The sequence below is a fragment of the Bactrocera dorsalis genome, chromosome 2, assembly GCF_023373825.1.
Source record: "Bactrocera dorsalis isolate Fly_Bdor chromosome 2, ASM2337382v1, whole genome shotgun sequence".
NCBI classification, from domain to species: Eukaryota; Metazoa; Arthropoda; class Insecta; order Diptera; family Tephritidae; genus Bactrocera; species Bactrocera dorsalis.
In genome coordinates, this window is record NC_064304.1 from 89195561 (window position 1) to 89266275 (window position 70715).

Genomic DNA, 70715 nt, shown 5'->3' on the forward strand with positions numbered 1-70715 from the left:
CAATAAAGAAAAGGCTAACTGTAACTATACAACCGATATGCGGCAGGTAAGGGGTGCAGTATGTCGTGTGATAATAAATGTTTCTTGCGGTTAAGGGTTAATAACTACAAAAGATGTGCCACAAAATGTGGCAAACAACAATGAAGCGTGTATGGAAGAAAAAAAGCAGTAAAAGGATAGTAAAAGTGAGAGTAATAAATAAAGTACAGCAAAAGGAGGATGTCACAAACAGTCTGTCCAAAGACACCGGCAATCCGAGTCAAGTAGAACAGTTGGGCAATTGTGAGGGGAGTTTACTATTAGAGAGGGCCTTTAAATGCCCTTAATTATACCCATAGAAATGGCAATTGACATGGCATTAAGATCTTTAAAGGTTTCTCCACTTGTCGGTACACACACTATTAAGCACTTACTACTTTGCTGCCTTGAAACTCATTTGAGCTTTTTCTTGACTATTTTTCTTTTTCTCTTCTCTTTCAGCTGTCATTTATAAGCTTTTGAGCGCATTACGACTAAATATGTGTACAAAAATGGTAATAGCGTAATGCTAATGAAAAACTTTGTCACCTCAGATAGTCTATTCTACTATATATAGTTCTATGCACATACATGCACACGTTCATATATAGTATAGTGTCTGTGGCAAGTGCATGCTTATCTCGGTGAATGTTCTGGGGTTGCTGCGTCCTTGGAGTATGATTCAGCGCACATGTGTAGCCACTTATTAGCTTGTTTGCGTTTATATGCTTGCATTTCGAAAATCTCTACTCAGTGCATACATACATATATTGCAGGTATGTGTATATGTGTGTGGTAAATGCATGTTTATGTCCTCTTGGCTGCTTGTAGCATATTTATGTGGCTTACGAGTCCAACGCAGACAGGCGTGAATTTGTCAACGCAGCAGCAACAGCATCAGCACATGAGCAACAACAACCGTGCAACATATGAACGTGTCCATAGGTGTGTTGTAAGTAAAATTTGACTAATACACTTCCTGTTCCCAGTGCAACAATGCACTTACACAACAGTTTAAGGAAAATTTAATTCAATTAATGTACGCTGAAACACACATAGTACATATACATACATACATATATTCGTATATGCTCGTATACAGTTTACGCCCATATTGACAGACGGAAGTGGAATGGACTTCTAACCTCTAATTAATTAATTTTACGAAAATGAGCAATTTAATTCTTACTAACATATTTAAGACATTTTATAGAGAACGGAAATGCAATGCAAGAAATCTTTAAGTTATAAAAATTAAGGAATGACTAAATTGGTTAGTAACCAGATTCTATTATTATATTAATTATTGAACCTCAGAATGAAAAACTGAACTTAGACGATTCACTCACGTAATATTCCTCTTTTTACGCTCGGACCCCGTCGATGCAACCTCTTTATGTTTCAGGAACGTTTTACAGTAACTTAAAATATACATCTCGCCGAAAAAATGGAATTAAAAAAAAAACGAAAATTTAGCCCCGGCTCTATAAAGCCCTCTTGTATCATCCTAGATGTAAAATTTAACGACTCGAGCGTATTTAGTTAAAGATTTATACACCTTAGTAGTTTTAACAAAACATATTTGATTAAGACGGGAGCCTGCTTTAGAGGCTGCAAAAAATCGATTTTTTTTAGAATTTTTTGGGAGGGAAAGAAATAATTGATTAAAGCGAAATTTCTAGGGTTTATAGTTATATATTTAAACATCATTCACAAATTTTTTGGATACGAAATCTTTGATATTCTGCCTTTGGGAAGCAATTGCCCGATGCATCTCGCATGTGCATTTGTCGGACGGCGGGCAGGATGCAGGTCACAATTTCTATCGGACGTTTACACGGACGGACAGACAGACAGCCAACCGGATTTCAACACGTCTCGTCATCCTGATTATTTATAAATACCACATATAACCCCATATCTAACTCTAACAATAGGTATTTAACAAAATAGTTGAAAATAATTTAAAAAAAAGTTGCCACCTATTTAATAAATTGTATCTTCTTCTTCTTAATTGGCGTAGACATTGCTTACGCGATTATAGCCGAGTTAACAACAGCGGGCCAGTCTTTTCTTCTTTTCGCTACGTCTCGCCAATTGGATATTCCAAGCGAAGCAGGGTCCTTCTCCACCTGGTCTTTCGAACGGAGTGGAGGTCTCGAGTGTTTTCGTCCATACGGACAACATAACCTTGCCAGCGTAGCCGCTGTCTCTTAATTCACTGAACTTTGTCAATGTCGTCGTATATCTCGTATAGCTCATACTTCAATCCAATGCGATATTCGCCGTTGCCAATGCGCAATGGAACATGAATCTTCCGCAGAACCTTTCTCTCGAAAACTCGTAACGTCGACTCATCCGTTGTTTAATAAAATGTATACAATTAAATTTATTCAAATTTTTTTCAAGTTCTACTTCTGCTTCTCTGTAATACAGTTCAATAGACTTAGTGTGATTGTAATCATTTATGCAGCTGCAATACTTGTATTTATAGAAGCTTTTCCGGATTTTAATGCGCTTAGTAAGCATTGCTGTTTTTCTGACTGCTGCATAAAGTCACATTGCCGTCTATATACATAAACAGGAATGAAGTGTTATGATGATTCTTTATCTCTCTGTCTCTCCTTATTCCTTTACGACATTGAAGTGTACTTGATATTTTCCCGTAGCAAAGCTAGCATTCCTTTTAGAATTCCCCGTAATGTTCTACGTTTTTTACTGGAACTTTATAGTTTATTTTATTTGTGCCTCTCATAATATTTGTTTTTGTTGTAGTTCGATTGAAGGGCACTATTGGCGATATCAATAAGCTCTTAACTCTGGATGAGCCAGATAACTAAGTCACGGTTAGCGAAAACAAGTCAACGTACGGAATAAAATGAGCTGCGAAGTAGACAATAAAGTATAATACAGAATGTAAAACAAAAGCATAATCGACGTAAAATATTCAGTTATTAGGACACTAAAGGTGCTTTTCGTGAAGGTTTTCTTTAAGCTTTATTTTCCTGTAATAAACAATATCTTCAGGACTAAGAGAAAGCGTTTGGAGTACCCTTCAGTATACTCGTATTAGTTACTAAATTTGATATTTAAGTACAAAATTAAACACATATGTGTTTATATCAATATGTGATGCCATATCTCAAAAAATGCTTACTATCGAGAATCGAACTATACAAAAAAACTGCTTCACAGATTTAGATGGTGAGAGATAGTCCTTACACTCAGTGTAAGCTGTAGAAATTTAGGATATAAGATATAAATGCATATTAGTTCCCCTAAAAGCTCTTGGAGACTTCTCTTTAATGAGTATGGTTGCTTACATGAGCACATGTAAATTAGAAGCCTACAGTGCTTAAGTTGATGAAATCTACAGACATATTTTGAGCATAATTTCTAGCGGCAATGATCAACGTTTGCGGCAGCTTACCTGTGGAGTTCTTGTATTTATGTACTAAATACATACTGAGATCTAAATAATTCCGAAGCTGTTATGACTTTATGAAGCAATATATGGCTTTAATCAAGTGTTGTTGTGTCGATAGCTTACTTGCATGCCTACATAAACACGCATAGCAATAAAAGCATATTTGGGCGCCTTTGCATATGCTATGATATTTTTCGGGGGCATTGGTTGCGCATTACATGGCGGCCGGCATCAGTGGTTTTCACTCGATTGCTCATATATGGAAATGTTCATATGTATTAACACATCTACATACAAACAGATTTTACGCATTTTCCGTTTTGCCTCTTGCACGCACGTGCTTGTATACATATGATACTTTATTCTGACTTTTTTGCCGCTTTGCCTTTCATATTTCTATTTCGTTTCACACACTTTTCAACCCACTTTTTTGTTGTTGTGCTGTCATCCTATAGGCATTTTGGTGCTTCGCTAAAGCTCGCCTATCATTAAGCTTCCACCATTCATCCTTTGTTTCAGCGCTTTGGCCGCAAAAAAGCAGCAATGTCAAAAGCATTCGCTGATGAATTTTGTATTGTAACAAGATTAATGATGTCGCCGAATGTTCACTGTGTCGTTAGTGCCATCAAGCTGTGGTATTCAACAAATTGTGCTGGACATTTGATTGGCCCATTGTGTGCTTTGAAGTGTAAACGTTTGTGATGATTGCTCATACTCGGTTTGGCTGGCATATCCACACAAGTCAACAGTGATAGGAGCAGATGCCTGTAAATCGGCGATATGAATATGCATATGAAGAGCACATATGAGTGAGAAAAAAAGAGTGTGTGTCGGCTGTTGAATAGGTTCCCAGCTTCAAATCGAAGCCGTAATAACATAATATGTCATAATTAAGGTCTGGTTCAGGAAAAATTGTGAAGATACTCACTGACTCACAGCATATATAATAAGTTCTGTAAAGGTCCTTCTGTTTTATTTCTAGCCAAAAAAGATTCGACGAAAAACAACTCTAGAAAGTAAACAATAACTTTAAAACCAGGAAGGCGCTATAGAGAGGAATGCAATTGTCTCCGGAAAAGTAGGTAGAAATCTAGTACTTTATAATATCTTAGAAAAAAAGATAATAACGACGTTCGTTAAGATCGGTAGTCCAGTAAGTCCTGCCACTGGCTTGTTTTCGGTTTGCTTGAGTACTTATTTAATGGTAATTCGTGCCATAAGAATTCCTCAACGTAAAAGGTGATAAGGAAAATTAGCAACGTTCAACTTTCCTCATGCATGCAGGCAGCCAAGACCTAGCAATGTCGTGACACTAGTGAAACGAAATGCATCACAGCCTGCCAGCCTGCCAGTGCAGCTGATAGTCACATTTCTACCGCCGAAATATTTCCGAAGACCGCCGAGCAACACAAAATACAAATTTCCAATTTCTTATAACTTCAGTGGACCCACAGCAAAAAAAAAACAACAACCAAATTGCGACCAACTTTGCATACCGTTTGAGCTTATGTTTACCACCAGTCTGAACCGCCGACGTCGTCAAAGTTAATGTTGGAGATAAAGAGAAAATGTAAAAATACACGCTGCTTCCAACGGGTTGTCGGTGGCTGTGATGGCAAGCCGGTGACAGCGCTTGACTTTTTCAATTTGCAATAAAATAGCTACTTGAGTCGGGAGCATTAGGAAACTGCAAATACCTGCTATTGAAGTATATGAGGAAAGCGCGATAAAAATGTCAAGCTATTTATGGAGAAAACATATAAATATACAGTTCAAAGGTTTGAGCTAAAGAAAAGATGAGGTGGATATTTTGTAGCATGCTACAAAGTGATTAACAGACTAACACTACCGTTATATAGATGCATTTATATTCGCACTTTAATTTTTATACAATCTTACAATTATTCTATATATAATATTTTTATAGTAACACAGAGCTTTAATTACTTATTTTTAAAATCCGCAATTTATCAGCAACATTAGAGTATCCGTCATGAAAAGCACAAAGCGAAACATTGCTCTAGACATAATAAAAATATTAATTTCCCACACCTGCATTTCTAAGCGTCACTACTTCGGCATAGCTACACAGTTGCATACATTCAGGCGCTAATGGGTGCCAGCCTGTATTTGTTAAGTGTTTTGTGGTAACTTTGCGGAAGCCACTAACTTTTATTTATACTACACTTTTTTTTTAATTTACATGTGTAATCCGTGCAACATATCTTTACGCGCCGTTGCACACACTGAATACAAACTATGTGCAACAAGCAATAACATAAAGGATTGCTGAAAAGAAGTGGCAGCAAAACTAACAAATTAAAAAATGCAAAACCATGAAACAAAGTGTTAAAAACTACATGGAGCACAGCTCTATGTGAATGCGGACATTTAGAGTTTATTTGTTTGGTGCAATGTTGGCTGCCGAGCGAAGTTCACGACTTTATATAGCGTGGAGATGTGTTTATGGACAGTGGCGATGGTAATTCTGGAAAGGAGGGAGACATTTAGACATGGAGTCTATAAAAACTAAGCGATGGAGAGAGCTTCGATTTCACATAGTTAGACATGATGTAAGATAATAAAAATAAAAATAAAAATAAAAATAAAAATAAAAATAAAAGATAATCTAGTTCGAATGGTATTCTAACCTAAAAAGATATAATAATTTGACAAAGAAGCTGTAGTTGTTGGACGAAAATCAAACGCACAAATATGTAGTTATAAACAACAACAACATTTTAAATAATGCTATTAGTAAGGAAGGTGATCCAATTCTCCTATTTTATAGTGTGATATTGCCTACCAATGCTATCAACAACGCCACTGCTCAAATTGTGTATTCCTGATTAAATGCAACTAAAAATGGTGACGAGTACCCGCAGGAAACCCATGAGCGGTCATGTAAATAAACATTGATGTGCAGTCATTTAGTGGAGATATGAACTTTTTTCATACGAGCTGGATGAATTTACAGCAAATGCAGCTCAACACTGCGCGGAAACTTTTTATGTACATAAGTACATATGTATGTATAACTCTGATAGGGATTAATGAATAGTATGTATATTTTTGAAAAAAGTTTCTTTAGGAAAACTTAAAAATTCTTGTTAGATTCCTTGGAACAGAATTTAGTTCAGAGAACGGCGCTATAACTCTGTAACAATTCTCAAATTGCCGACCGGAAAAGGTTTCAAAAACGCATCCAGATTTAACACAGCTAAAAACTGTCGGCTTATCGGTATGCCTTATCCTTGGACTCACGCGTGTTTTTGTTTGCGAATTAGTCCCAGACCCTTCTTATAAATTATCTTTATATATATAAATCTTCTGACCGTGTGTTTGCATTTGAACTGCTCCTAAACGGATGGACCGATTTTGATGAAATTTTGTGTGTATGTTCAAGGAGATTCGAGAATGGTTTAGATTTACAATTTGGTCCACTGGACAATGTTTTTTTAAATTAATTTTTCATTTGTAATTAATTGCTAACTTTAAATGTTTGACCGATGGATGGCGCTACCATCGCAGTGTCCAATATTCAAACCTTAAATTGGCGTAAACGTGCATTAAACAAAACGATGCCAAAGTAAAAGGCGACATCTGTAGATCAAGTTTTCATATTGTGGACAGAGTTGTTCGTTCTTAAGTAATAAATTGGGTCATTCAATACATCTATGGGTAGCTATAACATTTTCTTCATACCTGCTAACTATTGGAGGGGGTATCTTGACAGGCAATTTACAATTGCAAAAGGTCTGGCATAAAAAGATAGTGGCATAACTGAAGTGTTGATAAAAAGGTCTATTAAAATTTGAGATATACAGAAATCTTTTCGAAGCATTGCACAGAGCAATGCAATATTTAAACGGGAACGATGAATACATATATGCGTACAATTTCAAATTGATCCTTCCTGAAAAATAATAAAATTGCTAAATATTAGGAATGGTAGAATAGAACTGCAATCAAATACACAATGCAATGAATTAAAACTGGCTCATTTATCATTCGATGAATAATATACCACGGATGCCATAACCTTGCCAGCCGATTTTTTTGTCTTTCCACGCTTGAGAACCGTTTCTTAATATGCAGTCCACTAGGCTGACAATCGATTGGACTCGATTGATTTCACTGATGCACAGCCCAAATTCAATAGTATTTTTACCCCAAAAACCAATTCTTTCTTAACGCACGAAATTCTTTATGATTCATTTTTGTTGCTTCATCAAAAATGCGATTATTCCTTAACTAATACTTATAATCTAACTAATAGAAATCATATAGATGGTATTAGTAGTACTATCTATGTATCAGCCACAGTAAAACGTAAGCGGGTCCTCTAGTATGTATGTATAACTCTGATAGGGCATATGGAGGCGCTTAGTATATTTTTGAAAAAAAGTTTCTTTACAAAAACTTAAAAATACTCGTAAGATCCCTTAAAAAAATACTTATAGACACGATCGCGGTTAGGATTTTGAAATAATTCGAATTACAGATCTGTCGATTGAATTTGCGTATTTTACTTCCTTCGCCAAACCGTAGATTTTGACACGAGTGTAATCGTTTCAATTGGAAAACTGTTATGGAACAGAATTTAGCTCACAGAAAGGTGCTATACGTGGGTTGCTATATATATTTCTGGCATATTTATCAACGAAAATGTTTTTTTTTTTCGTTGGATTTGGCTTGTCTTGGAAGACCCACACGGTCGATTGCTGTTTTGTTTCGGGCCCATACGCATAGATCCATGATTCGTTACCTGTGACGATCCTATAAACGTATTTTGAAGCACCGCGATCGTATTTTTTCAGAATTTCTTTATACCAATCCACACGAGCCTTTTTTTGAGCGATTGTCAAATTGTGCGGGATCCAACGAGAACAAACCTTTTTTACGGCCAGGTGTTCATACAATATCGAATGTATGCTAGTGGGAGAAATGCATAGGCATGCCTCTATCTGAAGGTACATATGTTACATGACGGTCTTGCATTATCAGTTCACGTACGGCATCAATGTTTTCTGGCATAACGGCTGTTTTTGGACGACTTTCACGGAATTCGTCTTTGAGCGAGCGTCGGCCACGATTGAATTCGTTGTAACAGTTTTTCACAGTGCTATAGGATGGTGCTTCATAGCCATACAAAGATTTTAGTTCATCGATGCACTCTTGTCGTGATAATCCACGTCGAAAGTTGTGAAAAATGATCGCACGAAAATGTTCACGAGATGAATTTTTTAATTCCCTCTAAATAAAACAATTCACGATTAAATGACAAAACGTTCTGAGTGATGTTATGCTAAAAAATGTCAAACTTTCCAATGGAAATGTCAGTGTCCACACACTTAGTGTTGCCTAGTCCAGAAATATATATAGCAGCCCTCGTATTTGAATTAGAAGTGGCTTCGTTCATGAGCAGTAGTTACCAGTGGCCCCCAAATTATGTCGTTTGTACCTAGCAAAGTGAATCGTAGCATATTTTGTCATCCTTGACAAGTAGTATATACTTTATATATATAATTGAAAAACATAGAATATACTACATATATTACGAGTATATGAAGCTTTTGGGCTACCTAGTGAATAATCACCTCTCTACAGAGCCGCCAAAATGTGAAAAGCCTTATTCGGGAATTCCAAATTGACCATGGAGAACTCTGACATATTGCTGCGTTTCTGATGACCCTAGACGGATGGTTGCCGCTAATAATGAAAATACATGCATTTCTATAAGCCAGCCGAAGCGTTAAAAAATGTTCATCTATCAGTAGAAGCCAACACGTGTAAAGTTTTTGGTCCTAGTCAAAAGAAAGTGTTGAAAAGAAAGCAGATCATAAGAAAAACCATGATTGTATAAAGATCATTTCTTTGCTAATTACCTAAAATTTGAAAAATTTCTTTAAATTCATATATCTGGCTTCATAAAAATCTCTAGAGTAGAATAATTCGCCACTAAACGCCTAAAAATATGCATTGGTATTACTAGATTTTGTTTAACTTCAAACTTTAAAACATAACGGTTACCACCAACTTCAAGTGATGAGGAAGATGTGATCTCTTTCTATCGCGAAAAAAAAACAAAAAAAATTATGCACTTCTGGACGCTTAAAAGTATGCCATAACTTAAAATAATTTTACCACTTAAATAATTGTTTCAATATTTTGACAAAAAATGTTTCCAAGCTACTCTTAAGCCAAAACGAACAATGGTAATGTTCAATAAAAGCACTGCAGTCAGCATAAATCAGACTTAATCTCACTAAGTGCAGTTGAAATTGAAATTTTACGGAAACTTGTGCGAAGGTGTGAACCGATTAACTATTTTTATTTTATCAAGCGCCATCTTTTTTACATAATTTCAGCGAGAAATGTAAGAACTTGTTTGCCACACTTACTTCTTACACTTCGCCCAGTTGGCGTGTTGCCAGCGGCATGTAGCTGGAGCTGTGGCCTGTGGGTGTGTTGACTAAATGAATGTCTTTCGCGGCAAAATGTCGCCTAATTAACTAAATGTTGCACGCGCAAATGCAAGTGAGACTTAGAAACAAATATAAAATGTTCTGCCAAAAAGCTCAGCAACTTTAAATGTTTTTTTTCTAACCGACTTTCATTTTTTTGCAAGAAAAGTGACCGCCGAACACGAAAAGGGACGACCTACAGCTCCTAATGTGCTGAATGCTAACGCTAAATCATTAAGCAACATTTACGTTATGCTTTCCAAGTGAGTAGGTAAGTACGCAAGTAGGCAGTCCACACCTCATTTACGGCAATTTTGCTAATTCATCCTTCCAACCGGTAGCTTGTAACAAATTGTGTGTTATTGAGTGGAAACCCAGTTGATAAGACATTATTAGATGGATCATCGTCGGCAACACCGTGCATCTAGTAGATAAAAACAACGTCAGCGAATACGTGTTTGTGAGTAAAGGTCTTGTGGCAGCTCCATTCGTCATCTTCCACGCACAATTCAGACTGTCATCAACATTAACGATGTCACATCAAAATTGTCCATTGTCATCATCAGCTATCAGCATCGACGCGGACCATGATAGCAGCATGATTTTTACACTTCACAACAACAATACAACGAAAGCAATAAGAACGTGATAGTGCTTTATTGTCTTCCGTTTAAAAGCGGAAACCCGCTAGTAAAGAACAACAAGAACGCAGGCACACACAAATGTTTGTAAATCACAAGAGCAATACGCAAAAACAAAGCCAAAGCCAAAGGAAGGAAATAAAAATGTCGCCAAACACCAAGCCACAAACATTAAACATCATTAAAAAGCCAATTGAACCGAGCGATACATACATACATTTGTATGCGAGTAGGTAACGGCCATCACCAAGCATGCCATTTGTCCAACATACCGCACACCACATTTTAGTACGCGATACTCCTGCCACACCGAGCGGCGACTTGCCAGACAGTTGCTTGTAACTGTCGTTAGCACGCGCGACATCGTTGCCATTGCATACATCAGCATGCGAAGAGCCATGGCTGCCTAGCTGAAGGAAACTACCCTCTCCACATGCAGCAGTCAGAGGTCAGAAGGCAAGCGCTGTGGGTGGAGTGTGCTCTTGGTTGATTTGTCTGCAACAAATGAAGCTGCCGTATATGCTGTTGTTATTGTTCTACTGGTGTGCCATTATTTTGCTTTTTTGGTTTTTATTTTGCTGCTTCAGCTGTTCAATCGTCCGTGGCTTCTGTTTTTAATGTCCACTTTAGTGCGGCGCATTGAATTAACTTTTACAGCCACGCTTCGCCCCCCACTTTGAAGTGTGTTTGCGGTTGCGTGCAACTAATTGCTTGTGGAAGCGCGAAAATGATAAAAAAAATCTGGGATCTGGTTGACCAAACAGTTTTTTCTCCAGAGTGCAATATCACAATTGGCATAGGAAAAGGATTCCAAAAACTGTTTAAATATGTTCTAAATAATGAGTTGAAATGAACTTAACAGACATTAAAGGAGGCAGTTCTTTAACCAATTTATTGCTGTTAATATTTTTTAGAGACTTTGTTCGCTTCTCATAAGATGAAGAAGAAGATATTGAAGAAAAAATCTTAAAAACAGGCTTAATTTTGATATAGGTTTATTTCGAGGATAAAAAGGTGTTTAGTGTGCAAATGAATTACTATTGTTAGATGAAAATAGTGGTTTTATGAGTTTTATATTGGGTCAGGCAATCCATCGCCTGGCAAATGAACCATTCGTTTTTAATTTTTTTCTAAATTGAATACAAGCCAAGTGAATTCACAAAATAATTTTGGAAGACCATAAATGAAATTAATCGATATATTATATAATATAAGGTTGTCAAATATCTCCCTTCCGCCTTTTTGTCTTTTGAATTTCGCGGCTATGTATTAAGCTCTACATAGTTGGTATCTGGCAATATTACACATCTTTGAAAGGTCTTGACATAACCTACAAAACGACGCTTTGCATGATTAGTTTGAATATTGCTTTCAACAGTTAGAGACGTGTAAACGTGGAGTTCACTAACGCCGAAATTCGCGCTATTTTAAAGTGTTCTTTCGTTAAAGGCAAATCCGCTAGAAAAACGTTCCGTGAGAGAGAGGTGTTTTAGGGGATTTTATCACTATCACTTCGAACTGTGGAGGAATGGTTTCGACGATTCAGAGCGCGTGAAAACGACACCATGGATAAGCCAGCCGGCGGAAGACCTGTGACGACGAATACCGATCAAATCATGGAAAACATCGAGTTAGACCGGCATGTGGCATCTCGTGACATCGCCCAGAAGATGGGAGTTAGTCACCAAATCATTTTAAACCATCTTTAGAAGGCTGAATACACTAAAATGCTTAATGTTTGGGTGCCGCATGATTTGACGCAAAAAAACCTGCTGGACCGAATCAAAGCCTGCGATATGCTGCTGAAACGGAACGAATTCGACACATTTTTGAAGCGGATGGTGAGTGGCGACGAAAAATGGATCACATACGACAATATCAAGCGAAAACGGTCGTGTACGAAGGCCGGTGAATCGTCCCAAACAGCGGCCAAGCCGGGATTGATGGCCATGAAGGTTTTGCAAGAAGCGTCCAGAATTGGACAACAGATAGGGTGTAGTGTTCCATAAGCACAACGCCATATTTGAACTAAAACCGATCTTTGTAACACTTTTATAAAGCATTGAATAAAGCAAAAAAACGGAACCTTATGTAATACTTTTATAGACAATCTTGCAAAGAAAAAAAAACCATAAACAAAATTAAAAGTCGAAATCGAGGAAAACGGCCATCATTTAAATAATTTTGAAGTGTAAAATCGGATAATTGGCCTTCAAAAGACCTTGCCCACATTTTGACAATCTGACCTGGTAACGTTTTCCCGTTTTCAGTTCGGTTGAGCACTAGAAAGAAATTCCTTCTTTTTCTTCTCTTCTGAAGTACTGAATCGAAAACCTTCAAAGTGGGAGTGTTCTTTTCCATCGGAACAACATGACCTAGCCAGCGCAGCCTGTCTCCTGATTCACTGAACTATGTCAATGTCTCCATATATCTCGTACAGCTCTTCTTCCATTGACTGCGGTACTCACCGCTACCAATCCGCAAAAGACCATAAATCGTCAGCAAAACCTTTCTCTCGAACACTCCTAAGGCTGACTCATCAGATCTTGTCATCGTTCATGCCTTCGCAGGACAACAATGGTGAGGGACTTTTATATATAGTTTGATCAATTGCCTACTGAGTCCGAAGTAACATCTGTTGGCAAGAGTGATTCTGCGTTGGATTTAAACGCTAATATTGCGGTTGATGTTGTTGGTGGTTCCACAATAGACAAAATTATCTACGACTTCGATGTTATGACTGTCAACAGTGACGTGTGAACCATATCGAGAATGCCATTTCCTTATCCAGTCTGTGAAAGACCCCACTTCTGTTGTCGATCACAGTAAACGTAATAGGGATTCAAAGGCATGCGCCTGGAATGTCCAGAGAGAACTTTAGCGAAAATGAATATTGAATTGTACAATGGAATTAAGAAAAGTTTTTCTTTTGTTGTTTATTATTAAACCTTATACAGGGTACACAACTCCCAGAAGGAAACATCGGAGTCCCTAAAAATATATATACATACATATATAAATGATCACCGTGACGAACTGATTTCATTTAGCCATGGCGGTCCATGTTGCTGTCAGTCCATATATACACGAATTAGTTAGCCTCTCAGTTTTTTTAAATATCGCTCCGAAATATTGCACACATCTCTTTCTTCCCAAAAAGCTGCTAATTTGTCGAAGCGGCCGACATTGGCCCACTATATAGCTGCCTTACAAACTGAACGATCGGAATTATGTACTTGAATGGAAATATTTTTTATTTGACGATATATCTTCACGAACTCAGGTATGTCATCCTTTCTTGATACCCACTTTCACCCACGCCATAGGCACCTTACAAGCTTGCACCTTCAATAAATTTTCCACACACCACAAAGAGTGACGTAATTAAATTTTCTTATTAGCCAAAAACGTATTTGCATATTATTTGCAAACACCACAGACAGACAGCCGGCAAGTGTGCATATTTGTATTGAATAGTTGTTAGTGTAGAAGCGATAAATTACCACAAAATATGCTTGCATTTCAACAAGCTAGTCCTTTTGGCTGTACGCCTGTCTCCAACACACACTTGCAATAAATACAAAGCACTGAAGATCCGTGTATGCGTGTGTGTGTGTGTGTGTGATGAAATGTGCATGCGATGGCACCTAGAGGAATTCAACAAACGGCCACCCCACCGACCAGCAATTTCGGCTCAATGCAAAATTTATGGTTTATACATTTCTGCGAGTAAAATATTTGTTGCAAACGCCCGACTTGCAGACAAGCGCAAGCATAAATATGTCGCCTGCACTGCAATCCGAGCGGGTGGGAGGAGTTAAGGAAATGCATATGTTTGTATATATGCAGAGGTTAATGTGTATGGTTGTGCGATTGTGTGCTGTTTGTTGTCGCACAAATATTTAACGCCAATAAATCACATGGGAATTGCGCTAATTGTAATGTTACGCCTATTGTTCAATTGTTCAACGCTAATATCCTTTTAATTCTTGGGTATACTCACACACCCACACACACAAACAAAAGCATGTTAATCCAGCAAAAGAAAAGTATGCATGCAAATTGCTGCTTGCAAACACACACATACACACATACATATTATATCAAAACATGAGCTCATACATATCCTTAAACGTATGTGTGTTTGTGTCTGTGTTTGTAAGCAAATGGGCATTTTCGAAAGTTGCGAGGAATTCCAATAATGTAGACGTTTTTATGCTGAAACTATTTTTGCACACAACGGCACGGACAACGGCTGGTGGCTGGCTAGTCAACAACAGCGGTGTCGCACAAATCAAAGGACATTTTTCGCTAGAAAGCAGCTCGCAAGCCTTTGTATAATGATATCGTTTTAGTATTGAAGTTCGTGTATGTGTGCTTGTATATGTGAGAAATGTTTAACTTTGGTAAAAAATTATGTTTCCTATTTGTTTTTTTTGTTGCTGCTTACTGTGTAGTTGGATAATTTAGACTTGAAGCAAGCGAGCTCTTGCAGCAGAAACACTCGCTTCGCCTGTTGAATTTACGTAGCTTACGCGACCAAAAGAGACTTTGAAAAGTGCACAAATTCCTACCAATTTACAGCAATAACACAATAACAAAATTTACAAAGAAGGCGCATATTGTACACAAAAAAATGTTAGCCAGTCTAAAGTTACAATGAAGGTACAGTGGGCACAAAAAATATAATAATTATATATCTGCATTGTAAATTATTCGTCATATATTTTAAAAGTATATTAAAAAACGCCCGAATGATACATAATGTATACAGGTTTGTTCTAATACAAAGAACTGGTGATGATAATAGAAGTTTGCTGATTTCCACTCGGGAGATCAGAGACTTTGGCCGAATTACTAAAATATATATAATTTCTACTGTTTGTCAGTGCATTTTCTATGGCGTACCCAATGTTCGTGTGGATAAAATTATGGGGCTGGGAGACCCAGAGTAAGAAGTTTACTAAAAACCGTAAATATAAGTTCTAGTATAAAAAATTACATTATTTTTCCATTTTTAGAACCTGAACATGCCAATAATGTTTATATGTTTATGATGTTGATACTGTCAAAACAAATCGCGTGCCTAATTAGAAGGCTAATTTGCTGAAAATATCCATGAAACAGTCGAATCCGAACGTCATGTGAACACTATTTCCATTCCTTCGGAGCTTAACAATACGAAAATAAGCGCGATGTGTGGCGAGTTAAGTAAAAAAAAACCAAATACGGTAAAAATAAGGTACGCCAATATCTGGGTGCCAATATACAATTTTCCTAAAGCAAAAATATTAATTCTTGCCTTCTATCTATGGTAGTCGAACAACTCTTTTCGTATTTTGTCAATAGATGTCGTTGCAGTCGTATGTCTCCAGTGCTACCAATCACATTGTGTTATACCATGTAGCGTTAGAAACGTGAGATTTTCAGCTTTGAGCTTCATTTGACCAAAAAGAAAAAGAAAATCGGTGAAGTTGAAAAAAGTTACAGCTGTTCAAAAATGAGAGAAATTTACACTGATGGAGTAATGTCTCTAGCGGGAATATGACAAAAAGTGGTTGAACAAAATGGTAAATATTTATTTATTTATCTATTATTATAAATATAAAAGTCGAAGTTTGATTATAAATACGAAAAGATTTTTTCGACTACCCAATATTTGTATTTCGGTGATTTTTGTATTGATCTTTATCACATTTATAGAGGATTTCACCACACTGTTATACCCGACAGCAATCACACCCTTGTTTTCGTTAATATATCGCAGCTGAGTCCAATAAGCTGTTCATAAACAAATTACAACGCAAATTCAAAGCAAATTTCATTAAAAATTATAAGCTACTTTTTTTACATATCATTTTCCTCTGCTGTTTTCGTTTTTACTCCATTCCAAACTGTTGATGCTTGTTTTTAGTTCACAGGGGGCCAAAGCGAATAAAGACTACAATCAAGTTACTCAAATACTACAGTACAGTATGCTAACCAAAAGCTAGTGAATTAAAAATTATATTTTGCTTATCCATATGCATGTATCTGTAAGGAGTGCTTCAGCGCCATGTCTGTTTTGGCCGAATCGAAGGATATACTTGTATGCAATTATGAGCGGGACGATTAAAAAGCAATGCTTCATAGTCGTGGTCACTTAAATTATTGCCTTTCGTCGAGTTACCTTTTTTGTTCTTCTGTAGACGCAGGTCCAAAAATCATATGTCAGTAAGCCAACTGGAGCCTAGCAACTTTTACAAGCCGGTATATTAATCATTAAACGACCTCATAGACAGCGACAGAGAAGCCGATAGACCACACAGTCGTTTTTCTTAAGTTATAAATTGATTTGCTTTAAGTGAGACCCCCTTCCATGAATGATTCTATCGTATTTTTCTTCATTTACCAATATTATCTAATAAATCTCTGTCCTTAGCATTCTAATGTAACTACATACACATACATATGTTATACAGCTTATAGAAATTGTAAATAACAGTACATGAATTGGGCGTGTTCATGTTATTGCATAACATTGAGAGCTTGCCAGACTTTCTCAGTAACCAGCACTTGAATTATTTTTATTTATATGCAAGTATTTACATGTATTTTGACTGGGATATTTTATAAGGGGGTGTTTGGAGGCAACTCACCGGAGGCAATTGAAAAGCATACAAATTTATTACCTCCTAATACACCAGAAGTCTAGAAGTCTAGAAGATTTTCTATAAAAAATGCCACTTTTAGAGATATTTTTCCAGCATTTTTTTATTATCTGAGCACTAATCTAAATTTGAAGTAGAACTAGGCATTTTGGAACGTTAGAGGGTTAACATATACATATTTCAAATAATCTGCCGTCCCTAATTGAGAGGAAATATGATAAACCTTGCTCCCAAACACTGATTATTTATTTATTTACCAAAAACAATTGACTTGTGTTATTTCGTATGACATAATTGTATAGTATGTATATACAAATGTATGTGTGTACTTATGTACTATATTTTTTTACATTTAGGTGTTCAATTTGAAAATAAATACTTTGAGTCTCATTGGTAAATCGGGCATCGAGCTGTGCAAACATGTTACGCTGTCAACTAAAATCGCTAGCAATATTTCTAGTTTTATTTGCGTTTATCTGCCGTCAACAGATTGTGCAGGCGGCACCTGGCTGTGATGGCGATTGCTTAGAAGACAAATTGGACGAAATCTTGTCAAAGTGAGGAATGCATATGTATATTTTAAGTGCATTTTTACTAATTACCTATTCTACTTGAAGATTAAAAACTTTGAATGGCAAAGTGGAATCGCTTGCAGCACATCCGGAAATTGAGCCGCCAGCAGCTTGTACACATCACCCACATGCACATCGCAAGCAACATGTAACGGAAAGGTACGTATCTATACGTTATGTGTACTTTAATTATTGACTACTAATAACACACTGCAGTCATGAGGACGTCGAGTCGCACCACCAGCGACGCCACCACGCACGAAACTTCCACTCAAGACTTGCAACTTCCTCGCTTGACAGCAGCAGCAACCACAAATGTGCAGAGCGCTTGGCACAGATTTGCAATAATGTCGGTGTTAGTGAAATTCAGTTGGACGATGACAAGGTGTCACCATTCAAAGTGCTTTGCGGTGCCGAACGTTGGATTGTTGTTCTGCAGCGTTTAGATGGCTCAGTCGCCTTTCACAATCGCACTTGGGATGCATATAAGCAGGGTTTCGGTAGTGTAGGTGAAAAAACTGAAATTTTCTTGGGTTTACAACATTTGCACGAGCTAACCTATAGTGGTTTCTTCGAAGTACGCATTGATTTGGAAGATTTTCAGGGTGTACAAAAGTTGGCACATTATAGTGACTTCAGTGTGTTCAATGAGCATGCCGACTACAAAATGGGTATATTGGGGGTTTATCACGGCACAGCCGGTGATTCGTTCATGTATCATGAAGGTCAGCAGTTTAGCGCGATTGATCGCGATAACGACGCCAAAGCGCAAGGTAGCTGTAGCGAGGAATACAATAGCGCGGGCTGGTTTAAGAATTGCATGGAAGCGTAAGTATAATGATAATATATTATATTTTTTAAATTATTGTTTAATTTAATTTTTTTATTTAATTTTTCTTCACTTCTAAGCAATCTTTTTGGTAAATATTTGAATGGCGAAACGGATAAGTTCAAGGAAGGCATGTACTGGGAAACTTTTCATGGTCCAGAATACTCACTAAAAACAGTTAAAATGTCTGTTCGTGCCAAATGTTAATTCATTTGAGTTTATATTTTGAAAAAGATACATATGTATATAAATATGTGCATATACATCTACCGCAAAACAAATAAAGCATTTAAACGCCGATCAACTGTGATGATTTCTTATATATGTATATACATATGTACATATGCACCTCAAATACGATTGCAAATTTTAAACTTGTAAGAAAACCACACGAAATTTTATAAACATGAAACTTTCATAAAATTTCGAAAACGAAAAAGTATAAAAATGATCTCCTGGTATACGCCTGGAAGAAGTACACGTTATAAATTCAAGTGCTGCATACAATTCCTGTGAAAAAATGCTTATTCTGAGAAGCTTACAGTTTTTTCTGCACGAATTTGATTTTCCGCTTATTTGAATATTGATTTATGTATGCTTAAATTGTTTTACATACCTGTTTCTGTACTTCTTGATGCATTCAGCTGCAGACAGTAAGTGATAGCCTTAGAGTGACGCCAACCGTTGGCTGCTGAAGTAATAGCAGAATTGTTAGCTTACTGCACATAAGATAAAAACACACAGCTATTCGCATTCCATTTATACAAGTAAGCACAGCACACACCATTTAATCTTCACAAACTATTATAGAAGTTACATATTTTAATTTAAAATTAATAAATCACCGGAAAGAAGATATTTTCATTTTACTGCCGCAAAGTGGCAGATGTCAACGGAAGAGGAAATAAATTAGCGCAAATATCCAGATGTCAATAAGCGTTCGTATTGATAGCAAAAATAAATCGATTTGTTTTTTCACAAAAAGTCATTTTTTAATAAAAATTCGGAACAAGTCAAACATTATCTTATTTAAAAAGTTTTTATAAGTTTATACTGCGCTCGATACGTATATTTTAAATAAAAAACTTTAACTTTCTTTCTTGAAACCCAGCAGTAATCGATAACAACCTGCACCCATCGCTGCAATCAGCTGAGTGCATGGTTATCGACAAACATAGAACTGTCACTTGTTCGCTGACTCAAAATGGAATTTTTTACGCGTTTTAGATAATTTGGTTCTCTATTTGTTTTGAGCTTAATTAAACCTTTCCTATTGTAGAATAATAAAGAAAATTTCTAATAATAGCAAGATATGCTGAAAAGGTGAATAAATATAAGTGAAAAAAGTGTTTTACAGACTCCTAATTGTTTTTATTTGCTGGCGAAGAAAACGGGTGAGAAGTCTTTAAAACTTGCACCGATCAGCATAAATTACAATTACGCCCAACTGGAATATAATTGAATAGTATTCATTGTTCGGAGTAATGCCGAAAATGGCGCAAGTAAAAGATTTGCATTTAGGCAAAACCTTAAATGATTTGGAAAAACATTCCGAGATACCAGATGCTCGCACGAAGAAAACTCAAATGTAAGTGCTTTATAATATATATGTGCGGATGGCGTACAGTATATAATTGGCTATATGCCCAAAGTATAAAATTATTAAATAACTTCATTTCAGACTGGTAGAATCTGCCCGAAAATTAATACGGGAAGCAGACAAATATTACAGGGAGGGCGACGAAGAATTGGCTTACGTATTATACATGAAGTATTTCAATTTACTACATTGCATACACCGAAAACCTGACTATGCAGAACATAAACAGACTGTACGCCTAGCACTAGGTGGCAATTCGAACAATAAACTGACCATGAATAAACTGGAGGAACTGAGCACTTCACTCACACGACGTTATGAGGCAAAACAGCTTGCCAATACTACGCTGAAGTCGCCAGCAATAGTCACAGCTTCATTAAAGCAAAATGAACGTGCTCGCGACTACAACGAGCTTAGCGCTTCAGAGAAATTCGATATTTTGAAAGGCGAGCCGGTCTCCTTAGCAACTGCGAATTCATACAGTGGTTATTATTCATTACAATCTTTAAATGTTATAAAATGTGAAGAGTTATTTCAACGTATGAAGCAGAATAATGTGCTGATAATGGATTGCAGATCTAGTAAGGATTATGAGACATCTCATCTCACATACCACTACACAATGAACGTGCCTGAGGAAATTATTTCGGCTGGGTAAATGAACTATATTGAAATATTTTATTCGTGTTCGCATTCTTGTAAACCGTATTACATTTACTTATAGCATGTCTGCTGGAAAATTACAGGACAAATTAGATGGTAGTTCCAAAGTACTATGGGCAGCTCGTTCAGTCAAAGATCAGGTCGTCTTAATGGATTGGAACACCAAAGATTCTAATCCTGCACCATCTTCGCCAATTGGTAAACTTCTCGAAATACTACAGAATGTAAGTGTTGGTAAATACTTATCCTTAAAGAATAATACACTATATAATAACATTGCAGTGGGATCCTGATGTAATTTATAAATCCTCCATTAAAATACTACAAGGTGGTTATGAATTCTTTATCATGATGTACCCAACTCTTTGTACAAACCCCAGTGTACAGGCTCCCCAACAGAACAACAATGATTTGAATCTAATCGACGAGATTGAATATCCTTCAATAAATGATATTACAATGAAGGAAGAAATAAGTGGTCATAGCTACACGCCCAGACCAGGAAGTAGCATGTCACGACCACTTACATTCACTATGTCACAGCCTCCACCCAGTGTAGATCGTTCAAGTAAAATGGCTGCTATGAAAACATACGAGCAAAAACAAAAACCAATTGTAGAGTTGGCTAAGGAACAGGAAGAACTCTTGGAGAAAGCACAAGCTAACGATGAACAATTGAAGAAAGCTTCAGAAAAATTGGACACCATATTTGAAAAAAATAAGCAAAGTCCCGATAAAAAACCTATGACGGCTACGGAAACTGAACTGTTATACTACATTATGCAACTGGAGAGTGCAGCTGCAGACTATGTGGGTTTTAAATATGAAACTCAAATGTTTCCTCGCTTAATCTAACCGGTTTTTATTTTATTGCAGAAAACTGAAAATGATCGTCTCCTAGACGAAATTGAAAAATATAAAAGCATCAAGAAAGAAGAAGAAGCTGAGTTGACGCCCAACGAAAAAGAAAATCTCGAAAAGACCACGCGACAGATTGAGCATAAAATACAAGAACGTCAAAGGCTTGACGCGCAATTGGAACGTGAAAAACAACAACGTGACCAGCAGTTAGCCATGGCTATCGCGCGTTTTCCGCGAACGTCAATCGACAACGAAGATGATATACCCAAACCGAAAATACCGCAATTCGATCGATCTGTAAAACCACATTTGTCGGCACCTACCCACAGCAGTCCAGCTGTCTTCACAGTAGACAGACAACGCGATTTCTCACCAATTCCCGGCGCAATGGTAAGTGTTCATGTAGTGCACATTTGATGCCAATGTTTTTGTTTACATGTGTTCTAAAACATGTTGCTGAATCACGTGGAAGTGTTGTCTACTACAAATGACCGTAACAGACACATATGCGCCAACGACGTCATCTTGTAAGCACGTTTATTTATTTACTAAACTAGAAGACGAAATGTTTCTGTTATTGTTATTGTTGTAGCGGTAGCAAGCTTTCCTCAAATAGTTTCAAGAATCGATGACAAATTGACCGTTATAGCACGAATATGATTCCGAGTTTCTTCAGTCTGTAAGGACTCGTGTACTGTGATTCTTCTTTGGTTGTCTAAGTTCATACCAAGAATTTAAGTAAAAGTAGTTTATATGCGCACTTTTCTATTTCCAAAACTTGTTAAAAATATTTTCTGGAACAAAAAATTTGGTTTTTGACAAGCTCCCAGAAAATATTGAATGTCATCAAACATTGTAATTCATAAATATGCTTTCTAAATCGATTAGGGCGCATTACGCCTGCGAATTTGTGCATCATTCTCTTCTTAGTCACGTTTTATAACATTATACACGCGTCTGCGAACGGCCGTGTCAGCAGTCTTCGGGCAGTCTGCGTTGATTGTGTTAATGACCGAATGTTATTTTCATTAACGTGACCCGCCTACTACTGTTGTATGTACATACAAACAAACATATATATATGTATATAAATGAGTAAACAAAACTAGCTGCTCGTCTGGCCCAAGTGCTGCACTTAAAAACTGTGGAATGCGCCAATTTTCAATTGCCATCCAAGAAATCAATGTGTGTCGTTTGTGTGCACTCAGCACAAAACTTTCTTCACACACTACATGCACTCATACCGACATACATATCTATAGGCAATGCACACAAAGACACAAGTTTGCCAAGTCTCGACGCCTTAACGTAGACTAGCCCAAGACACTATGCTTGCGTTGCACTTGTGTGCGTGCGTGGTAAATATTTTGTGTCACCATCTATGTAATTTCGTATTACTTTATGCATACATATGGGCATATGCTCAGCTGTTTCTTTATTTGTAGGCGTTTAACGGAACAATCTTCGTCTGCCTATTCAACAACTGTGCGCACCTCTGTCTTTGACCAATCGAGTCTTAGTCTGTCGTTGTCTCTACTCAAAGCATGTTGTTGTGCGCGCTATACAAAACGCCAGCTATTGCCAACTTAAAGCCAAATATTGTACAATCGTTTACACATTTTATACGCAACCAAATTAGTATTACGCAAAATAATTCGAGATGATCGTGGTCGCGGGCGTTAAATTGCATATACCGGCGACGCATATACTAATTTATACATCATTTTTTCCACTCAAACGTGTAGGTAAAAATATAACAATAAATATGCATATTTATGTATGTTTTCTATGTATATGGAATGATAATTTGCACCGGATTTTATTGGCTTATTGTCATATTACCGTGGAACCACTCATTTAATGTTAACTGTTCTAGTTTTTATCAACTTCAAACTGTTCATAGTTTTTGTAGCATACATTAAGGCACTTGGGCGGAAATAGTAGCCTTAAAGCTGTGTGCCGTTACATATACAACAAACATGTTATTCATGAGTTAACGTTGATTAATTGTGTTTAAAAATATTTACTATTTCTAAATCTTAATTTAGGTGAGCCTTAAGAGCACAAAAATTATTATTATTTCAACAAATTAAAGTAAACGGGGAAAAATGTGAAACGAGATCAACTACAAATTGTTTGTTATTATTGTTGTAGCGGCAAAATTCTGCCGAGTTGACAGTCCTTGGCCTGATAAATTCCGGGTCCGTTCCGGATACGTAAACCTGACTATCGTGGGAACGGCAAATATTTCTTCTATTGTGACCGAATCGCTCTTTCCACAATGAAAACGTTACTTCCTTGGTCGTTTGATAGCATAATAAGTCTATAGGTTCCTCTGTTTGTAGTGGTAACATTAAAGTGCCTGCCACTTATGGCAGAAGAAGCGCGGCTGGATATTTAACAAAAGTCTTATAGCTAACATATGTATATGTGTGCATGTATATGATCATATATAAATTCCGTAAAACTTGTTACCAAATTAAATCAATCAAAACACCCTGTATCTGAGAACATCGTGACCCGCCAATGCCTACTTGCTATTACTTTGAAATGAACAACCATTTATGACACATGTTTGCACATTAAGTAGATAATTAAACCCAAAAGACATATTTTCGTTTGATACCAGTCCTTTTTTGTTTGTATGTGCATATGTACATATATGTAAGTTTCAGTTAATTAATATATATGTATGTAAATGCAAGTTTTCGTATACCAATAAATTCAAGGTTAATCATATTTATTTTTACAACTTTTTTAGGGTCGCGGCTTGACCGGCTTAAAGAACCTGGGTAACACCTGCTACATGAACAGTATCATACAGTGCCTCAGCAATACCCCACAACTCACCGAATACTGCATAACGGACAAATATAAGAACTACATCAGTCGCAGCAACAAGACGAAGGGGCACATTGTCGAGGAAGTGGCGGCGCTCATTAAAGTTTTATGGAATGGCAACTACAAATGCGTAGCCAGCAAGGACTTGCGTGTAAGTGTACAATAAAATCCGAAATATAGCGCACGTGTGTATGTGTGTGCATATGTGTGGTCAGATAAGACACGTATAGTGAATAGTATGAATACATACATACATGCGTATATATGTAAGTATATAGCTTTGTATGTAAAAAAAAGCTGATGTATTTGCTTAAATGTTTATAATTTTGTTTGTATGTTTATTTCACCGCCAACTTTTGTTGGAAAATTCTACTAATTAATAACTGCATTTCACTTACATATAAATGTGATTAAAATTATTTAATATCGCCTTACTTTTACTTTTCAGTACGTTATGGGTCAGTACCAGCAGATATTCCGGGGCATCGAGCAGCAAGATTCGCACGAATTTCTCACCATACTCATGGATTGGCTACATTCCGATTTACAAACATTACATGTACCCGAAAAGCCACGTGATAATATAACACCCTCCGAGAAGGCGTGGCTCGAATTTACTAAAGCCAAAGAGAGTCTCATATTGCATTTATTTTATGGCCAAATAAAAAGTACCGTTAAATGTGTCGATTGCAATAAGGAGTCCGCCACATATGAATGTTTTTCGAATTTAAGCCTGGAGTTGCCTTCAAATGCAAATGTTTGCTATCTCAGCCAATGCATGGATATGTACTTTAGTGGCGAACGCATACACGGCTGGAATTGTCCGAATTGTAAAACGAAACGTGATGCGGTGAAAAAATTGGATATCTCCAAGCTGCCACCGGTGCTGGTGATACATATGAAGAGGTAAAGTACATATATATATGTATCATTTATTTTTCATCAGATGTCCTTGTAGGCGTCGCTAAAAGGTCTCATGTAACCATTCGTTTTTTTCGTAGCGCAAATGTGAAGAATTTTCGATATAATTCCCTTGACTGCTTTCGTAAACTTGATTTATTTTTTTTTAATTTTTAGGTTCTATGCCGACACCGACGCTGTTGGCAATTCGTACAAAAAGAAACAAAACTACGTTCGCTTTCCATTGGAGAATCTTGATATGACGCCTTATATTGCCAAGTCCGAGTCGCGTTCGGTAACACCGAAAACGTATCAACTGTACGGCGTTTCCAACCATTACGGCTCTATGGAGAGCGGCCACTACACGGCATTTTGCAAAAGCGGCAACTATGGCAGGTGTGTAAATACTTCTCAGAGTCACAAAGCGCAACAGTTGTATTTTACGCACAACTGCATATTAACATAAATGTATTTGCACTTGTATGTATGTATGTAATATCATAGCTTCTTTCTAATCTAATAGATGGTTCAAGTTCGATGACCAAGTCGTTTCGCCGCTAGACACTTCGAATGTCGTCTCCAGCGCTGCCTACATACTGTTCTACACCTGGCTGCCGCCCATACAAATAACCGAAAACAACAACGCAAATTAGCTGTAAAATCTCTGAGCAAGTCAAATGTGGTGGGAATAAGGGAGAAGGAGACACATCGTCATCCTTCACAGGTGTTGAGGTTACTTTTTGTTGTTTTACTACTTGAATATTGCAAAGGCAATGCATTTTTTTAGTTATTTACGTGTTAGCGTCTAGTCGCGGTTGAAAAACTTGAAGTTGTTGATTTGAACGAAAAAAAAGCAATTATTATTACACATTTCTAATTCTGACTATTATGATTATTACACAATCTTACTTTTGAATTCTTATAACAAATCGAAAGACACTTACGCAAAAGCAAAACAAACATGCAAATTAAGAATTTGTTTTAATTTTCAATTTTCCTTAATAGTTGTTATAGCATATTTGAAGAGACTTTTTAAAGCATTAAACTAAGTATATCACTATATAATATTTACATTGGTCCAAACGCCTGTGTACGGTGTGTAATCTGTACATGTATAGGTGTGCTACTGCACTTATGCATATAAAGCTTTCAATAATTTTATTTTCGACTGCGTCGTTGCGGCTTATGTGAAAGTTTACTTACATACATACATACACACTAATAGAAAATTAAATATTTTGCAATATTGAAAATTAAATATAAATAAATAGAAGTAAAACATTAAAATTTACAAACTAAAAACAACAAAAAACACTTAATGAAATTAAGACTTTACGTGCATTATAAAAAGTTAATTTAAATTAAAGAAATATAACTCATATTAGAGAATACCACTATTTTTAGGAGAGAATACAAAATCGTTTAATGAAATACCAAAATAAATATACTTATATAAAAAACGAAAATTAGAAAACTGTCATATTTTTGTCTACTCGAATTTTCATGAACTGTATTATTATTTTTTTTTAACCATGTTGTTTTTTTAAACAATATTATTTTTTACGATATTATATGGTTTTACGATATTATTATTTTTACGATATTATATTTTTTATGATCTCGCGTTTTTTACGATGTCATTATTTTTACGGTATTATTGTTTTTACGATATTATAATTTTTTACGATCGCATTTTTTACGGTATTATTATTTTTACGATATTATAATTTTTTAACCAAATTATTTTTTTCGACCATAATATGCTTTTGGCAATAAAGTTTTTGGCAAGTTTTATTGAAATATAGAATCCAGGCCAAGGTACGATATAACAAATAAGTAAAGAATTCGTTAATTTTATATCCTTTATAGGCAAACAATATAGCGAAAAGCAAAGCAAAGCAAGCAATATGGCTAAACCCTAATTATAACATTCGAACTGTTCTGCAGGGTTTACGTAACTAAAGTGGACCCAGATTCATATGCGGCGTCATTCTTCAACATTTTTGGGCCAATGTGGTTTTTGTTGTTGTAGCGTCAGTATTCTGGCGAATTGACAGTCCTTGGCCGGATAAAAGTCCGGGTCCGTTGCGGTTAAGTAGACCCGACTGTCGTGGGAACGGATTTTTGGGCTAATATTTTCCGCCGCTGGAATCACAACACTCTTTGAGTGTCTTTTAAAACCTTTTACATACATAATAAATACAACAAGCATTACCTATTTTAGTTTAAACAAAAAATTTAACTTTATTTTTTTTTTTTTTCTTTTATTCATAAACTACATAATTAGTGCTTGCCCCTATTTTGATAAAACTCAGCTCATAAGACTTAACAAACCGGCAATTTTAATTAATTTTAATGTCATCAAATACAATTAATATTAGTCACAATTTTCATTCAACATGAGGTGCTTAATATCTAAAACCAAATTACAAGGAAAGCAATTTTTTACTCAAGAAAAGTATACGCGGATAACACAAATTTCAAAAAACTGTTTCTTCTTTCTTAACCCACATGTAAATATGTATGTACAACAAGTTCGTGATTTCAAACAAATAACGTGTATTATTATTTTAGTTTTTTATATAAACAGAAGAATTAACTTGGAATCGCTTTATACTGTTTCGATAATGCCGCGGCGCCGTTGCTCACTCGTTGCGGCTTCCTCGTTGCCAATGAACGAAGTTTCTTCCGAACTGGCGACGGGCACTAGAACTTCTTTGGCAATGGGAACACCGTTCAGCTGCGTGGCATGATGCGGCGCCGGGGAATGCGTGTCGTGCGGTGTGCTATTATGCACCGTTATAGCAATCGGTTCGTAATTCAGCGCACGTGATGGCGTATGCGCACGCGTCGGTGTATTAAGATGTGAAGAATTGGCACGTGAGTGTGGACTGTTGTTACGCGAATGTTGAAAGTCCTCAAGTGGTATCTCCTCAGAACTGTAAAAAAAAAGTTGAGTTTAATATATTGAAAGCTTTAAAATCACACAAAACGCCTACCGCGGTCTGGGCATGCGCGGACTGTTGTCACGCGAACGTGTTGCGCTGCGACTTTGCGAATTATCACGCGAGCTGCGCGGCGAATGCTCACGACCCGGTGATGAGTTGGCATCGCGATTTTGCGACGTCGACGAATGTGAACTGGAATTGGAATTGCGTCGACGCGGACGGCCGGCACTCTCATTTCGTATGCTAAACAAAGTGAGTGAAAAAAAATGATTGTGTAGGTATAACATATGTGGGGAAAAACTAAGCCACTAACCCCTCAATAGAGCGATTCTGTGCCATTTGAATGCGGCACACGCCGCCAGCGCTAGTGTCGCGCTTTAAAGCCGCTGCAAAGCCGGGCACACGGTTTGTCGTCGACAATATGGGACGATGGTCGCGCGAGGAACGCGAACTGCTGCTGGCAACGCTGCCGGCGCGTAGACCAGCCACCGCATACACGGGCGAGTCAATCACTTGGCCGGGCATTTCAATGAGCTGCGCGATCTGATACATTTTCTTCTGGCGCGCCTTGCTGCGGCCCTGAAAAAGCAAAAACTTTCAATAAAATAAACATTGAAATTATGGAATTGTATAATGCACCTTGGTCAGTCTTTGCTTCGCTGCCATACAACGAATGTGATCGTCAAAGAGGAATTTCGCCGACAGCAGCGGTGTGCGATTGTGCGTAGCGCCGCCACGGTGTACCGTAATGTGCAGGCAGCGCGAGTCGTCCTTATCGCCGACCACTTCGACATCCTGCAGAAAGCCAACGAATTTAGCGACACCCCAACCCAATAGTTTGGCATCTGGTTCAACGAGTATTAGCTGCAGTGAATCGATGACGAGAAAGCGTCGCTGTTTTGTGCTCTCCTTAGTGATGACAGTGCAAGCAATTAAATCGCTATTATCTGCATTCAAAAAATTATTGAAGATATACAAATGTCTACTAAAAGCTTCGAATTTATATGGCGCTTACTTAAATCCAGCACATTGTCCACCTGCACGAGATTCATTGTGTTCGTTAACGGCAGCAACGTTTCTTTTTCATTTAGAAATTGTTGGCACGTTTTGCGTAGCAGAAAGAAATCGCGTATGGCGCGACGTGCCTTCTCTACTTCGCCACAGGGCAGGCGACGTGTGAAATTTATACCGGTCAACGGCGTGCCGGTCGGTGGAAGCAGTATCGTTGAATCCATACAGAGGAATTCAACATTCAAATTTGTCTTGCGCATCTCGTTGAACTCATCCTCGAACAGGTCGAGAAAGATATCTTCAGACTTATAGAAATTACGCAACACCACCATAGACTGGTTACGTGCGGAAAACAGTGCATCACGTTGCGCCTCTGTAATGCAAGCGTCGTCCGTACAGGGTTTCGTAAAGGTGACGAGCAGTTGTAGCGCAATCTCAATGGTTATGAGACGTATGCGGCAGGCTGTGGGTGATGAAAAGAATACATATTAGAGAAAGTTAAATTTGAAATTCATTTAATTCCATACAAGGCTGATTCGACAACGTAATTAAGTGCAGCAAGCGTTCTATTAGCTCTGTCTTGTAGCTGTATGGTCCTTTGGCTGATTGGGAGAGTACCTGTTCGAACCAATCGTTTTTGACACCTACACACGCACGAGAAGAAACAGGGAAAAGAGATATTTTAGTTGAAATTAAGTGCAAATTTATTTATACATAAAAATATTAAATTGATGAGATATACAGATGCATATATATACATACAATGAAACTGAGCATCTTACATACCATCTACAGTGTTGGTTTATGAAGCATATAGTAGTAGTGAGAAACACATCACCATTCGAGATTATTTTGGAATGGATAGCATTACAAATGAAAAAGTAGAGAATATGACGGACAATAAGTGCATTAGTAAGTTGATTTAGCGTTTGTTAAAAGGCGTTTAAATGAATGCAAACTACCATATTGAACACGTAATAATATGGGCAAATTGTTGTTGTTGTTTTCCTGTAAAATGCTAAAACACTCACCCCTGTTGTAAGCCATTGCGTAAATGAGGCATAAGGACAAAAGTGCCAGATAATCATTCTCCGTGCAATCCAACGCCGACAATACCATTTCCAAGAACGGGCGATTCAACTCGTTAAATGCACGCGCGGGTTGCACCAGCTTTTGGATTTTTTCCTTCTCCTCGTCGGTGATGTTGGCCAATTTGGCGTTATTTAATACAGCTTGCGCCGCGGCACTGGCGGTCTCTACAGAAATGCCACACACATCGTTTTCTGCACATTGCTCTTCTGTTGTTACTGTATTGGACGTGGATTCTGCGGCATTTGCTCCAGCTACTTCCCGGGCGTTACTCGTAGCAACTGGTGCTTCTAATGTATTATGTATGTTGTCAGTATCGTAGCTGTGGCTCGTAGAGTTGGCACCGACAGTCTCCAACGCTTGCTCTAAACTTTCACGTGGCTCACCAAACCCAGGTACAACTGTTAAACGGTGCTCTACATAGGCGTTTAATATTTCAGCAGCGCCCTCTTTAAACACACTGTGGTCTCCATTGAGTATTACCCAGGCGAGCGCATGTACCAGCGGTGCATGTGTGATAACTAAGAATACAAGCGACAGCAAGTACAATGCGACAATTGATGAAACACGCGGATTGTTGATTTCTTGAATATCAATATCCACGGGACGATTTAAGACGGCTGCGAGATTTTGTGTGACCACTGCGAGTGATGTGGGCGGCGGCGCAGGCGTGAGTGAGAAAATATATAGTGGTACGAAGAGTTTGTGTAATAGATGTTCGGTAAGTACGGCATTTAAATCATCTATTTCGAGTAACAAAATATCGTTCAGGTAATGTAAATGATCTAGATGTTCTGCGACTAAATTTGAAAGCCTCTGATTAGACTGATGACTGCGTAAAGAAATTTGATTACTTTTTTATTCCAAAAAAAAATAAAAGCAATTACTTACTCAATGTCAGTTCTTACGCAGGTGTCTAATTCCAAAATATGTTTGCCTATAAACCAAACTAAGTTGCTGAAATAAGGCGCAGCGGTTCTGTAATTTCACATAAATACACAGTTTATACAAATTCCATTTGTTTTTAATTTCTTCAGTGCATACTTGTCTCTAATAAACCTCAACATACTGGCATTCTGTACTTTATATACATTTAACGAAATCGTGCGGACTGCTATTCGAACCATAGATTCAGGGTGATTAAAGAATTTAATAGCCTCTGTGTATAGTGGAAAGTCATTGGTATGCTACAAAACAATATAAAGAATTATTTTTTTTTTTCAAATAATTTTTATATATCAAAAATCTCATCCTTACTTCGTTGTAGAAGAAATGTATGGTATGCGTGTTCAATTTAAGGCTCAGCGTCTTTAGAAATAAAATGTAATAACCCATTACATCTTCATCAGAAAAGTCAAACTTGTGTACAATTATAGAATTGACATGATTGTTGCTCAAAAGATAATCTATAAACAATGAAACAATACAAAAAAAAAAATAATTTTTGTGACCCACTTATTTATGTTATGCTTGCTCAAGCATAGTTACTTACACAAAGATGTCTCATTTCGTATGTTTTCAAATAAAATATTTAATGTTTGCAATAATTGCACACAAACAAAACTTGAGCCACCGCTCTTTTGGCGCATTATATGCAAAAAGTAGGACAGCATGTTTTTCTCAAGAAAAAAACTGCAAATAAAATAAAATGATTTATCAGCATTTGACACTGCCTTGTACACAAATCTATAGTATATATATGCAAAATAATTTCGTTACGCACTCAAACACGGAAGAGTCATGCTGATCGCCCCAGATGAGTATTTCTGCAATACAGCGCAGCGACTCCACTAATAGACCACGATTGCTTTCGGAAACAGTGGTATTCTTCTCCAATATACTGTACAGGTACTTAAGGTGTTCCAATGAAAGACGATTCTTTGGGCGGTTCCAGTTTCCACCAAACCAACTTCTACTACGAAACATTTTTCTTTCCTTTCCTTTTTTTATCAAAATATCAAGTTAGTAGAATTATATCTGAGGTTTCCGTATCTTCTTCGAATGTATAATACTTTTTTACGAATTCGTCATTTAATTACGTTTTACTTTAGCCTTTAATTGCTTCATCTAATACGCAAAGAAAAAATACACTTTTTTATTTCTACGTTGATGGTTGAACAAAATATTGGCACCTGCTGTTGTCGCAATATGTCAGTAACATATGATCGCAATATCATTTGTGCCGCCGTTGAGCATTTACTCGGCGCAGTTAAATTTATGAAATGTATTTGTTAGCGTATAACATTTAATTAAAACTACAAGATATTAATGCAATTAAGTTCTATTATTATACATTTGGAAATAAAATAATTATTTTTAATTAATTTTCCGAAATTGCTATCTGCAATCGGTATGTTAATGTTTATTATAGTTTTAAAAAATTTTCTATTTTTTGAGCCAACAATTAGGAAAAACTCTATGATGTTAGGTTAAATTGAATTCAGATTCTGGTTACCTAATTTAAAAAAATAGGGGGCAGCACTGTGCAAAGAGAAGCAAATACAGCTCAAAAAGTAAACAAATCAAAAATATTTTTTATATGATAGGATTTATAAATAATATTAGAATATTATGGGTGTACAAATTTTAAAATTCATATTTTAGCATCAACATTTCCAAATTTGTGTCACCCAACGCGATAGCATAATCATTACCATGATGTTGCCCCATTTTAAGTGTTATATACATATGTATGTATGCATATGAATGCATTAATTATTGTTTACCAATGCAAAATTTTACAGATGCCGATTGCCGTAGCTTTGTAGCTAAAGAATACCATGTTTTCTAGTCATGCACACCTAAAAAGACGCACACCTGAGAAAGGAATCCCACGTTCTGATTACATTGAACATCTGGTAGAAGAATATCACACCACTACGGACATTGGTGAGAAATTTTCAAATAGCTTAGAAGATGTTAAGCAATTTACCTTTGCATTCCTAGAGGCCAAGGAACAAGTGACTGCTAATTTGGCCAATTTTGCTTATGATCCAATAAATTGGAGGTATCTAAAAGAATCTGGTACCTTAGACGTGTTTGAAGATTGCATGAAGGGTCCAAATGAGCGTTTACAGTTACACGCTATTGCCGGTTATTGCAACTTATGTTTAGGTAATACTATTTTTGATAATGCTGGCGAATACATTATAATATTTTTTATCTCTTAGATCCTGAAGCATTTCAATTTATTACAAATTTAGTGATCCTCGCTCAAATAAACAACCTGCTTCACGCAACAGAATCAGCCGACATACAACTTAATTGCATAGCTCTGTTATATCAGTTACTCACGTCTGACTTTTGTACAAAAGAACAGAAAGCTTTAATTGCCATACCCAGCTTGCTAAAACAAATTACACAACTACGAAACGAAAGCTCAGATCAGAGAGTAAAGAATATCGCGACATTGTTTTCTGGAGATTTTGGATCGCGTGTGGAGGAGGTAGAAGATTTCAAAAATGTACTCGCAACTTTTAAAACGCTTTAATAGTCAAGTAGCAACGAAATGTAGAGAGATTACTGTAGTAAAAAGGTTCACTCAGGAAGAACTAGATCAATTTTCTACGCTTACCGCCGATTATAATCCCATACATTCTACAGAGACATCAATAACCGAACGTAAAGTCCATGGTGCTTTCCTCAATGCCATTGTGGCTGGCATAATTGGTTCACAAATACCTGGGCCGGGTACTATTGTTTTAAGTCAAAAGTTTAGATTTCCTAATGCATGCCGTGTTGACAAAGCCGTAAATATTACTGTTCGTTTAGTTAATGAACGCAAAATTGCTTTAGTAGAATATGAGTGTAAACAAGATGAAGAACTGGTTTTTATTGGCGAAGCTAAACTTTTAATAAAACAATGATTAAAGTGTAACTTAAAACAATATCTTTATTTTTAAAAATTAACAGAACTGCTCTATTTCTTCGCTCGCTTGCCTTCACCCTTCTTTGGAGCAGCTTTACCACGTAGCCGTCTCAAACGTTTCATTTCCTCTTTGAAATCTTCGTGTTCATCACGGAATAAGCCGTATGCACGCAGATTTTTCATGAGAATATGTGTCTCTACATGTCGGGGATACCAGTTATTTAACGAATCACGCTTATGGACCGGCTCCTCCGCGAACATGCGAACTACCTTCATCGACTTTTCATTGGTTGTACGCGCGACTTCACCGAAAATGCGATTGGAAAGAAAATTCATACGACGTGCATATTGTGTACCCAACTTAATTAATTCATTATATTTGTTGGACGCCATTGTTGGCCAAAAATCGCGTTGTTAACTTTAAATTAAAATGTTTTAGCAAAAATCCAATTATTATTATAATTATATCAAAGTATCTTTGGTTATGTCATTTCTAACAGATATCAGCTGATCAGACAGATTTGCATTGAGTTACAAATAAAAACTTAATATAGAAAAAATATTTAATTTAGGAATTATAAAATAAATAAATATGATATTCCATACCTTAATATGAAAAAAAAGATTTGAGCTTTCGATAATTTTTATTATAGATAAATTTCATTATTCACTTAAGTAAAGGAGCGTTGTTTCTACAATTTTATTATTTCATATACCCGAGATTATCTTGTACCACATTTGCCTATTTAATTATAACGTGTAAAATAAAGCAAAATAATTAAAATATGGCGTACAAAGTTATATATGGGAGCTTATAAGTTTGAAGAATAATTCTTACAATAAATGAATTCTAATATTTCCATTCGGTAAAAATATAGGACAATATTTCTAATCGGTACAAACAAACAACAAGCTTAAGAGATCAAATCACAGATGTCGCTCTGTGATAGTACTGTTCGTTTGTAATGTGAAGAAACTGCAGCTTGCTTCTACAACATCCCGAACAAATACTTTCTTTCTGACATCGTCGCTCAAAGTGATCGGAAGCGTCGAAAACTTTTCTGAGAAATGGTAAGATTTCATTTTCTTAATAAAATTTAAGCAAGAAAAAGTAAAAGTGTATAACATTGTTTTGTGGTCATTTGGTTTTTAATAAAAGTATAAAAGTAAAATCATACATAACCTCGAAAGACATTTGTGCACGTGTTTATAAATTTGATTAAACAAGTTGTTCGATTTTAAATTTTGTGTTAATATAAATTTTCTAATTTTATTTTGTTAGTCTCATCGTAAATTCTCTGCGCCTCGCCATGGCTCTATGGCATTCTACCCCAAGAAGCGGTCAGCTCGCCATCGTGGTAAGGTTAAGGCCTTCCCCAAGGATGATGCCAGTAAACCAGTGCATTTAACATGCTTCATTGGTTACAAAGCTGGTATGACCCACATCGTTCGTGAAGCGGACCGTCCTGGATCCAGTAAGTTTGAAATTATTTTTAACACACCTTTACTTTCAATGATGATAAAAAGTTAATAATTTATGGTTAGAACACAAATGATATCCATGATTATAATATAACTAGGGCGGACTGATTTCTCTACCCCAAACTTATTTAAAAGTTCGCTGAACACGTGTTTCTAACTTCGCTATTTTTCTGTTTGCAGAGATCAATAAGAAGGAGGTTGTTGAAGCCGTAACTGTTTTGGAAACTCCACCAATGATTGTTGTTGGTGCTGTAGGTTACATTGAGACTCCATACGGTCTCCGTGCTCTCGTCAATGTATGGGCACAACATTTATCCGAGGAGTGCCGTCGCCGTTTCTACAAGAACTGGTATGTTAAGTTTCACTATAACCTCAAATTATGTTGTATTGTAAAGTGGAATTAGATCATTTGGTAAACACGTGTTGGTTTCTTTTGCTTTAAATGATGATAGATGGTAACTGACTTCTTTGAAGATACGAAATTATACCATCCCTGTCTGCCTTCCTTCTGATCAAAGTTAAAAGAAATCAACATTGTTTAATTGTTATAAAAAAATTGTTTGCTTCATATAAGAGTATTACTAAAAAGAATATTTAAAATTAAAGTTCTTGGATCAGCTTGCTGAGAGAGCTTTTAAAATCTGTACAAGTCGTGTGAGCGCCATATTGTTTACCGAAAATTCAATTCGGTTTTTGGTATTCTGATATGTGAAATTTCGTGAGCACGGCATGGAAGAATAGATCTCCGCTCGCTTTAATTGCGATGAGGTCGGCTTCCATTTTTTCTTTTTTGCCAGTCAAATTCACAATAGCAAAGAAGTTGAGTGTTGCGCCCACCCAATGGAGCTGAAAACAAACTCCCTGGCTGCAAATTTGTTCCACTAAATGCACTCATTTACGGTGTCCGTTGTAACTGCGTAGATATATGTATTTGATGAATGCAATCTGCTTCGATTCAGGTACAAATCAAAGAAGAAGGCTTTCACCAAAGCCAGCAAGAAATGGGAAGTTGACTTGGGCAAGAAGAGCATTGAAAATGACTTCCGCAAGATGCTCCGTTACTGCAAGGTCATCCGCGTTATTGCTCATTCACAGGTAATTACGAATAATATTTAGTCATGTCATTCATAAAAATGCGACGTCCTTGGTTCACGGCGTCGGATGCACACTGCAGTCTTTGGATGAATGGGTGTGTCTGATGTAGTGTTCCTAAAAGGCGGTCTTGCTGTGATGGTCAATGCACAGTTATATAACCGCAACGTCGCAGAAAAAATTGCCCTTCGGGTGGCGATCCTTGATATATTCCACTAACTGTGCATAGCCGCTTAGGCGATAACCGCACAGTTAAACCATATCACGGACAGTACCAACTCCAATTTCATCACACTTGCATACATTCGTACAATATTATAATGTCATATTTCTACTACTTTTTACTTCAATTAGATCCGTTTGATCAAGCAACGCCAAAAGAAGGCCCATATCATGGAAATCCAATTGAACGGTGGTTCTATTGAAGATAAGGTTAAATGGGTTCGTGAGAACTTGGAGAAACCCGTGCAAGTCAGCAATGTCTTCGGACAGGATGAGATGATTGATTGCGTTGGTGTTACCAAAGGTAAAGGTTTCAAGGGTGTCACTGCTCGTTGGCATACCAAGAAATTGCCACGCAAGACGCACAAGGGTCTGCGCAAGGTTGCTTGTATTGGAGCCTGGCATCCATCTCGTGTGTCCTTCACCGTCGCACGTGCCGGTCAAAAGGGCTACCATCACCGTACCGAAATCAACAAGAAGATCTACCGCATCGGTGCCGGAATCCACACCAAGGATGGCAAGGTGGGCTAAAATTCTTATTGTTCTCATTTATATTAAACTGCCTTGATGATAAACTCATAAAGTTCCGACATCAAACAAAACTTTTTATTGATACCAAAATGATAATCAAATGATAGGACTGATTGCATAACACGTAGAAATATATGTATGTGAAAACTCTAAAAGTATAACTAATTAAATGTTATTTTCCGACATTACAGGTCATCAAAAACAACGCCTCCACCGAGTACGATTTGACCGATAAGAGCATTACACCCATGGGTGGTTTCCCCCATTATGGTGAAGTCACCAATGACTTCGTCATGCTCAAGGGTTGTTGCATTGGCTCGAAGAAGCGTGTGCTCACACTCCGCAAGTCTTTGCTGAAACACACCAAGCGCTCTGCTTTGGAACAAATCAAACTCAAGTTCATCGACACATCGTCAAAGATGGGTCATGGTCGTTTCCAAACCCCAGCCGACAAATTGGCATTCATGGGTCCACTCAAGAAGGATCGCATCAAGGAGGAGGTTGCCGCCGCTGGTGCTGCCGCTACATCTGCTACCGCATAAATGTAAATTTATGTTTGTTAATTGTATTAACACTTAATTACCACATTGATTGTGGTAAAAGATAAAATAAATAGTAAAAACCAAAAGTTTTTCTTTTAATTTATTGTACAATAGTAATGATGATGGTCTAAGTAATCTTTAGCGGGTTATTAAAACAATAAAAAAATATCTCAGACGAGATTTCGCAGAATAGAGGATAATCAGTAATTTACTATCGCAATAATACATAGTGCCGATTGACATTTGTCATATAAGTATCGGTTGAAGTGTGCAACATTATCGTGCACTGTTGCTAGGGCGGTCTCGGCTCTAGTAACATTCAGCATGCGTCATCATAGCGACTGTATGTGGTTTTACTCTTTTAGTGTTCGTTACTTCTCACTCCACGCGTAGTGAATTAAATCTTTTATTGGGTTATGCATCCATCGAAGTCTATACGCCTACATATTTGAGCCAACTAAGGTGCTATCGTCCTAATTGGTCACCATTTTATGTTTGGGGTCTTAAGCTTTAAATGTAAAAGAACTATGGTATTGCGTTTTTAACGTTGTTGTTGTAGCGGAGCAATTTGAAACCTTTATTGAACAAAATCACACATTCTGCCCATTGGGCGTCTACTTATTTACATATGTGATTTGATGAAAACTCTTTAATTATCAATTATTACATCTTTTATTTTTTGATATTTTATTAAATTTAACTTAAATAATCATACATAAAAATAAGCGTTTGTTTATTTATTACATCGTTTAACGAAAAATGTTTGTTGTATTTTTTTTATAAATAGTTCATTCCAACATTACAAAACTACAATATTAGCTAATTAGCATCTCTGTTCAGTAAACTTTTGTATTCATTAGCTTGCATATCACAGGCAATATAATGCCATTATTCCTAAGTAAAGTGATTTTATCATATCCATCATTATTTTTTATGCTTAACCTGGAGAAATTATCATATATCGTACGTATCTTTAGCTAAAAATTATGTATGAAAATATTTAGTATATATGTTATGTAACTGTTATAGTATGAGAGTCCCAGCTCTTAACGAGGATTTCAGTTTGGTCAGAATTTGCAGCAAATCCTTGATGCACACATTTCGCTTGTTATTGTGAATATTTGTACATATATGTAAACAGAGGTGGCTTATTTTTATTGAGACTGTTTTGTACTGGAATAAAAAATGAGAAAGAAAAAAAAAACATAAAATTAAAAATGAATTAACAAAACGTAAAAACTGTATGAATAAATAAATCTGAGTTACATAACACATCAAACATAAAGTACATTGCGTAAATTGATTGGCAATTTGTCATATTTATGAACATATGCATGTGATCTGACAAAATGCACATACATATATACACTACTTGTGGCTTTGATAACTAACAATTTGGACATGTATGTATGTATTTATGTGTGTATGTGCATGATTACATTGATCTCTTAACTCTATTTCTTAAATAACATAATCATCAATTGGCATTCATTACTTTTCTTTGGGTGTTTTGTTAAATATATATTCGTTGGCCATGCTATAGCCGAGACCCAACGTCAGCGCCCCGACAACGGTTCCCTGCGCCGCAACACGAAGTTGCATTAGGAAAACACTGGTGCTCATTGTGCCACGGTTCTTATATTTATAAGCACCAATAATGCCAGCCGCTACGAAGCCAGCCAAACCTGCAAATATAAATTCATGGAAAAACAATTGTTAATCATACATAAGTGCAATAATATGATATAATAGAGAAACGCAACGTACATTTGTAAGTGTATTGAAAAAATCAGAAACAGCTGTAAAGATAAACAAGTTTTTAAATGCACTAAAGTGTGCGATTTCGTGGAAATTTTCATTGCTATTTTTCGCATTCTTTTGTGAATAATGATATATGTGCATATATTCACATATATATATGACAAAAATAGAATGTATGTATGTTTATTTTGCACCTCGAACACCCAACAAGCGTTTTGAGGTAAGGAGGCAGACGCAATTTTGTCTACACGTGCACTTTAAAACCAAATGATATATCTGTACTCATATAAAGACATATTTTAATTTAAGAAAGAATTCTATTACGACAAAGAAGTCGAAATACTTATCAAATGATTTGTGTTCACAAACACTTTATTGATACAAATTAATACATTCACATACAGCTTAACGTTTTCGTCAGATTGTAGCTTCCGTTTTCGTATTTAACTAGTCTGTCTTTACTGCAAACTTATACATCAAACATATGTAAAAATAGTGATCGTGGGGACATAAAAATTTGGGAATAATTTTACTTCCGTGGATATTTATAAGAACTTGTTGCACTGCGAACTATTCACATATACCATTAAAATATTAAAAACACAGGAAATGTGTATGCACATATACCTGTATTGAATAATATGGACCAGCTAAGACGCATGTGAATTGCTCAAAATTCGAGCATTAGCTGCCAGCGTGTACGCCAACACGAAAGCAAAAACATTAAAAAAAAAAACAGACAGTGTACAGCAACAATTGCAAATTTTCGCAGACTTAATAAAAATGATTTCAATCTACCCAATTATCTTCTTTATAAGTGTACACTGAAAAGCTATGCACTTTGTTCAATAATCGAAATATATTAATACTCACTATTACGCGAGTATGAGTATTACATCATCATTATGGATTCCTTTGAAATTGGCAAGCAACTGGTTATACATTTATTATATATATATTTTTTGCAGGATGGCCAATATGACTTTAACAATTATAAGAAGAAATCAAAGTGAAAGCAAGATCATGTCTACAATCATTGGATTGTTGAGAAGCGATATTCAGTGGATGTTCAAAGTAGCGCACAGGAAACGAAAGCACATTAATTTGTTTGAAAGTTTTTGCAAATAGGATAGGAAATACATTTAGTATATGTATGTATGTATTTAATTAAACAAAATAATAGTAATTAAACACAAGCACAATTACATTCTTGTTGTGTAATATATAAAAACATTAAAGCTGCAGGCGTTCCCCGATGCGTGTATGACACAAAGTATGGTCAAGGTCAAGCGCTAGCCTCAAATGTTTCCTATTTCGAATTCATTTGTAATACAGGTGAAATACATTAAATTCATTTAAAATGCTTCTGATGGCATAGCAAACAATCTGTCTACATCGTCGTCGTGGCAAGTAGCTACTATAACTATGATTAATTATGTAAAACCTTTAAGTTTTCTTCATTTACCAATAATCATGAATGGCGAATCCTTTATTTTTCTGGACAGCTTTCCACCTTGGCTTTCGTCGCGCGAATCCTCAAAATACGATTTAGAACTCATTTTCACTGTTTAATATTTGTGGCGTTAGAAAAAGCAACAAGCGTTTCCGTTTAGTAAGATTTTTCTTTTTTGCACACTTTTGCACTTTCAGATGTTTAAAACTTTTCCACTAATTCCAACGATTACTGCTCGTGACGACGGTCGATTAACAATTGGTTGAAAACCAATCGGTGGTTATTTATATGTATCGAAATTTTTTCTTAGAGATGGAAATATTTTTTGTTAAATATTCAAATTTTTATGTGTTAACATATGCTTTCAATATTCGACTGCAAAAAAAACGGCACTTAAAATAAACTTGAAGGTAAATATTGTAAACAAAACTGCTTGCAGTAATAATTATGAAACAAAATAGATATCGATTATTTTCAGTTTACAAAGTCAACTTGATTTATTTATGATATTGCCATCCCATTTTTATTTCACAAAGTATAACTATGCGATTCATTTGTTCAAAATTATAAGAAAACTAGCTTTTAATGGTTCTGGATTTCTGCGTTAAGAACATGGTGGGATATAATTTTCAGTATAAAATCGCTCTCGTTCATAGCTACAGTGAAGCATTCGTTGCAGTCGTGTTTTTCGATAAATAGTCATGAGCTAAAATTTTTGGATTATATCGAACTGTTATCGAAAGAACCGGCTGTGCAATTTGTTATATTCACAAATTGCTTTGTTTAAAATTATTTCACAACAATCAAAATAACATTTACAAGTAAACAAATTCTGGCTTATCAATGGCTAGTTGCAGCTCAAATCTAAATTGGAATCCGAATATTGATGTGTTAATTAGCGACAGCGAGGATGACGATGATGAGACAAAACCAAATTATAAAGGGCGCGAAGCGCTGATATTCGTGGTGGACGCTAATCTCTATGCGGAGTATGAGAGATTTGCTGAGGCACTGGATATTGTGCGGAAAGCATTAATATCTGGGTTACTTGTAAACAGTAATGATTTAATTGGTATTGTATTTGCAAATACTGAAATGAATCCGGATCCATATGAAGCTAGCAGTGTGGATAATATTGTTTTGCCACAAAACTGCGCGGTTTTCTTACCACTCCGCGCCTTATCGAAATCAATAGTAGAACATTACTTGCGCTTTATGGAAACTGCTGAACAAGAATTTGGGACCAACTATGGTATCATAGGAAATGGTGGGCATGCCGATTTTGCTATTATGCTACGCTTGTGTATAAATCTATTTGAAAACGCCGGCTATAATCTGGTTTCTTCGACATTGGTTTATCTCACTGACAGAGCAACGCCCCATCCTCCCAATTCAAATTTATATCAGAGAGCCTTGCAAAAAGCCAAAGATCTGGAAGGCAAGGAAATCGAGTTTCAAGTGATACCTATGGTTGATGAATTTGATTATGAGCCATTTTACAAAGAATTTATTACGCTAGTTGAAGGTTTGTGAGAAACTTATTTTTAAGTTGCATTTCATAATAGCTTTATTACAGATGGAAATATTGCTGATTTTGAGCCAAAAAATCCCGAAGAATTACGTACACTATTATCTGATCGCAAGCTGCGACAAAACGTTTTAAGACGATCGTTGGGTCATTTCAAATTGTCGCTGGGTCCAGATTTGGCGATATCAGCTCTCTACTATAAATATTTCAAAGCTCGTTTCATGCCACGAAAAGTGCGGCTTCTGCGGAAAGACAATTCAATTGTACAACAAAAACGTGTTATTATGGTGCGTAAGCAGTCTCAAGAAACTATGGAAATTGCTGAAGAGTACGTAGTTAAACAAAGTGGTGGTTGGTACGAGATTAACTTGGGTGACATGAGTATACGCATTACACCAGAACAAATAAATCGTGTCCGAAACTTGCATGCACCCGGCATGATGTTACTTGGCTTTAAACCGATTTCTGAATTGCCAGAAAATTGGTATTATAAGCCACAAAACTTTATGTATCCGGATGAGAAAGGTGTTAGGGGATCGAAATGTCTATTTCGGGCACTTTGGGAACGATGTTTGGAGCGAGATAAAACGGCTATTTGCCTATTCATGCGTAAGCGCAAATCAATTCCACGTTACGTTGCCTTAATACCCGTAGAGGGTACTACTGCAGAGGATGATACGTCCAAACCCTTATTATCAGGTGATGGTTTCAAGATAGTATATCTGCCTTTTGCCAAACACATACGCAATATAGATTTTGCGAATTGGAACAGCATGCAAAACGACTCACCCGAAGAAGGTGTGAAAGTTTTTGAAAAAGTTGTCAGTAAATTGCGTACAACATTCCAGTCTAACTTTCTTGTTGATCCAACTGTGGAGGCATTGCAATCTAATATACTTGCTTTAGCTTTGAATATAAAAACTGACAATGCCGGTTTGAGTGGAATGCCGGATGCCAAGCGGCAGGATGAACGCATTGCAAAAATCTTGCCACGAATAAACGAAATATTCGGCGATGATGTAGAGGTAGCAAAAAAGCGCCCGGCAACTGGTGCATCAAATGCAAATGCATCTAAAATACCTAAAGCGGATGCGGATAGTTTGCAGCAACTTAGCTACGTGCAGCAGTTGGCGAGCAATGATACGCTGGGTAGTTGTACTGCTGCCCAATTGCGTGATATTTTGAAAACACATTTTGAAGTGCAGGTTCCCGCAAAAATGATCAAGCAGGATTTGATTGCTCGAGTAAAGGAACTAATTGATTGATTCTTGTTGATTTGCTGTCTTTCTTTGCTTTTGTTAATCTTCGTTTGCGGTAATAATTACATATATAAGAAAGTTAATTTTCTAAGAAACGTGTTTTTTTATTATAAGCTTACATAAATACATACAAATGTAATAAAAACTTAAAAAAATAACTATTTTTTTTCAAGTTAATTTCCAAAACAGTTCAAAAAAATTTTGTGTTAGTTTCAATCGACTTTCACTCTATTTGTTGTCCCTCATATTTCCAATATTAATTGCAGGGAAAGATCTACGTAATCTTTTGGAATGCCTGCCATCTCTAAGGTCTAAGATACGACTTCATAATATCCTCACATTGACGTGGCTCATCTATATCTGATGTGCGACCTTTCCTTAGCATTCTAAACAAAGAGCCATGGAATACATCATCCAAACGCCTTTTCGTTTCACTAGACGATTTTCTTTTCAAGAACATGTATTGAATCGCCTTCTCATAAGCAGTAAGAATTAATAATTGTGGTATATCTATAAAAAGCTTCATAACCTTCCTTGTCCACCAGTAAGCAGTGAAAATGCTCTCTAACGCTTGCAACAGATAAAAACACTAAATGATTCACAGAGTAAAAGTTGTTTCAATATGGTTTGCCGCTGAATTGGCTTAAATAGGTCTATGACGACATTCATATCACTCATATCAATTTGATACAGAAGGAAATAGATACTTTCAGCCTCAACTATTAGCCGTTGTCTAGTAACGTTGATACATGAAGAACCTCCTTATGGTTGGTATTCCCAAGAAGTTGTGACTAGCCAAATCAACGTAATCGCAACGAACTCAAATTAATATCCATTTCTTTAAAGTCCGGCCCTAATACGCTTTGGCGAATTACTAGCCTCAGTTTCTCCCTCAAACTTTCATATCTCATAGTATTTTTACCGAAAGTTGAAGTGAAGTATTAAACACACCATATGACCTTCTGCGAGATTTTCCCATTGAGACCCCCTGTAAACATGTACATACATACTAATGATGGTCATCACAAATGAAACGCGGCACCTGCCGTAAGTACTCCACTTGAAAGGCTGAAAGGCAGCTCCATTGCATTTTATGAGTGCGGCTCTTTTCACTTTTTGAGCACTTTCATGAACATAATCCAAAGTGCGGTGCTGCAAGCGTGCAGTGCACTGCAACACTGACCGCACTCGATGGACGTACTCTGAGTCAAACATGATGCGAAATAAAAAGTATAAAAATAAAATACCATGAGACACTGTTAAAAATGGGATTACCCGAAGGAGGGGCTGACCATACGTGCATAACTGCAACGAGGCACGTAAATGTACGCGTATAATACGCCATAAATCTACCGACATACGTACATACATATGTATGTGTGTATGTATTATATACGGAGCGAAAAAGTTGCCGCAGTTCAATATTAATGATCTTTTTCGTAACACTTTCCGTTGTCACATGAATGTTATCGTAACACTTATGTGACACCCCTGAAAATAAATCATTCTATACATACTCCCACTTAACTAATTTTACAAATAAACTTGAAGTTTTGCAGCGTTTGGTTCCTGTAACCGCAAAAAACTTAAAGTTTTGTGGCATTCCGGATGCCTTACTTCCCTTAAATGAAATTAGTTTCCTGAGAACTTTCGTATCTCTCACAAATTTTGACATATTTGATTGAAATATAGTTTGAAAAAAAATCGGTAAATCGGTAGCAAACACCAGCTTGTTTACATCATGCTATAAGTAACCTCAAAAGTGGATGAATTTTGAGAGAAGTACTTCATGACAGAAAGGTCGAGAGGTAACCGTATCAATATTATAAATTCTGATCTTCGTAAAGCTTTGACAAATTACAGGAAAAATATAGAGTTGCTTTAATAAAATCCCAAGCTCCCAACGATAGTCTGGAGAATTTCACTATATAGGAAATGGTGTGCTTTAACGACGACTTCTTAATGAAAGTCGGTGCAAATTTTTCGGTTGAAAATTTTCTCCATCCAACGAATATATTTATTTCAGCTTCTGGCCAACAAGAATCTTCAGCAATATGGGAACATCTCAAGGTCGTAGCAATAAGTGATTTATCTACTCTCTCTGCCCCATAAAAAAAAATCCTAAAAAGCTGCAAGGTGAAACTTAAAATTAATGAAGAATCAAAATATTTACATATAAACGCCAATGAAAAACACACATTCCCCTCAAAAGTACACTCCTACACTTGTAGATATCCATACTAATAAGCCTAGTAAACAAAACAAACTCATAATGAAGCCTAAAACAAAAGAAAGATAGTAACAACAACTACACAGCTTAGCTAAACAAATTAAAGCGCCTGCCACAGGTGAGTCTCAGCGCTGGCAAGGTAGAGATATGTGGCAAATTGGGAAATTTATATGACAATTAAAATATTTTCTATGCAGCCATAAGCTGTACACACACACACATAGATGTGTATATAGTACCCAACATGTAAACAAGGAAGGCAGTCTTCTATAGCTGGCTGACAACTCATGGATGCAAGATTTGGTTGCATATTTACGAGGGTAAAGTCGAAAAGAAGCCGTAGGTAGCAGTCTGAACACCAGCAGGTGTCATATAAATGGAAAACTGTATGTGTGTATAGGTGTATGCACGAATGAATGACAGTAGAGTGCAGCAGGAACGAAGAGAGTCCATGAAATAAAGGACTTGAGGCACTGATGCCTCAAAATAAAAAAACAACTGAAACAAAAATCGCAAATGTCCTTCACGTAAACACTTTATATACATACATATGTATATTGTATGTATATGCATACATGCTTCTGGATTATTAATATATTCTTTGGTATTTTTATATTTTCGTTTGTTAGCATAAAATTTTGTTTTACCAAAAAGTGAAAGGAAATTGCTGTTGAACTGTTTGTTGTTGCTGCAGTAGGTGCCCTGCAAAAATATTCACATCGTATGTATGTATATATATGTACATAAATATGTATGGCATGTGTATTGCTCTCCACTTATTCCTATGCATATACAAGTAATACACTCTAGTGCCCTCAACTGACACTAAATATACTGAACCAGAAGCTCTGCACTTCCAACTTCATTCTGTTCATACACGGCATCTTGCTCCGCTTGCTTGGCCTCTTACCTCGGTGATTGCTGCATACAGACGAATGTACATACATATGTATGTATGTATGTGTGTACAATTGTTGCTTCGTCATGGTAACTATGAAGAAGCACTTTAAAATTTGCATTGCAAGTGGTGCGTGTAAAAGGTGCGCATGTGTTTCTGCTTCACAGCAGTGATAACGGTATATTCATACACAAGTATGTATGTATATATTTTTATTATATAAATATATGTATATAAAGTAAGCAAGTGTCTACAAAAGCGATACAGAATATACAGAAAGTGCATCTGGCATTTGAGTAGAGTGACCGAATAAATTTCTTCCGCTCCAAGGCAGTTTCTTGTCCACTGAGTTGAGCAACGTTTCAACGCGATGTGAAAATCGCCTGGTCGCTATCGTCTTCAGCTTTCGACCCATCTTCCTTTTAAGTATTTTGAAATTTCTTATTACTTACTGTATTTCTCGGCTCATGCTTTGATTGTTTTGTTTCTTTGAATAATCTGTAATTGAACTTGATTGCAAGACTTGGACGCGATAGGTCGTGAGTTTAAGTTCCATTCGAGAAAAAATTTATTAATATATATATGTACATATTTTACTGGATATTTTCCAATAATTTAGCTATCGAAATTAAAATAATATGTGAACACTTCTTCATGGTGTGCTTTAAATATTCCCCATTTGATTGCCAGGCACAAACTACGCATCTTATTTGGTTCATAATTAGAACTCGCTCTGGGCAGCCATAGATAACATATGTATGACATGAACATACTGCGAAATGATATGTGTTAATTCGCGTAATTAACAGCTTACCACTTAAAATCAGCAACTGGAATGATATATAAACATACACCTATGCATACATACATACATGTACATATAACCAGCAAAAATTTAAGGAGCAGGTGGTCCAAATGGACTATGCTTGGTAGCAGACCTGGCTACATACCTGACTGCATGCTATGCTGTATTGGACTATCAAAACCAGAGCAGTGCTTTCTTCGTGAATGTTCGGCTATCAGTAACGTAGCGTGGGAGTCACTTAAGCACTGGCCAGGCTAGCTTTTATAGAGCCAACTGGCAGCCAGCTTCGTTCGAAGTCACTTCATGACTTTTAATCGTTTCACATCGCGGCGTGAGAGCCTTCTACGGACTGGCCAGGCACGGTGCTTGGTTTACTTATATAGAGATAGCTGGCAGCCAGGTTCCCCTGAAATCACTGGCTTGGCACAGTACCAGCTTTCTTTATTGGAGTCAACTTGCAGCCAGCTTACTCTGTAGTCACCTCACGACTTTTAAATCATATCACACTGAGGCGATAGATTCTCCTAAGCACTTGTCAGGCTTGGCACCTTTTTTACTTATATAGAGCCAGATAGCAGCTAGATTCCACTGTAATCAACTTGTGACTTCCAAATCAAGCCACATCGCGGTGTGAGAGTCCTTTAAGCATTGGCACCTCTTTTACTTATATAGAGCCAGCTTCTCCTGAAGTCAACACATGACCTTTAAATCACATCACATCGAGGAGCTAGAGTTCTCTAAGCACTGGCCAGGCACAGTGGTGTCAAGCAGCGTTGGATCAAAGTTGTTCATGCTCCATGACGTCGTAATGTTAATGCAACTATATTTTTTCATATGCTTAGACCACTTCAGTCACTAGTGTTGGTTACAAAATAGCGTCGTCTTGCCCTAGTACATGATGTGTTCCAGTGTTTTGCGGGGTATGTACTAGTAATGTGCTTAATGTATAGAAGTGTGAACCTAAGTTGACAATACACTTAACGGTCATGTTCTGGAAACACCACTACCTCTGTGCATACATGCATACAAAGCAATTAGACAACCACAATTTCTGCACACAACTGAAGGCCACGGCCATATGTAACAAATGTAGTCATATGTATATGTATGTAAGTGTGTTTACAAGCAACTGTATGTCGCCATGAATAATTAAATCTTATGTATGCAGAGGGATAAGGATTTAAGCAAGTGTTGACCAAATGATCTTATTAGTCTGAGAATTTCACAGAGCTTTTGCTTCATAAATACTTAATTGCTGCTGAGTGTTAATGAAGACATCAAGTTAGCAGGTGTTCGTATATATGAAAAAAAAACACTATAGAAGTCTATAAAATGAAGTCACATGCGATTTGTTGTCTCTCATTTGCAACATATTGGTCAGAAGAGAGATGACTTTCTTCACTCCCATTTTAATGGCAACAGCTTAACACAGAGGAGAGAGTTTAAATTAGATATTTATGAAAGAGGTTCGGTCTCAGTGGCTGCTTCTACAGAAGGTTTGTGATTATACTCGTATGTAACTTCATCAAAAAGTTAAAAGTAAGGCTATGTATCTCTAGTAGAAGTACCTTGTAAGGTATTTTGAAGAATGATTTTATTTCTTTTCATATAAAGTATAATGAACACAAATAATGTAAGCAACCGATTACCCACGTCGCTTAGAATACAGTCAAACAGGAACACAACATTGATTAGTCAACTAAATCTTTAGATTTGTCTTCGCCTGACTTCTGTTTTGCGGGTAACTTGAAAAGCAATATATACGCTAGCAATCCGTGGATCACTTATCAGTGGTCAAGACAAGTATTTGGGGCAAGGCATTACTACCCCTTTCTAAAAAATAGGCTAGTTGACTGATTTTCCGTATTAAAAATAGGCCAAATAGTTTGTAAAGAACTAAATTAGATGTAAAGTACATTTTTATACCCTGAACAGAGTATATTAAGAGTGACACGTTGTTTGTGACGCCTAGAAGGTGACGTCGGAGACCCTATAAAATAAATATTTAAGTAATCAGCGTGACGAGCTGAATCGATTAAGCCATGACATTCTTTTGTTTGTCTGTCCGTCTATCTGTATACCACATGAGTGAACTAGTCCTGAAGTTTCTAAGATATCGATCAGAAATTTCGCACACATCATTCTATCATCTAGAAACTGCTCATTTGTTAGAACTGCCGCTATTGGACAACTATAACATATAGCTACCATAAAAACTGAACGATTGGAAACGAGTGCTTGTATTGAAAACATTTTCATTTGACGAGAAATCTGTAAGGGGCATAGCCTGAAGTAATTATACCATATTCGAATAAATTGTTCAGATTGGATAACTATAGCATATAGCTACTATACAAAGAACAATCAGAATCAAGTTCTTGGAAGATTTTTTTTATATTTTTTAGCGTTTTTCTTGTTTTCTGTTTCAATTTATTCAAAGACAAGGTCGTTGAATGATAACACTGGATCACAAATTTGAATTTGTTTTTTGTTCCACGGATGCCACTATCCAATTTGTATGTGAAATGGCTCGCTGATTTCGAAAATCGAGTTAATTTTTTTTTTTATGGATACGTTTTTGAGATATTTGCAATTTACCGTTATTCGACCAAAAAAAAAAGGTGTCTTCATTTAATCATGTATATCTCACTGACCAGTTGAGCAATCTTACTGCAAATTATAGAAAATAAAAGTGAATGAAATTTCCTAAAAATATTGTCTACTTCATTTTTCCATAGGCCTTATAATTTCTGAGAAATTGATTAATAACTTCGTGTTTTTAAATTTTTTTATGAAAAAATTAAAAAAAAATAAACTTTGGCAAGGAAAAAATTTTAAAACAAAAGATATTTTTAAATTCTTTTTTATTTTATATGAAGTCCTGTTTCTTTATAAAAAACTAAGCTACCAACGAACAAAATCCATGGATAAATAGGAGAGTTGTACATGATCAAAGAAATATATCCAAGTCGCGCAAAGTCAATGTATTCGTATATGCGTATGTAGTGTGTAAAGGCGATGTTTCTGTTAAGTAAAAAGTCAATTTTCATGTCGTTTTTAGTTTTTATAAACTCATTTATTTATATATTAGTAATATATATTAAAACAATGTGTTATTTTTGTCTTAAGTTGATGTTCTTACATTATAGTCGAAATGATTATGTGTTTTGTTTTGTCGTTTATTTAGTTTAGGATCGGTTTCTCTTATGAGAAACCAACAGTAGTCACCCATCATACCGACGTCCCAGAAACCTTGGTATCGATTCTCAATTAATTTCATTTGCTGGTGAAACCTTTCGCCATGCTCGTCACTTTCGTCTCCGAGATTTGCCGGAAAAAAACTTAAATGGGAATGCAGAAAATGAATTTTTAGAGACATATTTACGCCTGGAGAAAAAAGAAAATGTAAATAAGTAAATTATACAATTTTATATAATTCAATTAAATTAGTTTTGAATAATCACCCATTTCGGCATAATTTTTGATTAAGTCGCTCACTATCTTCTCGTAGTTTGGACTTTTGTGTTTACCGAGAAAAGAAGAAACGATCATTTCGAAGGAATCCCACGCTGCTGCCTCAACTGGTGACAATAGTCCTTTGAATTGGTCATTATTTATCAACTTTTTTATTTGGGGTCCAACAAATATACCTTCCTTTATCTTGGCCTGGGAAATATTTGGGAAAAAATTTTGCAAATAATTGAATGCTTTGCCTTCTTTGTCCAACGCCTTAACAAAATTTTTAATGAGGCCGAGCTTGATGTGCAATGGCGGAAGAATGATTTTTTCCTTCTTTATAAGTGGGATGTATTTGATATTATCCACACCAATTGTAAATTCAACTCTTTCCGGCCAATCCTTAATGCAATAGTGGTCTTTACGAGCTCGGCTATCCCATTTGCAGAGAAAGCAGCAGTGTTTTGTGTAGCCACTTTGTAGACCGCATAACATTCCAACGACTTTAAGATCGGCACATATTTTCCAATCATGCTCTTCATATTTGATGAATTTTAACAATTTCTCCATTACCTCGCATGCGCGAGCGGGATCGAGGGCTTTTTGTTGCCATTATGCAGTAATACGGCCTTCAAGCTCAGTTTATTGCTGTCTATGAACAATCGCCACTCCTCGGAATCATATGGTTGACCAAACTCTTTGAATAACCCTGGAATGTCTTTGCAATAGCATACATTGTCTTCCTTCGTATAGTGTTTGGCAAATGGTTCGTGACGATTTCTATAATATGCCACCTTAACATGGGGTGACACTAATTGAAATTGTTGCATACGAGAGGCATGTAGCTCAGCTTTTTCCTTGGATAATTCCAAATCTCTAATCCAATCGTTTAGTTGCGCTTGTGATAGAACGTTTCTCTCGTTTTCTATTAAAAATTCATTACAACTTGATTTCCCAGCGCATAGCTAGATATCCCACCCCTACTTTACACACTACATACGCATATACGAATACATTGACTTTGCGCGACTTGGATATATTTCTTTGATCATGTACAACTCTCCTATTTATCCATGGATTTTGTTCGTTGGTAGCTTAGTTTTTTATAAAGAAACAGGACCTCATATAAAATAAAAAAAGAATTTAAAAATATCTTTTGTTTTAAAATTTTTTCCTTGCCAAAGTTTATTTTTTTTTAATTTTTTCATAAAAAAATTTAAAAACACGAAGTTATTAATCAATTTCTCAGAAATTATAAGGCCTATGGAAAAATGAAGTAGACAATATTTTTAGGAAATTTCATTCACTTTTATTTTCTATAATTTGCAGTAAGATTGCTCAACAGTTCAGTCAGAAATACATTATTAAATGAAGACACCTTTTTTTTTTGGTCGAATAACGGTAAATTGCAAATATCTCAAAAACGTATCCATAAAAAAAAAAATTAACTCGATTTTCGAAATCAGCGAGCCATTTCACATACAAATTGGATAGTGGCGTTCATGGAACATTTTTGCTGTAAACCAGTGTAATTAGTAAATATGGAATATATTGCCTTCACTTTTGTTTCTAATAAAACATTTCAATTAGTTTTATTTTGCACACTTTTATTTATACAACATTTCACCTTGACCGCTTTGCTTGTTTTTCATAACTTCCTTCCCACAGATGGTGGAAATAAAATAAAATTTCGCTCGGATAATTTCCAACAACGAGCAGATAACAGAATTTAACTATCGTTACAATTTGCAAGCTGTCATAAACATCCATGTCATACATACGTACATAACATACAACTACACCACACACTATACAAAATATATGTACATATACATATGTTTGTGTAGATGTATAAACACTTGAATATAGTTGTAGCAGCGAAATAACAACCAAAGGTACACCGAATCCGCTCACACAACAATTTCATAATGTGCGTGCATGGCGTACATGTGTGCATTTGTGGCATGACGCTTCCGCTTCCTTCCGCAGCCACACCAGTTTCCTCCAGCCACTCCTATTTCACAATCAATCTGCACACACACACACACACACGCGCATTTGTACACGTCCTAACTGCGGAAACTGTTGGATTTGCATTCACCACAGAGGCAAACATATGGCTGAGCTTGTGCGCAGCTGGATGCCAGTTTGGCAACAAATGCCTGGAAAATGCATGCCGCCATACCGCCTTTGTGGTGAAAACGGCTTCAGTGTGGGCGCGTGTGTGCCATTGAGTGGGTGTGGGTATTTGCGTGGTTGTTGTACTGCGGTTTGTTCGAGTAATCAGCAATTGCTTGAAGTGCCGTCAATAGTTGACACAGTAACAATGCAATAATAAATGTTGAAATGATGAAAAAATTGCAAAAATTGTCAGTTAAACTTGACAGTCTGCGTCACAAAGAAATTTTCTTTAATAATTATTTAGCGCTATAGCCCACTATTAGTTGCTACGTAGCCTCTTATTTAAGGTTAGTTTTGGTATTATCGCCAGGTGTTACATACTTTAGACACCAAACTTTATAAGTCACTCATTATTCCCGTCTTTCTATATGGTGCAGAGGCATGGACGGTGGCAACATCTGATGAGAGAAAAGCTCTGCGGAAGATTTATGGTCCTTTGCGCCTTAGCAACGAAGAATATCGCATTAGATGGAACGATGAGCTGTAAGAGATATATGAGGACATTGATATTGTTCAGCGAATTAAAAGACAGCGGCTACGCTGGCTAGGTCATGTTGTCCGGATGGACGAAAACTCTCCAGCTCTGAAAGTATTCGACACAATACCCACCGGGGGAAGCAGAGGAAAAGGAAGACCTCCACTGCGTTGGAAGGACCAGGTGAAGAAGAATCTGGCTTCGCTTGGAATCTTCAATTGGCGCCACATTGCGAAAAGAAGAACGATGATTATTGGTTGAAACCCAAGTGCTAGTTGGGAACTCAATACAAACTTTATAAGTACATACCACAAGAGAATATCTCATCAAAGAATATTTCTGTAGACTTAGCAACCTATGTAAAATAACGAAAACGATTTATCTCGTCTCTGGCGCTCCTTCAAGAAAACCAAATAAAAGAAAATAATGAAATGTTTACTTTCATTTGACGCGCAGTGTTTATATGAATATTTGACAGTGCTACATCGCTTTGTTCTCCTTTGACTCTTCCCAGCATTTGTGTGTGGTTTATCTGAAGATATATTCCTCACTTTTGCCATTTTGGTTTGAAATGTGTCAGTCTGCCTCGCATGACGCCCAATTAATCAAGAAGTTATTTTTTTAGCCGTTCCATCTTTTGTCAGCTTCTTGCCAGAATGGTAGAATTTACTAATTCGGTGATTTTGGGTATGTTGATAGTTTGAGAGAAAAACACGCCTATTATGACTGAGGAAATGAATTGCTTTTGACAACATTCACGAGTCAATTGCATTTTAATAGAGGGCTTCCAAAGACATGGCATTTCAATACAAAAGCTTTTCATTAATTTCCACTAAAGCTGTGTCCGCTTCCCTTTCTTTTCATTTCTTTTCACATTCTTGTAGGCGCTAGTAGAATATGACGCAATGGTGTGTAGCCTCGTTTCAAGATACACAAGTGTAGTAGCGGTGCTGTAAACAATTCCGACCTGGGTTAGCAAGTAAATCTGAATAAAGTGAATAACTCTAGTGAGGGATTCGGGGAGAGCTCTAAAAGTGTCTTTGCATCACGGCGGAAAGAGAAGAAGCTCCGACATAATTGGATAAAGAAGTTTCCTGATATGGGTTGCATATTTGTATGTAGCGAGAGAGGCTACTGATAATGGACTCTGTACGTACAAGGCCGAGACAGAACTACATATAGTCTCTAGTCAGGTAAAGGTTGTGAACAGGGCAAGAAATGAAAAATGCAATGTTTACTTTCCTGGATATTTGAAAAAGCACAAGAGCAAGATAAATTCTCTTGCATTGCATTATTAGATACCTATTTTACTTCAATCTGGCAATTGCTTCTCCTACTTAAAATTACGCTTATTTTCACCAAACCAATGCGATGATGAATGGCTTGGAGTCCATCTCTGGCCATCAACTACGAAATCTTAACTGACCGACAAAGCTGCTGCAATGGATTGACGTTAATCGCCTTCGTGGGGTTTCGAGAGAAAAAAAAACTGGATGCTGTAGTTAGATGCGCATAATATTTTAAGATTTACTCCAGATTTTATTCTAAAGCAGATGGAAAGTTCAGTAGTTCAGTCAAAGTGGTCATCTTAATAGATTTAGACTGAATTTAGTAAGCGACTTTCGTTTGTAATTTCTGAGAGTAATACTCAGAAACTCAATGTTAATACGCGATTGATCTCTTACCATTTATTCTGCTCTCTCAGACCACCGGAACTCTAGTTGAAGGTTTCGGCTATGATCCAACTTACATTCTTCTTTGGCAGTTCTGTTAATCTTAAAATTCTTCTATATAGAAATGTAACGGTTTAATTTACTTAATTTCTCATCTTCTGCATTTAAGATTACAGAAGAAGCAAAATTAAGGAAATTAAATTTAGGTTATTGTTTGACATTTTCCACGAACGCCAAAAGCACATATGAATGTATGAATGAATTTAAAGTCATGCAAATGCGCTGTGCTTGCTTGATATATTCCATAACTTGTTTAATATGCGAAAGATGACTTTGTAAACCGGAAGTGCGTGCGTTCACGTATCCAACATTCTTGCATTCCAAAGTCGAGTGCCGTTTTCACCTTGAGTCGGCTATCACCTGCCACATCCTGCCGCATCCCGTCGCTAGTCAAACTTTGTGCAGGATTTCAGTTATTAGCTAACACCGGCATAACGAAGCACAACTTAGGTATGTAAATATGTAGATATGTATGTATGTGTACTGTGTACCCTAACATTGTCTGTAATGCATATAGAGAAATCGCGGAAAATTTCAGTCACAACCGCTGTGTTGAATGCTTGGCGTTATTGCGTTTGGAAGGAATTCCCGCTATTCGCAAAGTTCATGTCATTGTTCACTAATATCTTCACAGAGATCGTAATTTTCGTCATGCAGCACACGAATAAAATAAGGAAGTCTTGAAAAAAAACAACGGTATTTTAACAAATTGGCACACGCGAAAATTTATTGTTCTTTGATTAAAAGTAAAGGGATAAATTGAAATGCTTAATGCTGGTAATTTAAGCAAAAAATCGGACAAGATCGTCGGCTTGTTATGTGTTTGACTCTATTGGACTCCTTTTAATACTTGTTGCAATGTTTCAGGAAGCAATTTATATTTAAAAATCCCCAATCATTGATTCATTTTATGTCGTTGGGAAACACAAAATGTTACAGTAGACCAAATCTGAAGCATAGGTCTGCAAGTTAGGGTGAGAAGTTTTCTTTTAGTTGATGGACATACTCATATAAGCATATTATTTAGTATTTTGGAAACAAAAGATCTCAAAATATGTCTTAGTTACGAGAAAATATTTCACCAGGCGAAGCAAATGCTATCGCTAGATTTCCGGCTCTTACCACGTTCTCACTGAACTTATCGTGTGGTTATGTACATTTTGCTGATAGCGATGTATAAATACGGGGCTCAATGCACATCTTAGAAACCAGATGTCTTCTATTTCATTTTGAAAATTGTTCCAATCCAAGGTAGAAGAGGCTACAAGCCCGAATGCTCATTATGCATTCCTACTCTTAAGGCCATGAACATGCGTACTTGCTCCGACAACCAAGACTTGGACTATCGATAAAAATTAGATCAAAATATCACTAATGAAAGGCTTTCACTCCCACAGACATTCGTCAGGAATAGTTATAAGGTTGCAGTATCTCTTTAGATAAGGGTGTAGATGATGAAATTTTCTAAAGCCGATACACTACAGCTTTAGACTATGATGTCAAGTTTATTTTTCGAATTGACCCCTTTCCTATCTACTTAAATACTTCTGCAATTAGCGGTTTTTGTAGTAGATGAGCATGATAGGAAACCTTCTTATAAAATCCATTAGTCATACGGAATCGACATACATAAAATTTCTAGAATGCGACAGTAGCATAATAAAGGGTAGTCGAAAAAGTTTTTTCGTATTTTGTCAATAGATGTCGTTGCAATCGTATATCTCCAGTGCTGCCAATCACATTGTGTCATACCATATATATATATAGTGTTGGAAAGGTAAGAGTTTAAACTTCATTTAACAAAAAAAAAAAATTAAATAAAAAATAATAATTTCGGGGAATTTAAAAAATAGTTACTGCTGTTCAAAAATAATGAGGAAATTCGCGACATTTTGAAATTTTTGCATACAAAAGGCAGAATGTCACGCAAGCCACCAATGAAATTTGTGAAGTTTACAGAGACAATGCTGTATCAGTTCATATAGCACAACAATGGTTCACTCGCTTCCTTTCTGGAAATTCCGATGTGAAAGATGCACCTCACTCTGGTCGACCTATCATTGAAGAAGTCGATGAAATTATGGAAGAGATTGATCAAGACTATTGGCCAGAAAACTTAAGATTCATCATCAAACGGTTTGAACCATATAAAAAGGCTGGCTACAAAAAAAAAATCGATACATTTTTCACAGATAATTCATGTGGTACTCAAACATGAATTATCTGTGAAAAATTTAATGGACTGAATTAACATCTGCGATTCTTTGAAGTCGAACCGTTTCTGAAGTGAATGGTAACAGGAGACGAAAAGTGGATCAAATATGACAGTAATGTGCGAAAAAATCATCATTCAAGCGTGATGAAGCTTGACAAACGGTCGCAAAGCCAGGATTGACGCCTCGTAAAGTTATGCTAAGTGTTTGGTGTGATTGGAAAGTAATCATCCATTTTGAGCTACTCCAGCCAAGTCCAACGATTCATTCTACATTTTACTGTCAACAACTGATGATTTTGAAGCAAACAATCGATAAAAAACGGCCAAAACTGATCAATAAAAAGGGTTTCATCTTCTATCAGGACAACGCTAGCCCACACACATCTTTGGTGACTCGACAAAATTGGAAGAGCTTGGCTGAGAAGTTTAGATGCAGCCACCATACAGCCCTGATCTTGCACCATCGGACAACCATTTATTTCGGTCAATGCGGAAATCACTTAATGGGATAAAGTTGGCTTCAAGAGAAGCCTATGAAAATTACTTGTCGCGGTTTTTGGGCGAGAAACCACAAAAGTTTTACATTATGGAATAATGTCTCTATCGGAAAGATGGCCAGAAGTGGTCTACCAAAATGGTATATATTTGGTTCCTTAAAGTACATTATAAATATACAAAAATAAGTTGAATTTTGATTAGAAATACGATGAGACTTCTTCGAACAGCCTACAATATTGTGAGCTCAAGACTTGTTTGAAATTGTCAAATCATTTAGTTGTTCGTAGACATCTAATCTTTTTGAATTTATTGTAAGATTTCCATTCGGTTATTAGCAGTTTGTAACTTCAACCGCAATGTAAATATGTACAAGTAGGTACCCTCATGCATGTGTAAGTCTGCAGTGGTAAGCTCATTAAAACTCAGATGCAAAGTGAAATATAAAAGTATGTACTCACGCATACGAATACATACCACATAAGTAGTTGCAAAGCACCAGCAAATGTTCATATATGTATATCCGCATATGGAATTGCATTTATATTGCTTTATATATAATATGTATGTATGTATATAAACTATGATGACATATCATATATGAGTTCGCAATGGAAATGCTTCATGCAGGGAAAATCACCAGAGCATTTTGGGCAATTACCATTAGAGCCATTCAAAGCCATGATTGCTACTTAGCAACTACTACACTGCTGTTTATAACCTCACAGACTTCAATGCGAATATATGTACATATGTGCAGTCGTATGTATGTATGTGTACGTATAAATATACATTAATGCACTTGAATGTATCCACTTTATATTGACTAAAGTTGAATTGTTGTAAGCTCAGGAATATTGTCACAATTGAATTGAATATTACCGTCAATGATATTCAACTGCACCCACAACACACACACACATACGCACACATGTATGTATTAGTAGATATGCTTATAATAAGGCAATAATTTCAATTTCGAATTTGAATGCAAAATTCGATATATGATTTGTACTCGTTTGTACCGCTTGTGCTGCTTGTGTCGTTTGTATTGGAGAATTCGAGTATTTGCTTGGTAATTTATTTGAGAATTTGTAATTGAATGGGAATGAAATTTGCTTGACCATGCATTTAGCGTAAATTGGCAAACAAATAATTGCAGCCATTTAATTACAATTAAACGTTTGTACGTGATAATGAGTGTAAAATGAGTAAAATGAGCTATATAGCACAAGTGCATGTGTAACTGTTGTCATTAAATTAGCTGCAAATCATGAGCTTTCATTTTTTTTTGCAGTTAGCTTTGAAAGGTTTAGTGGCACGCTGTAATATACTTGACAATATTGTGTATAAATTAATTTTTTGCTGAATTTAGGTTTTCAAACGATTTTGCTTTAGCAGGGATTAGTGCTAATTAGGTATTTATTTTTCCATTGAGCCTGAAAAGCTCTTTAACAGCTAATTTCCAAATGCTGGATGATTTATGATTAACATTTAGCATTTAATTGAGAGTTATTGCCATGGAAACCAAAAAAAACTGATTTATTCGAATAATATTCTCTATGAATTGCGTCGAATTCTTGTTAACAACTTGCTTTGCGGATCCTTAAAGCAAATTGAGAACACTTCTCGTATAATAGTCAAAATGAGCAGTATATCGCAAATGGACTTCTAATTGGGTAATTAGAAGATATTTTTTGCTATTTAATTTTATTAAATTTTTCAAATGTAGCATTATATAATAACGAATCAATTTAGCTGCCAATAAACTGATTCAACAGCCCTGTAAAGCATACTCAATGAAAGAAGGAAAATAGGATGAACAAACGAAATGTCATAAAAAGAAATAAGACACGCAACCAAGCATTTTGATTGTATCCTGAACCGATTTTGCTTTATGTGTCAGTGCATTGTCCTGTTACAAAATCACTTTGCTGTGTCCTCTGGTCCATTCTGGTCGTTTTTCCATCAATTAGTTCAAATTGATCATATGGTGTTCAAATACGACACCATATGGTGGTACGAAATACCACATCTTTCTGATCCCACCAAACACAGAATATTGCCTTCTTATGGAGTGCGAATTGATCTGTTTTTGCAGTCTATGTTGATGTTAGCCCGTGTTAACTCATGATTTTCCCGTTTAAGACTCTTAAAATAAATCTGTTTTTCATCGCCAGTGACAATTCGGTGCAAAACTGATTTTCTTTTTTGCATTTGTCTTTCATTCAATTCATGTGGCAGCCCTTTTCCACACTTCTGGATCTTTTCCATAGCTTTCAAATGGTCTAAAATTGTTTGTTATGCAACATTTTAACACTACCCTCTCTCGTTTTTGACTCAAAGTATCGTCTCTGTCCAATATTACTTGCAGTTTGGCATCTTCAAACTTTTGCATGTCGCTCCATAAAGCATGATCACAAAACGCCTCGGCAAGAATTCTATGCGACTCTGCAGCACTATTCTTCAAATGGAAAAACAATAATGCTTTCCGCAAATCATCACTTTTCAGAACAAAACTAGACATTTTCAACATAATCGAAACCATTGATGTTATTTCTTCAATGACTGTAAGGATATTAAATATGCCTGGCAAATGTCATGCCAATCAAACAGAAAAAAATTAAGGACCTACCAACACATTTGTATCTTAAAGCTCACTTCTTACCGGAACACCTGGTATATTAATATAGATTTCTGCTAATATTTTTATTAAGATCTTCTGAATCAATTGTCTCTATTTTCAAAACATACCCACTGTACTTATAAGAAGTTTAATTTATCCACATTCGATCAACGAATTTCTGCCTGTAAATTATTAAGGAATAAGTTCGAAGTTTTTACTTTTCCTGAGATACAAAAAAGGAATTGCAGATTGTCAATATTGAGCATGCAAGTAGTCACCGTGATGTTGAGGTTAGCTATGTGTCTTATTACTCCGCTGGAACTCATTTTGAGCCCACTTTCCGCATACCTTAGTGATCTTTTTATTAGCAGTCTGCATTAGACAAGTAATAATAAAACTCCGGGTGTAATTCTGCCATGAAAAGTGTTTACTTTAAATTCAACAGACTTCATTAATATATTTTACAATTTTAATTTGAGACAAAGAATGGATAAAGCTGGTACAAAGAGACTAAAAGTTGAAACCCTTCTCTGAGTATTATGAAGGGAGATTCTGATTATCAAATGATTTGGGAATATACTATAAGTAGTATATATATATGTAATAAAATACTGTCCCATCAATACTGCAGCCATAAAGGGTTCCCGTACGGAGTTTGCTGATGATGACAGATGTCGAGAAAGACATTTTGGGAGTTTTTGCGTACAAAGAAGTCTACGGAATTCTTCAATAATTAAACAGAACAAAAATTCAGGTGCAACCAGCTGTTTTTTCTTCATTGAAATAAACCAGCAAAGCTTTGTAACTTTCCTCATAATTGCTCTCATATTCATTGCTAAGCAACAAATAGCAGCAGTTACTATATATGAAGATATGAAATAGTGTTGTCATTCGTAACAGAAAAGTTCTGGCAACGTTTATTAAAGCCAGCTGTTACGCAATTATTGTCATTAGACCAATTGACGGAACACATTAAATAATTGTCAATTCAAGCATTAATTACTATATAATTACACTATAGGATATGTGTGTAGGTAAGTGTTGAAAACACTCGCCAACACATATATATGGATATTGCTGGATTTCCGACAGATATGGATATAGTATAAGGACAACAATAATAACGAGTAAAAGCTCGTAATTATGGTAACAGTTGCGCCTGCCGATTATGGTTGGACATGCTAACAACAATGGCGTGACACTGATAATGAAGTGTAAATGGCACACCTAAAGTTTTTATTTGCTTTTGTACATACATGTGTATATATGTTTATGTGAATTTCTATGCATTTATGTGGACAAGGTGTGATAATCATTTAGTTTGTGGTAGAGCTGATATAGTAGAAATAGGAAATATTTATTTCAATAAAAATAGGTGATTCGGCGAAGGCAATTAGAAACACGAACATGGCGTTTGATTGATGAACCATTAAAAACATATCAATATTAGAGGGAATAACGGTCTTGGTGATCTAATAATTATTTTCTACACTTTTTGGCATACATGAACAGGCGAAGGAAAAAATTATTATTTTTTAAAAAATTGCTGTATACTGGATTACATTGATGATCGATGTTTGGAATGTTCCTCTATGGTTCCTAGGTGGTACAATAATTGTAAGAAAATTAGCGCAGTCTTAATCGAATAAAATGACAAATTATGGATTTTCCATTAACTGTTCGGGATTTAGAAGCCTAAGAAAGGAGTAAAAGTATTATCCAAGCCCGAGCATTACTCTTTAAGCCTTAACATTTTTTCTTCGTGAATTTACCGAAACAGTTCCATTAATTTAATAGAATATGAGTAAAGTAAAAATTCGAAAATTAGCTTAGATCCATAGTTAACATATTCTGACAAACCAAACCAGCTGCAAGAATGTAATGCATTCTCCAGCGATCGATGCGATTTCAGATGCACACGAGTGCAATTCACCTTTGCATACAAAATTTAAGTTGCAGAAAATGGTTGGCAAGCAAATTAGAGAAATATGTGCGGCAAATAAAAAAAGTCATGTGACAAGAATGCACTCAAATATATGAACATATATGCACATAAATACTGGTGTGTGTATACATATATGGTAGGTGTTCACATTTGAATTTGACTGACTGACAGAGCTTTTTTCCAGCAGACAGCACACATTGGATGGTTGGCATGGGATTCACAAAGAAGAAATGAAATTCATATAGAAACTTGTACTATTGCAAAAATGTGTTGGTAAGAAGAAGAATAAGAAAAATAACAGATAAAATTGAAGTAGAGTTTGCTGCGAAAAGATTTGGACTTGTTCGAAAAAAATAATGGAAAGTGTGAGGTGAAAACATGTAGCGTGAACAAAAATATGCAGTAAAAGAAAGAAGCTAACAAAAATAATAAAAAAAAGCATAGAAAAAAGCAGTTGTTACACAAATCTTTAGAGAAATGGAAATTTTGCAGCTCAAACTCATTTGCAACTTGACAAGCTTGCCACAATGTTGCACATGCTGCTGCTAACATTTCTTTTGTTGGCATTGTTACTATTACTGTGGCGCCTTCAAGCTGAAATTCGAATGCTGTTTCTAAAGGGTGATTTTTTAAGAGCTTGATAACTTTTTTAAAAAAAAAAACGCATAAAATTTGCAAAATCTCATCGGTTCTTTATTTGAAACGTTAGATTGGTTCATGACATTTACTTTTTGAAGATAATTTCATTTAAATGTTGACCGCGGCTGCGTCTTAGGTGGTCCATTCGGAAAGTCCAATTTTGGGCAACTTTTTCGAGCATTTCGGCCGGAATAGCCCGAATTTCTTCGGAAATGTTGTCTTCCAAAGCTGGAATAGTTGCTGGCTTATTTCTGTAGACTTTAGACTTGACGTAGCCCCACAAAAAATAGTCTAAAGGCGTTAAATCGCATGATCTTGGTGGCCAACTTACGGGTCCATTTCTTGAGATGAATTGTTGTCCGAAGTTTTCCCTCAAAATGGCCATAGAATCGCGAGCTGTGTGGCATGTAGCGCCATCTTGTTGAAACCACATGTCAACCAAGTTCAGTTCTTCCATTTTTGGCAACAAAAAGTTTGTTAGCATCGAACGATAGCGATCGCCATTCACCGTAACGTTGCGTCCAACAGCATCTTTGAAAAAATACGGTCCAATGATTCCACCAGCGTACAAACCACACCAAACAGTGCATTTTTCGGGATGCATGGGCAGTTCTTGAACGGCTTCTGGTTGCTCTTCACCCCAAATGCGGCAATTTTGCTTATTTACGTAGCCATTCAACCAGAAATGAGCCTCATCGCTGAACAAAATTTGTCGATAAAACACATTTCGAACCGAACACTGATTTTGGTAATAAAATTCAATGATTTGCAAGCGTTGCTCGTTAGTAAGTCTATTCATGATGAAATGTCAAAGCATACTGAGCATCTTTCTCTTTGACACCATGTCTGAAATCCCACGTGATCTGTCAAATACTAATGCATGAAAATCCTAACCTCAAAAAAATCACCCGTTACAAAAAAAGAAAAACGCAAAATATTTGAGTGTGCGGAAAAACGAAACGAAAAGTATTAGAAACGTGTGCAGCTAACGATGTGTTGGTGTGCGAAAGATTTATTTATTCCCTATACACATAAGTTACCTTAGAAATTCATATTTCCATATTCTATATTTACATAACATTTTTTTTATTTTAAATCGTTTAATTTAAAATTAATTTATTTACATTTTTAATTTTTTTTCCTCAGTCAAAAATTGTTTTTTTTTTTGCACAAAAACGCAGTTATTCTCACTTAGCCTGCTCAACCATACAGTAACACCGCGGTGTTTGCGGTCTGGCGAAGTTTTTCTTCCTTTTCCTGTTCACAAACAACTTCCGTTTAGTACTTCCGCTCTATACATGTTGCATAAAAAAAAAACAAAAAAACTCAAATACACGCACGCACATCAGCATCAGCAACTTTCGGTTAAACGCCAACAAAGAAAAAAAATATGCAAAGCCAAAAACAACAACTGTTCTTTATATGCAAAGTATTCCCTGGGAAATGTAGCTGCCCAGCAGCCGCCCACAACGGCGGCTTCATCACGCGCTCTGCATATTTTCTCCCTTCCCACACTTCACGTATGCGTTCTTCACGCAAGAGTACGTTTTTATGCGGTTTACATGCTTTTCTTTGCATCGCCACTAATTCGAATTGCAAACTGTTTTGCGTTTTGCTTAACTGATTTTTTCTCTCATATTGCTAAGATTTTTTACAATAACAGCTGCTGGCGCCATTGCCGCCAATAATAACAAAAAATGTAGTGAACAGCAATTCTTACAAAGCAACAGCACGTTTTATACACACACATATGCGTATATGTGTACGTGTGTGTGTGTGTGTGGTAGAGCTTTGGCTAACACCTGCTAACGACAGCTTCCTATAGGTGAATTCACAGCTTTATTCAATGCTCGTTTCACTAACAATACTTTTTGTAAAATGCGTTGCATACACTCAGGCGTTGAAAGTTGCAAATTGAAAAAAAAAACGTGTGCATGGATGTACTCGACGCCATTGCACTAAAAAATGCGAGAAATTACGGAAACTACTTTAGCGGAATTAAATTATTGAAACAATATGAAATTTTGGTGGAAAACGATATTTTTCTCTTGTCTCTAGCTTCCATACGGGAGTACGATTGATATGTTGGCGAGATAAAATTGCCATCGGTATTTTATATACATACAACCATATTAGGTTTCGCACAAGATTCTTATATACAATATCAGAAGCTTTATAAAACTAAAAGAAAAAGCACGCCTGGAGTTTCCTCTCAAAGGTTAAGGATAGGTCCTTAAAAGTTCGAACATTGATGGTATTATTGTCATTAGTTTTATTTTCAGTATAAATAGGTATCATGAGATGACGCCGGGCGGCTTTCTGATTCTTTTTAAGAAAAAAAGGAACAAGTCAAAGGGTTATCAGACTTTTAGTAAATTATTTTAATATTCCGGGCTTCCGGCAATCATTCTCTAAAGGAAATTTAGAACGGGAGAAACGAACTTCCTTGAGCAGATAGTACAATTACAATTAATATTTGATAGTTTGTAGGGATTTCATTGATGAAAAGAATAATGATCTCTTTATTCGGTAAGTAAGCTGCCATTTCTCATAAACGTACACACAATAATTATGTTCAGATTTCTTCTGTCCGCAGTCTAGTACTTGCCTGAACGTGATAAACCGCTTGAAAATCCAGATGCATAGAAAAAATATGGTAAAAAGCACAGCCAATTGCCTTATAATGTCCTGATTTCATGGCATATATTGCTTGTTGCACCACCCTCAAATTGGTCGGAACTTTAATCAGAATCGGAATCAGAAAAAAGTCTCGAATTGTTTGGTTATAGAGCATCCATTGACTGTAATACTGGCCCCATATTCCGTTTTAAAAAAGTGTATACTAATGATGCTTTCATAGAGCAAGGAAGCCTGCAGAGTGAACTTTGGATTGCGAGTATTACAAATATGGAAAATTTTCTCACATTTATTATTCGCAACAACAACAAAAATATCAGAATGGGTATACTTTGACGCCTGGTTTGATTGTAATGCCTCTTGTTTAGCTCTGAAAAGTTTCCCCTTATGAAACATAAATTTATTTAAGGCTTAAGCAAACTATATTTTTTATTCTTCCTTCCTTGTAGCTATTTATTCGATCTTTAGGTATTGAAATGCCACAATCTTTAACCATAACCTTGGGCTGTATAAATCTACTTGTTTCACCTTTAATTAAAAAAGTAGTGAATTTACGTGTAAAAGGGAATAAAATCATTGGCTTGAGCAATGCGTATTTATTCCTTGAAATAAAAGAAAAAGTTTCATCCCATTTTGCATAAAGAGTACTTTCCTTTCTAATTAAATGCCTAGTGTTATCATTTGCATTGGTTTCTAAGTCCCTTGTACAACTTCCAAAAGAGTCAGTATATTAGTTGCTTACAGTTGTTTCTGCAGCACAGGCCACGAATGGCTGCCATACAGCATCTTATTATAACCAGAGGATTACAAGCAAGAATAAAAAAAAGGAAAAAGTATTCCATCAAATTGTCTGATTTGCCAAATGATCAGATGCGAAGACTGACTTTGCCTGTTTTGGCAAATAATTAAGTATTCATTTCATTAATTAGCTGCCAAAAACAAAACAACGTCAAAAGTTGAGAAGGCAACGCAAAGGATAAACATCAAAAACAACAAAACACGCAATGAAAACCCGTATTTTCACTAGAGATTTTCAGGTTCGTTAATTATTAATAGCATGCTCTTTTTAGCAGCGGCGCTGCGCTACTGCTTATTTCTTGCTTCTCTTTGCTATCGATTGTTGTTTTTTTTTCGAATTGGTCGGGCTTTTTGCTCAATAACTAAAGTTTCCACCTGCAACATAAAAAGCCATTCAATGTCAATGAAGTAATGTTTATGTATTGGTTTGAGTATTGATTGCATTGAATGCTTTATGTGTGTGTGTAACTGTAAGCTTGGTGGAAAGACGCAGGTATGCGTCTATAAAATGAGCCGAACTGCTGTGAAAAGAAAAAGAAACTTTTTCGTTGCATATTTATAGGGTGTAATTTGGTAGAAGCCAAACACTCTGGAGCTACATTAAATAACAACAATGCATACGGGTGAGTGTGTGTATGTGTGTAAGGTTTTGTGGCAAAAGTAACATCTTCCGTTTTCTACTCGAATATGGTGCAAGCAGTTAAAAATAGCAACGATATTGCTCGGAATTTCAGTACCCTACAGCCGGACTATTATGTAAGGTTAAAATAGGTTATAAAAAAGAGTTTGTGCGGAGAGAGGTAAAGCGAGAGCATGCGTGCGTAAGGAATTTCCGTAGAGCGAGAAAGAGAGGGACTGTGTTAGTAAAATAGATGGAGTTCAATTTAGCGTAATAACTCGTAACGTTGTTGTGAAAAAGAGAACAAAGAAAAAAAAGATTTATGGAGAGATAAAGAGAGAGAGAGAAAAATACAATTACTGTGGCTTTTGTTAATACATAACCAAGTGATCCAACCAAAATTGATAATTTTCGACATATAGAGTTATTAACTCTGAGTTAAAAGTAATGGCATGGTAACTAAAAAATACTGGATATTTGTAATAATGAAAGTGAGTCTACTTAAATGTAATATTTTATTGTCTTTTTGCCTAGTCTAACTAAACAAATCTATACACTATAGACATTTCTCCTTCACCCTTTGTTAGCAACTCTACAATCTCAGTCGCAACTGAAATTATTAATGTGAATCGAACAACCAACTGCATAAATCGAATATCTTAGCTAGTATGGTCGAATAGTTGTAGATTAAAAATAATTCATACCACATCAATAAGGTAACCACATACTCTCTTTTATTGCACTTAGTTTTGTTCTTGCCACAACTCTTAGAAAGCAATGTAAAATGTCGATAGCAAGGAAGTAGTGAATATATTCATATTTTTCCATATAAAGCGGTTCAATCACCCAAATTAGTGTAGGGTGCCTTAATTATGTATCTATTTTCGAACATTTGTGCGCTTTCAACTTTAACTTTGGTTTAACTTTGTGGAAATTAGTGTTTGGAGCTTTTTGCACGCATTCGAAAGTTGTTTGCGAAGCAATAAAGATGCATATTTAGCAAATCAAATTTGATTAGTTTTTACTAATTTCAGTAGCTAAAGTGAGTAAAAAGAGTTGCGAATCGGGTTTTACAGAAAATAAAACAACAAACTTTAAAGTTTTGCTGAGTTGCTTCTTAATTAGGAAAAATAGCCGTCGTTGAAATACGCAGAGGAAATTAACTTTTTACATTACATTATACTTTTAGAACTCCACTTCATTCAACAATAACTTTAAAACTTGTGTTTGATTTCTCCGAAGAAATTAAAACATCAACATAAAGTTTAATTTTTTTTGTTCATAAAAATGATACGAGTATTTGCCACGAATTTTGGTTGGCTGAATGGGTAAGAGGAGAGATTGGAAGATATTCTTAAGGGGGTATTCTGGTCTAGAAATTTAAAAAAATCTAATATTTTTTTATTTTCAAAGTTTAACCATTCAAGAATATGTGTACAAGAGGATTTTTCAAAATTCAAATTATTTTCGGAGATATAGGCATTTTTCTGACCCGGCGTCCAAACTGGTTCGGCCGGAACTAGACTGCAAAAAACTTTACGCGAAACTTTAAACGTGTTTTTCTCAAAACTGACTTTTTCGGAACGACGATTTCTCAGGTTCTACTGGACCGATTTACTTGAAATTTTTATAGAGTCTTCTGTATAGGCTTGTCTATGGTTGGAACTAGCCCCATCCCCAAATTTTTATTTTTATTATTTTTAAAAAATTCGAAATAGTCAGAAAAAGTGATTCAAAAAAACTTTTTTTCAGGCAGTCGCCATTTTGTGAAAATTTTTTTCCCATTTTTTCGTAGTTCCGGCCATTGCGACATTATTCTAGATTAATAATCTTTTTTTTTTGGTTTCAGATAACTAGGAGGGTTGAAATCATGGGTATGGTCACGTGGAAATTTTTAGAAACCCCCACTTCGTCAGCTCATAATTTTTGAAATTTTTTACTTTTTTTAGTTTTTAATTTTTTTCTGTACTCTTCTAAAATTAACAAATAACTAATAAAAAAATGTATAGTAAAAATATTAATTGCCTTTTTTACGACACTTTAAAAATTACCTGAAATTCATGCTTCTAGAATACCCCCTTAAGTCATTTCAAGTTTCGGTTATTCACCATTCAGCCAGTCGCTGCTATAAATGTGATTTTTGATTTTCTTCGATCATTACAATGCAATCATTTGTCGATTGCCTGCATTGACTGTAGACGAATAAAATCTTCGGTACCATTTTTAAATGGTTTTCCGTGTAAGCCTTTGTGTTGCAATTCTTTTTTATTCTGATAATTACTATCTCAGAAAATTCTACATATCTAAAGAGACTGCTATATATATTTCTGGCCTAATAATGAAAATAGGCATATTTATCAACGAAAATGTGTTTTTTTTTTTGTTGGATTTTGTTGGCTCGTTTTAGACCCACACGGTCGTTTGCTGTTTTGTTTCGGGCTCACACGCATAGATCCATGATTCGACCTGTGACGATCTCATAAACGTCTTTTGAAGCACCGCGATCGCATTTTTTCAGCATTTCTTTATACCGATCCACACGAGCCTTTTTTTGAGCGATTGTAAAATTGTGCGGGATCCAACGAGAACAAACCTTTTTTACGGCCAGGTGTTCATGCAATATCGAATGTATGCTGGTGGGAGAAATGCATAGGCATGCCTCTATCTGAAGGTATGTTACATGACGGTCTTGCATTATCAGTTCACGT

At 36.1% G+C, this 70715-nt stretch overlaps 9 protein-coding genes and 1 non-coding gene across 13 annotated transcripts; 6 read left to right on the plus strand and 4 right to left on the minus strand.

The window, feature by feature from the left end:
• Positions 1-17585: 17585 nt before the first annotated feature.
• On the plus strand, positions 17586-18904 carry LOC105229626 (microfibril-associated glycoprotein 4). The gene is made up of 4 exons (XM_011210039.4): positions 17586-17760; positions 17821-17934; positions 17992-18603; positions 18685-18904. Exons 1-4 carry the CDS (start codon positions 17624-17626, stop codon positions 18809-18811), a joined length of 990 nt encoding a protein of 329 aa, XP_011208341.2. The 5' UTR covers positions 17586-17623; the 3' UTR covers positions 18812-18904.
• An 870-nt stretch (positions 18905-19774) lies between these two features.
• On the plus strand, positions 19775-26943 carry LOC105229627 (ubiquitin carboxyl-terminal hydrolase 15). Of its 3 annotated transcripts, XM_011210041.4 has the most exons (10): positions 19775-19927; positions 19992-20192; positions 20286-20858; positions 20929-21091; positions 21150-21677; positions 21744-22118; positions 24490-24720; positions 25018-25475; positions 25647-25865; positions 25993-26588. In XM_011210041.4, the coding sequence occupies exons 2-10, from the start codon at positions 20089-20091 to the stop codon at positions 26120-26122; spliced, it is 2781 nt and encodes a 926-aa protein (XP_011208343.2). In that variant the 5' UTR covers positions 19775-19927; positions 19992-20088; the 3' UTR covers positions 26123-26588. The 3 variants fall into 3 exon arrangements, with proteins under 3 accessions (XP_011208343.2, XP_011208342.2, XP_019847112.1); XM_011210040.3 differs by having other exon boundaries at positions 19779-20192; positions 25993-26943; XM_019991553.3 differs by lacking the exons at positions 19775-19927; positions 19992-20192; positions 20286-20858; ... (1 more) ...; positions 21150-21677; positions 21744-22118 and adding an exon at positions 23237-23469.
• A 102-nt stretch (positions 26944-27045) lies between these two features.
• On the minus strand, positions 27046-32666 carry LOC105229629 (protein CLEC16A homolog). The gene is made up of 12 exons (XM_011210043.4): positions 32241-32666; positions 32010-32149; positions 31775-31923; positions 31562-31704; positions 31409-31495; positions 30460-31349; positions 29956-30072; positions 29433-29891; positions 29057-29364; positions 28731-28996; positions 28469-28660; positions 27046-28408 (listed from the first exon to the last, which is right to left on the minus strand). Exons 1-12 carry the CDS (start codon positions 32441-32443, stop codon positions 28081-28083), a joined length of 3282 nt encoding a protein of 1093 aa, XP_011208345.2. The 5' UTR covers positions 32444-32666; the 3' UTR covers positions 27046-28080.
• Positions 32667-33047: 381 nt separating this feature from the next.
• Positions 33048-34387, plus strand: LOC105229631 (armadillo repeat-containing protein 7). The gene is given in 5 exon segments (XM_049448335.1): positions 33048-33207; positions 33262-33406; positions 33464-33631; positions 33688-34010; positions 34012-34387. Coding segments are annotated over 4 exon segments (972 nt in total). The 5' UTR covers positions 33048-33207; positions 33262-33297; the 3' UTR covers positions 34384-34387.
• LOC105229630 (28S ribosomal protein S33, mitochondrial) lies at positions 34384-34896 on the minus strand. Its single transcript, XM_011210044.4, has one exon. It carries the CDS (start codon positions 34776-34778, stop codon positions 34437-34439), a length of 342 nt encoding a protein of 113 aa, XP_011208346.1. The 5' UTR covers positions 34779-34896; the 3' UTR covers positions 34384-34436.
• Positions 34897-35300: 404 nt separating this feature from the next.
• On the plus strand, positions 35301-38340 carry LOC105229632 (60S ribosomal protein L3). Of its 2 annotated transcripts, XM_011210047.4 has the most exons (6): positions 35301-35456; positions 35668-35860; positions 36048-36216; positions 36827-36962; positions 37314-37703; positions 37904-38340. In XM_011210047.4, exons 1-6 carry the CDS (start codon positions 35454-35456, stop codon positions 38252-38254), a joined length of 1242 nt encoding a protein of 413 aa, XP_011208349.1. In that variant the 5' UTR covers positions 35301-35453; the 3' UTR covers positions 38255-38340. The 2 variants fall into 2 exon arrangements, with proteins under 2 accessions (XP_011208349.1, XP_019847104.1); XM_019991545.3 differs by lacking the exons at positions 37314-37703; positions 37904-38340 and having other exon boundaries at positions 36474-36907.
• On the plus strand, positions 35899-35979 carry LOC115066418 (small nucleolar RNA U43). The gene has a single exon (XR_003845998.1). It is a non-coding gene; the product is annotated as a small nucleolar RNA U43 (small nucleolar RNA).
• Positions 38341-38787: 447 nt separating the features above from the next.
• On the minus strand, positions 38788-41734 carry LOC105229633 (HIG1 domain family member 1A, mitochondrial). The gene is made up of 3 exons (XM_011210048.3): positions 41481-41734; positions 39750-39939; positions 38788-39427 (listed from the first exon to the last, which is right to left on the minus strand). Exons 1-3 carry the CDS (start codon positions 41572-41574, stop codon positions 39409-39411), a joined length of 303 nt encoding a protein of 100 aa, XP_011208350.1. The 5' UTR covers positions 41575-41734; the 3' UTR covers positions 38788-39408.
• A 347-nt stretch (positions 41735-42081) lies between these two features.
• On the plus strand, positions 42082-44416 carry LOC105229634 (ATP-dependent DNA helicase 2 subunit 1). The gene is made up of 2 exons (XM_011210049.4): positions 42082-42993; positions 43045-44416. The coding sequence occupies exons 1-2, from the start codon at positions 42312-42314 to the stop codon at positions 44259-44261; spliced, it is 1899 nt and encodes a 632-aa protein (XP_011208351.2). The 5' UTR covers positions 42082-42311; the 3' UTR covers positions 44262-44416.
• A 6823-nt stretch (positions 44417-51239) lies between these two features.
• On the minus strand, positions 51240-52732 carry LOC125776438 (uncharacterized). The gene is made up of 2 exons (XM_049448323.1): positions 51653-52732; positions 51240-51575 (listed from the first exon to the last, which is right to left on the minus strand). The coding sequence occupies exons 1-2, from the start codon at positions 52212-52214 to the stop codon at positions 51313-51315; spliced, it is 825 nt and encodes a 274-aa protein (XP_049304280.1). The 5' UTR covers positions 52215-52732; the 3' UTR covers positions 51240-51312.
• Positions 52733-70715: the final 17983 nt, after the last annotated feature.

Bases quoted from the DNA above. Each gene is read 5' to 3' on its own strand.
- LOC105229626 (XM_011210039.4), top strand. From the start codon at position 17,624: ATGTTACGCTGTCAACTAAAATCGCTAGCAATATTTCTAGTTTTATTT. The intron at 17,935-17,991 runs GTACGTATCTAT...AACACACTGCAG, and splicing joins AAGCAACATGTAACGGAAAG to TCATGAGGACGTCGAGTCGC. The intron at 18,604-18,684 runs GTAAGTATAATG...TTCACTTCTAAG, and splicing joins TTTAAGAATTGCATGGAAGC to CAATCTTTTTGGTAAATATT.
- LOC105229627 (XM_011210041.4), top strand. From the start codon at position 20,089: ATGCCGAAAATGGCGCAAGTAAAAGATTTGCATTTAGGCAAAACCTTA. The intron at 21,678-21,743 runs GTGGGTTTTAAA...ATTTTATTGCAG, and splicing joins AGAGTGCAGCTGCAGACTAT to AAAACTGAAAATGATCGTCT. The intron at 25,866-25,992 runs GTGTGTAAATAC...CTAATCTAATAG, and splicing joins AAAAGCGGCAACTATGGCAG to ATGGTTCAAGTTCGATGACC.
- LOC105229629 (XM_011210043.4), bottom strand. From the start codon at position 32,443: ATGTTTCGTAGTAGAAGTTGGTTTGGTGGAAACTGGAACCGCCCAAAG. The intron at 28,997-29,056 runs GTGCATTATACA...TTGCTTTTTCAG, and splicing joins CGAAGCAAAGACTGACCAAG to GGCCGCAGCAAGGCGCGCCA. The intron at 28,409-28,468 runs GTAGGCGTTTTG...TTTTTTTTACAG, and splicing joins CCGCGCATGCCCAGACCGCG to TTCTGAGGAGATACCACTTG.
- LOC105229630 (XM_011210044.4), bottom strand. From the start codon at position 34,778: ATGGCGTCCAACAAATATAATGAATTAATTAAGTTGGGTACACAATAT.
- LOC105229632 (XM_011210047.4), top strand. The intron at 36,217-36,826 runs GTATGTTAAGTT...GCTTCGATTCAG, and splicing joins CGCCGTTTCTACAAGAACTG to GTACAAATCAAAGAAGAAGG. The intron at 36,963-37,313 runs GTAATTACGAAT...TACTTCAATTAG, and splicing joins GCGTTATTGCTCATTCACAG to ATCCGTTTGATCAAGCAACG.
- LOC105229633 (XM_011210048.3), bottom strand. From the start codon at position 41,574: ATGAGTTCTAAATCGTATTTTGAGGATTCGCGCGACGAAAGCCAAGGT. The intron at 39,940-41,480 runs GTAAATGAAGAA...TTATATTTGCAG, and splicing joins TTCGCCATTCATGATTATTG to GTTTGGCTGGCTTCGTAGCG.
- LOC105229634 (XM_011210049.4), top strand. From the start codon at position 42,312: ATGGCTAGTTGCAGCTCAAATCTAAATTGGAATCCGAATATTGATGTG. The intron at 42,994-43,044 runs GTTTGTGAGAAA...GCTTTATTACAG, and splicing joins ATTTATTACGCTAGTTGAAG to ATGGAAATATTGCTGATTTT.
- LOC125776438 (XM_049448323.1), bottom strand. From the start codon at position 52,214: ATGGAGAAATTGTTAAAATTCATCAAATATGAAGAGCATGATTGGAAA. The intron at 51,576-51,652 runs GTGATTATTCAA...TTTTTTCTCCAG, and splicing joins CAAAAATTATGCCGAAATGG to GCGTAAATATGTCTCTAAAA.